Genomic DNA, 63,137 nt, shown 5'->3' on the forward strand with positions numbered 1-63,137 from the left:
TAATGTTCCAATGGATGTAATGTAGTTATTTAGTCACTAAATGACTACATTTATTTAAACAGTAAGACGCCTTAAGGGCGAGAAGCGACCGCAGGAGCAAGTGGAAGTGGTGTGGGGGGTTGTCAACATAAATACAGACAGCCACGTTTTTTTAATTCGGACTCGGAGTTCTACACAGAATATATGGGAAGTCCCTGGCAGTCAAAATGACAAAAGCGAACTTTACAATCTTAATACTTAGGCACAAACCAACTATTTTACAAGAACAATATTGATGTAACTAAGAGATTCAACGAGTTAGCTATATCTTATATACACATATTAATAAGAAATAATCAAAAGTCCTGATGCGACATTTCCTGGTTTAATGCAGGCGGTCGCTTAGCGCTCCGCTGTTACTCCGGAGCTGAAACTTCCTGGAGTCGGCAGAGCCTAGTGCGCGTTCATGTGTTTGGGCCCAATGCTGCTCGAAACAGCAGTAGCACGGTGTGTGTGTGTGGCAATGGCAAGCAGCATTAACATGAAGAGCGTGACAAAGCATCACATGAAGAGCGCGTGACGGAAGTGTTACACGTGCAGTCGCAATTATTTAGTTTACTAAATAACTACATTGAATCCATTGGATCACAGGTCACAAAATTGAAAAAGTATTATTTATATTTGTAGCATTATTATTATTTATTGACAGGAGCTTGAAATACTTTTTATCGTTTAAATATTCATTAAACTCAGGTCATTAAAGGCGAATGTGACGCATTGTGAGCTTGTAGATTGTACTTTTTTGAACTACACTGTCACACAATGAACCACAAATGTTAATGTGATGTTTCCAGTTAAAACCAAGGAAAGTTGTGAATTGTTGAAATACTGTATTTATTGATGATCAGCCGATTCTGCAAACTGCATTTGCTTTTCTCAATGTCATGGGCTATAGTAAGATTAGATAACACTAAGATCTAGTATCTAATGTCGGGATTCGAGAGTTTCACATTTCCAATCTCTGTGTAAAGTTATTGCATGGTACAGTAAAACAATGTTTTTGCTTCCTTATTTTTTGAAAATTATAAATCCGGTCCCAAGTTCATACCAATGACTCATCTGGGTATAATAATATCAAAGTGGTCATATTTCATTTAAGTGGTCAACTTAACTATCAGGATCACACAATGACCAGAGATTAACCTCATTTAACAACAGCTAAACTTCCCTCTCAACACAACCAACTACAAAAGCCTGGCTTTCATTAAAAAAAACGTATAAAATCCTATATTGTAATTTTGTTTAGCAATTCCATTTCCATGTACATATTTAGAGTCTGCCAAGGTCTATGTCCATGCCCTTATTTGTAAAAGAGTTGCAGAGAACAGTCTGTAGTCCCAACCGTCACGATCATTATGGGATGTCTGGACAGTGGACACCGACATCATCTGGAGCCTTTGCCGTTTTCATGAACATCCATGCTGCAAAGAATAGATAAAAATAAATAAATACAAATAATTTGCTCCTCTATATCTGGGATTCTATTGTTGTGTGTGTGTGTGTGTGTGTGTGTGTGTGTGTGTGTGCAAATAATCTTAACCATGAACTGATGTGAAGTAGTGGTGAAAATAGCCGATCTACAATCTTGTAGTTCTGCTATTTTCACTAGTATGGGTCCCGGGGAGACCATAGACATACAAAGGTAGACACTTCCTTCGGCTCTGAGGCGTGTGCTTCAAGCAAAGACCGTACGGTGGACTCCATGTTGCTCCCTGGAAGCAAAGAAACATGGGCAATGGGCTATATGCAGCCAATACTTTCGCGTTCAGCTTCCTTGGTCTCAACTGCGCATGTTTCTTTCCTTCCAGAGTGCACCGTACGGTCTTCGCTTCCTGTCCTCATTTAATAGTCCTTGCTACGATGGAGACACATAGCTCCAATGAACTGCAGTGGCCAATGAGGCTTTTTTCTATGGGGAGACATCAAATTTGTCTTTTGGGTCACAGGCTAAACAGTTTGGAAACCACTGAGTTAGAGTAAAGTGCCACCCACCCGTTCTCCTCTTTCAGATGCTGGTAGAGGTCAGCCTGGTTGTTGACAGAGTTGATTCTCCCAAAGAACTCCTTCCTGGAGTTGGCAGTTGTGATCCTATTGGTCCACAAGCTGAGCAGTGACACTGGCCCTGAAAGAAACACAAAAACAAACACACACACACACACACACACACACACGGGCTGTAAATATCAATTATTTTCTTAGCAACTATTTGATTGAATAACTTTTTTAATATATTCTAATCAATACAATCTTTGAACTGCTGCACCGCTACAGGTTAGCCCACCTGACCTAGCCTGGGCACCATTTCATTTAGGGTATATGATCCTGTCGGGAGCGGATGATATCGTTACGTCATGTTGTAGTATTGTTTTGTAGGCGACAGGCAGGAACAACAGGCGGCAACTTCCTTTTCCCTCAAACTGATTTTTCTCAATAAAAGCTACAGGCTACGAGAGCTTGTATTGAGAGGGAAAAGGAAGTTGCCGCCGCCTGTTGTTCCTGCCTGTCGACTACAAAACAATACTACAACATGACGTAACGATATCATCCGCTCCCGACAGGATCATACAGACTTTTGAAACAGAGACCAGGCTTTCCTCCGAGGTGGTGGGAAGCCTGGTGAGGCGAGGTTACACCTGACCTGAACAAGAGCCAAGCAGCAGTTGAGTGAGTTCTTGTACCTTTGGCTTTCTCTGTGGGCTGGACGTCCTCCGCGATGAGACGAGGCCTCTTGATCTGTGGCTCTGGAGAGTCCGGAGAGTCCTTTATGATCACCTCTGACTCCTCCTCTTTGTCTAGCGCCCCCTTCAGCCTGGACGGGGTGAAAACAACAAGGGGTGGACGTTTTACCATCAGGGGGTCAGAACGTAGTTCAAACTCATATGGTGTGTGTAAATGGGAAGATACACAAGAAAAAGGTACACAAGGGCCAACATTTTAAATAATCTGTGTAGGGTAAATCCCGCGTTAAGAAATTACAGTTTTGCAGCCGATGAAGTGAGCACAATTCTATTTAGTGTGTTGTGTGTTATTTAATTGTGTGTAAGCTTCAAATACACAGATCACGTTTCTAGACCAGTGGTTCTCAAACATGTCAAGGACCTCCACATTGATGTACATGTATGTATTTGGACCCCCATCTGAAAAGATTTTGTCCTAGGGACCTCCATAAGAGAATATTTGTGTGGGTTAAAATCGTATTACAAAGTTATCACAATTTAGCTGGGCACCCTCTGAGAATCTGGGTCTTTCTCCTGACCTGTCAGCGTCCTGCCAGCTCTTGTCGTCACCGGTGTCTTTGCTGCCGTTCTTCTCGGCTCTGTCCTCCTTGTCCTCCCTCTTCCGGCCTCTCTTCTTGCGGTCGTCCTCTTCGGGGGGTTTGCTGCGGCACGCCACGATGCACTCCAGCACCCTGTGGTGGCGCTCGCTGGCCGCCGAGTGCGTCTTTACCAGCGTCTCCAGCTCGTTCCACATGATGCGGTACTGCTCGTCTCTGTAGTCACGTAAACACGCACGTCCATGTCAACTTGCACATTAAAAATCGGCAGAAACTTCTCATCTCCATACATATGTGAATATGAATATACATATATTCTTTACACACACACGCAGTGTAGTAGTGTACCTCTTGGGTCCTTTTCCTCTAGAGCCCACGGTGGAGATGGGGAGAGGGTCATTCTTCCTCTCCATGTCCACCAGGTTGTAGACGGTCTTCTGGCAGGTCAACACGTCCTCCTCCGACAGCGTCTCCTTCACTATCAGGTTGGCAAGAGGGACGACCTGGAGGGAGGACAGACAGAGAGGGTTACACATATGGTGCAAAATGGCAAAGCGTCGGGAAGTCCACATAGCAGCTGGAAGTGCACAGCACCTCATCTCTAACATGAGGTTGGACATAATGCGATAGACCCGAAGTGTAAAGTTAAAGTTCTCACAGCCTGCATGTTGAAGATGGTGGTCTGAGAGATGATCATGGGCCAGTAGCGCGTGTATCGCTCCAGCTGGGCCTTGGCTCTCTCCGCAGGCAGCTTCCCACTGGGATCATGGGTCAACTCTGACACCGGTGTTAGGCGGTTCTCTCTCATGAACTCCCCAAAGTCCTGAGGACGGCAACATGAACATGCATGAAGTTGAATAACCACATTAACCCTGGTCGTCACGGTGTCCCTATTCTGGGCAAAATGTTTTAAATATTGTTTTTTGATATGTTTTTTTTAGTAATGCGACAGGAAAGGGGGAAATAGATGATTAAAAAGGGAACATTCCCTGACGGTGACGGAGACGCAACGCTGACGCGCCCGGTGGAGCCCCGGCGTTAGCTGAATATAGCCAAACCACAAGCTCTGAGCTTGTACATCAAATCAGTGTTTACTTTTCAGTGGTTACCACTAGATGGTGCTCTTTGCCATCATATGAGTCACCATTGTACACACTGTCATGTCTGAGCATAGGCATGGTAACTCCCTGCCTGCCTGTGATTGGCCTACCGACACTGCCTGTCTTGGACAATCCAGCTATGCTGGATAGTCTTACTCCGTGGTGGGAAATAATACAAGTAGTACGGTATGATGCAAGAGAACTATAACTTGTAACTTTTGATTGAACATGCACTCCGTAATATGATTTGGGTGTGTTCTAAAATAAAGTGTTATATTATATTAGACCTTTTTATATTTGTCTATAAAAAGGTCTATTTTCCCTTCATCTTTATCCGTTAGTGTAATATTAGTTAACTATAATTAGATTAATACACAATAATCAACACTAACACTTTATTTAGTACACACCCAAATAAAATCATAGTACAATCACAGGGCGTTACCATGCCTCAGCCATGCCTATGCTCGGACGCAAACGAGATTCACGCATCATGAGAGCAAAATCTCAGTCCCCGTTTATTCCATTTTGAAAAAAAGCTTTTATACATCAACTGTTTACCTCACAGGTCCCCAACCCAAAGTGGGGTCTGGTGACTTAAAATGTTCACCACTATAAAGAAGACGTGCAGTCTTTTTTTTAAATGTCTGTTAATACATTTTTTGCTGTCCAATGCTGCCCCCCAGCCCAAATGCCAAACTCTGCCTATGCCTACTCCCTGGTAGCCTGGCTCCAGCCCTGAATTGCTAGCCACGCCCATTAAGAAAATATGTTCTGGCGATTCAGGTCTGGTCAGTCTCTGTCTACGGCGGCGTTAGTGTCGTTCGAAAATCCGATCACAGCAGCTGATTGGCCATCAGCCCCGTCACTCAACAAACATCGCTGCCCCCACTGCGGTGACTCACGACCGTATCAATCTGGCTATTAAATCGGCGTATGATAAATAGTTTCTTTACAGAAACTACAGGTTTTAAACATCATCATCCGACATATTTTACCGCTTTTGTTTACATGCTAGTAGCGCTCGTTGGCTGTGGTTTGTTTGGTTAGCAAACGGGTTAGCCATAGCCACATGATTGACAACGTCATCTGCTTTCCTACTATTCTGATTGGTTGGTATGAACCAATCACCGAAGACTGCCGCTTTGACAATGCCCATCCCATAAACTGCTGCCGTGGGGAGGGCTTTCAGACTGAATAATGAAGTGAAAATAAAACTCCCTGGCACAAAACGTTCAAACTCACAGTGATGCGGTAGTCAGTGACACGGCCCCCGCAGCCCTCGCTGATAGAGGGTTATAACTCAGTGATGCGGTAGTCAGTGACACGGCCCCCGCAGCCCTCGCTGATAGAGGGTTATAACTCAGTGATGCGGTAGTCAGTGACACGGCCCCCGCAGCCCTCGCTGATAGAGGGTTATAACTCAGTGATGCGGTAGTCAGTGACACGGCCCCCGCAGCCCTCGCTGATAGAGCGTTATAACTCACAGTGATGCGGTAGTCAGTGACACGGCCCCCGCAGCCCTCGCTGATAGAGGGTTATAACTCACAGTGATGCGGTAGTCAGTGACGCGGCCCCCGCAGCCCTCGCTGATAGAGGGTTATAACTCACAGTGATGCGGTAGTCAGTGACGCGGCCCTCGCTGATAGAGGGTTATAACTCACAGTGATGCGGTAGTCAGTGACACGGCCCCCGCAGCCCTCGCTGATAGAGCGTTATAACTCAGTGATGCGGTAGTCAGTGACACGGCCCCCGCAGCCCTCGCTGATAGAGCGTTATAACTCAGTGATGCTGTAGTCAGTGACACGGCCCCCGCAGCCCTCGCTGATAGAGCGTTATAACTCAGTGATGCGGTAGTCAGTGACGCGGCCCCCGCAGCCCTCGCTGATAAAGCGTTATAACTCACAGTGATGCGGTAGTCAGTGACACGGCCCCCGCAGCCCTCGCTGATGGAGCGTTATAACTCAGTGATGCGGTAGTCAGTGACACGGCCCCCGCAGCCCTCGCTGATAGATCGTTATAACTCAGTGATATGGACAAAGCGTTCCGCGGGTCTAACATGAATGTAAAATGAAGCCTCTCTCTATGTGTCAGTCCTTGCCATGGAGGCAGCCATCTTTCTATATCCGGGCCCAGGCCCAGCTGGCCCATTGGCTGGCCCAGACAACGAGGCGGGACTTCCCCCCTTCTTCTTCGTTGGTTTTTATTTTGACTCGAGTGGGTGGGGGATCCCGTTCATAGACTGTAACGGTAGCCACGCCCCTCAGAACATGCGCGACTTTATGGTCATTTTTTTTATACATGGGACCATAATTTTCCAAAAAGAATATTATGACATTAGAAATGAGACTTTAAACTAGTGACTGGAAGCAAAAATTATTCATGACCATGTTTATTAAGGTAATACAGTCTAGGTGAAGTTGGGCCAAAATACATGGACTTCTATGGGGCTATGGGTTTTTCTGGGTCCAGTGATAGCGCCACAACAGGCCATTATATGAACTTTCATTTCCTTAGTGGCTTCACAAAATATCTGTCTGACTGCCCCCCTGGTTATAACTCACAGTGATGCGGTAGTCAGTGACGCAGCCCTCGCTGATAGAGCGTTATAACTCACAGTGATGCGGTAGTCAGTGACGCGGCCCCCGCAGCCCTCGCTGATAGAGCGTTATAACTCAGTGATGCGGTAGTCAGTGACGCGGCCCCCGCAGCCCTCGCTGATAGAGCGTTATAACACAGTGATGCGGTAGTCAGTGACACGGCCCCCGCAGCCCTCGCTGATAGAGCGTTATAACTCACAGTGATGCGGTAGTCAGTGACGCGGCCCTCGCTGATAGAGCGTTATAACTCAGTGATGCGGTAGTCAGTGACGCGGCCCTCGCTGATAGAGGGTTATAACTCACAGTGATGCGGTAGTCAGTGACGCGGCCCTCGCTGATAGAGCGTTATAACTCACAGTGATGCGGTAGTCAGTGACGCGCCCCCCGCAGCCCTCGCTGATAGAGGGTTATAACTCACAGTGATGCGGTAGTCAGTGACGCGCCCCCCGCAGCCCTCGCTGATAGAGCGTTATAACTCACAGTGATGCGGTAGTCAGTGACGCGCCCCCCGCAGCCCTCGCTGATAGAGGGTTATAACTCACAGTGATGCGGTAGTCAGTGACGCGCCCCCCGCAGCCCTCGCTGATAGAGGGTTATAACTCACAGTGATGCGGTAGTCAGTGACGCGGCCCTCGCTGATAGAGCGTTATAACTCACAGTGATGCGGTAGTCAGTGACGCAGCCCTCGCTGATAGAGCGTTATAACTCACAGTGATGCGGTAGTCAGTGACGCGCCCCCCGCAGCCCTCGCTGATAGAGGGTTATAACTCACAGTGATGCGGTAGTCAGTGACGCGGCCCTCGCTGATAGAGCGTTATAACTCAGTGATGCGGTAGTCAGTGCCGCGGCCCCCGCAGCCCTCGCTGATAGAGCGTTATAACTCACAGTGATGCGGTAGTCAGTGACGCGGCCCTCGCTGATAGAGCGTTATAACTCACAGTGATGCGGTAGTCAGTGACGCGCCCCCCGCAGCCCTCGCTGATAGAGCGTTATAACTCACAGTGATGCGGTAGTCAGTGACACAGCCCTCGCTGATAGAGCGTTATAACTCACAGTGATGCGGTAGTCAGTGACGCGGCCCCCGCAGCCCTCGCTGATAGAGGGCGGGTCCTCCAGGGTGGAGCGGGTCATATTGAGCACATGCAGGAAGATCTCGCCGCCGTGGCTGCTCAGCATGTGGCTGATGACCTTTGAACCCGACTTCCTGGGCTGCTCGAGGAGCACCGACCGTCCTGTCAGAATATACACATTATATTGAAAGGAAAAAGATGTAGTGGATGGGAATTTCTGCTAATATCAAAAGGTACTGGAGCTAAATGAAATGAGTACATAATGACTGTATAAGCACCAACAGCACAGTCTAATCTGATTCATGACAATGACAATGACAAACAACAAGTAGCAACAGTAAAAGAGGATAAGTCACATTTATGATAAGTTACAGTTACTAGACTAAAGCTGCACTAAGAATGATAGAACTACATGGATAAGTATGACGATAATGATGTGAGAATCCAAACTGATGAACGATAAGGATCTGTAACATTAATCTGAGTGACGTGTTGAAACGTGGCATCCTGCAAATTTGGATTCATTTAGATTCTGAATGTGATCTCAATGATATTATTAGTTATCCTTGCAATATCATATATGGGCAACTGACGGCCAGGGGGGGGCACATGCAGACCCCACCTTCACTTATTGTGGCCCTTAGGTTAATGTCAGAATACTGATATAATATTGGTTTCAGCTGTTTACAATTCCACAACATGCAAACATGACCCGCTTTAATTACTTCAGTCTAAATTAGTAGCTCCATGCTCAACACAAGTATAATTAAAGGCATTTGAAATTACATAAGAATGTTAATTTTCAGGATTCCAATTCAAAAATAGCAAAAAATAATTCAAGATTTAAATTTGAATATACCAAAAAATAGCAGATCTACAAGCTTGTAGATCTGCTATTTTTTGCTAAGACAGCAATGTGGAGTGAGTGAGTGTGGAAATATAGTGGCCCTCTCCATCGTCAAAGTTGCCTGCCCCTGATGTAAATAGATTCTTATATAATCGTTGGTGGCGTTGACAGCCCTTCCATGTATTCATGAAGAGTTCCATTGTGAGACCACTTGGGCTTACCGTTGAGAAGGAAGTTGGTCAAACAGGAGGACGGACGACTGTTCACATCCGTCGGTGAGATTCTATAGGCTCCGGTACAGTAATGGAGCTCTGAAGGACACACACACACACACACACACACACACTTAGAACTCTTAACTAGGAATGGTATTATTTGTAATGTAGAACTGCGGATGGAAATGAGCTGTTAGATAATTCTGGTATGTTTACATGAGATGATGTTCATCTCATTGAATTCATGTTCATGTATCGATTCATTAATGTGCATTGTCCTGTCTAAATAAATACAAAAAGGCATCCAGATGACTGAAGGTGGTCTTTGACAGAAATGTTGCGTAATAAAACTGTTCACATTGCAAGTGCAGACTGTGTGCTGGTCTTTGTGCACTTTATGTGCATTTGTTTATAAATACTTTGAGCCCTGCCTACGCACCCGTCTTTGAGCATAACAGCTGGGCATAATACTTTGTTGCCCGTCTAAATAAACAAAGTAAGGGTCATTTTACAAAAATGCCAAATGTGACCATATTTAATAATGTTAGGCTCTGACAATTAACAAAAAAGCTTTTGGTGAGAAAAGCCAACAGGTAGTTATTATTCAGTGCTACAAGTTGCCTACCTATACTGTTGGTTCTGGGAGTGCACCACTTCAGTGTAACCGTCTCCTTCAGTCCACTGTCTCTGCTGGTGCTACCCGCCATGTGCAGGTCACCTATGGCAGAGACGAAGAGGGAGAATCAATCAGTAAGACTTTAAGAATCAAAAGGTTAGAAGAAGCCAAAGATAATAAATGAAAATACGAAGTATTTAACACACTTGCATATAACATAATAAAAGTAGGTATGCAAGGAGGCACAAGACACATAAATGTGCATTAAGCCATATCCATTTATGTGCAGAAAAGCACATGTACATGTTAATAGGAGAAAAGAATATTATAAATGTATAATAAATGATAGAACATTGCCAAACTTGACTTGCACAACTGCCATTGAATATAAGGCAATACTTACTTTATGTGACAATGTGTTATTTTGAACACGGACATCAAATGTTATGGCCACAGTTAAAAGATTGAGAACCACCAAAATAAACCTTATACTTGACCGGGTCCCCCAGGGCTCTATATTAGGGCCCTCCTGTTTTCTATCGCCACTAAATGTCTTCCCAGAAATTCCCAGAAAGAATTGCGACCCGCTGCAGGTTTTGTAGATTGGCTACTTTCGCAGAATGTTAGGGTTTAAATAGTTATGTAATCTGATTACATGTGAGGCTGCATGGATTTTTTTTACACAGACATTTGTGTGTGCACTCTATAATTCGACCACCAGGGTTGCATTTTAAATGGTCACATCATCTCTCTGCTCAATAATGCAAGTTGAGGTGTAGTGGCGATTTTAGGATGCTCACCAATGTATATGAATAGAAATATAAAACCACAGTACAAAACCAGACATAATTCTGGTAGCGGGTGATGAGAGAGAATTGGCCTGAATGAGCAGAGTCAACCTATGAGCGGTCAGTTTAAAATGACCACGGCATTGACGTCTTTGAATGCGATTGGTGAACGAGTCGACCGAGTCAATCAGCTGATTAGTACTTCTGATGTATTCAGTACTCCAGTCAGTGCACTGACCGCATGCATCCTGGTGAGTGGCCATGAACACGGTCGACATGTCTCTTCTCTCTACCCTGCGTTTCATGTCTTTCTAAATGTTATCTAAATCAGTGATTCTTAAACAGTTACATGTCCCTCAAAATTATAGGACAACTTTTTCGAACATAGAGCAAATCTACAAGTTCATCAACACATGACGTCACATGTGGTGTTGTGTAACCCCCTGGAACGCTGGGAGCCAGTGATCTACATAAAGCTTAAAGAAATTCAAATACAAAAGATGAATCTTCAAAATCCTGGAAGACAGTGAACACACGAACACACCGCTTTTGAAGAACTCCAGGTGAGCGTCCTTGTGATGAAGGAGTTCCACGTCGTAATTGGCCGACGTGTTGGCGTGCTGTTCCTCCTGTACATCCACAAAGTAATAATACATGAATAACACACACACACAGGTTAGGATGAATTCCACATGCCATACACAATGTGTACAGAAATACATGTGCTACACCATGCGCATACAATCGATTTATGTACACACTCACACACTGCTGCTTTCATGGCCCAGAAGGGTAAAACATGATGGAGAACAGGATGATAGAAAAGTTTGCTGCTGAAAGTCACTGAAAGATTCTAGCTCCGCTTACTGTGTGTAGAATACACACAAGACATAATCCATAATGTCATCAGAAGGCTGTGTCCACCAAGATATATTTTCCAGCTGGATGGCCAGTACAGATTAAAAGGCCAAACGTGAACGTGCAGTACAGAATAGACACACTGCTTTGTTGTAGTGTGGCATTCCCATTGGAAACTATACAAATCATAGTAAAAGGGGGGGAAAAAATACTTTGGTGGACACAAGCCCTTAGGCCCGTCTTAAAAGTAATGTATGTATAATCACAATTACTTTTATCGTCATAAACGTTCATACATTTTCAAACATTAAAAACAATAGTGGAAATGGCACATCTACAAACGTATACAATTACGGTAGATAGTAAATGTGTGTCAATTCTTTGTATAATTACGTTCTTTGTCCCTGTGCAACTTTTGTTGCCAAATTTTATTTATATTCCTATGTTCAATGTCAAAGACACAATAAAAAAAAAACATAGTTAATCTTTGTCAAATATTTGTATGACAATTGATCATCAAGGAAAATGTCACGATCGTGACAGACCCATGTGTGTAAAGGCATTTCAGTCGACTAAATCAACTGTAGATTTAAGGCTCATACATAGTCTGGATTTTCGGTGGTGAGCTGCTCACCGAACTACAACATGACGTCACTGAGACGCGGTGAAGAGCAAACCACCGCCACCGTATCTCCGTTTTTACTCACCACCGAAAAACCAGACTATAAATAGGCCTTCAGCCTAACTGTATATTCAAACTGTGATATAGCTTCTCCTGTTAACTTGGATGTTCGATTATGTCTAGCGTTTAAAAAATCTCTGAAGTGGCATCTAGGGATTTCAGCTGCAGAGAGAGAGAGAGAGAGAGAGAGAGTCCACAAGGACGCTGGAAGTGGGTGGAGGGGGTTGGGGAGGGGGTCAGATTGTCAGATAGAAGACTATTCATGAAGACAGAACACAGAACACCACATCAAGAATATACAGCGGAACGGGGAGGAGGGGAGGCTGACTGGGCTACAGAGGCCAGAGAGGAAGAGTCTATCCACATCTTATGAAGACATGAGATGTCATCACGAAGCAAGGAGAGGCAACAACTGGTCCAACCAAGTTCACGTCACGGCTGCGAATGACGTGAAATTAACCCTAAGCCTGTTCACTGGTATCGCATGTTATCTGCATGTTGTCCGTGGCCTGCTGAATTTTATCTCACAAAGTAGTGATTTATTAATACTGAATATGACTAATGGTTGTTAAAGGACGACTTCACCACATCTTCAAATAATAGGTCCTCACTAATAATCATGATAAAATGGCACTATTGTTTTCTACTCAAGTCTGTGTCTCATAGGAGGGCTGTGGGCAGTTCAGAACCCCGTCCACCAGTGACATCATCGTTAGGCAGATTTCTTTTTTAAACAAATCCTTTTTTTTTTACAAAAATGTTTAGATTTTTATTATCGTGAGAACGATGGCTTCCATTTTCACATTGCAACTTATCAGGACTAGAAAGCCTGCAGTTTCTATTTGCTTGGATTCCCCATCGATGATGTCACTGGTGGACGGGTTTCTGAACTGCCCACAGTCCTCCTATGACTGAGACAAAGTGAGTAGAAAGAAATTGTGCCATTTTATCATGATTATTATTGAGGACCCATTATATGAATATAGGTTGAAAAGTGGTGAAGTGGTCCTTTAATAATCGTCAAGACAATAATATACAATAATAATAATACAGGATTACAGCTTAAAATGTACAGCTGTACAGATCCTATTATTTTATTGAATCAATCAGTATACTATAATATAAAATATATAGCTTACAGACGTCAGACACTACACAAATGCCTCCTTATTCACTTTTGAATCTCATCATTTATACAATATTTATCTATTTTATCAACAAAGTTGAAATTGCATTTCACTGCTTGCAATGTTGCAACAGTTGTACCGCAAGCAAGATTTGACATCATTATAAATGTGACATATGCAGATTGTGCTATAGGCAGGGACATGCATGCAGAGCTCAAACTAGTTTCAACTCGTTCCAGACCACAGTTGCCCATCCTGTGCCGTAACAACACCACCACGTTGCTCAAAGCCTGGCTGTCCTAATGAAAGACGGCCTGTCGTACAAAACGGCTGTGCTCCACTCACGTAGGTGTGTGTGTGAGAGAGAACTACTGACCTGGTCGCAAACATTTAATGTGGGCTAGCAAAACAGAAAATACAGCATGAAAACAGCAGCAGCAGCAGCAGCTCCAAAGAGACGTATCAACATGCAGATGAAATCAAATAAAAAAACATAAGGTCTGAATATTATGAGACATTTGGTGAGTGGTGAACACGGTGCACATGTGGCAGGGAAGAAAGAAGAGAGCAAAGGAGAAGGAGAAGAAAAATCAAATGTAGTAAAAGGTACAGGAAGGAAGCAAAAACGAGAAGGAATAATAAAGAAAGGTCATGAGAGGAGAAAGCTGAGGTGACCAGAAGGCTTGTTTTTTTTTTTAATTAATAAAATCATTGTTCATGCATTAGATAATAATATCCATCTACAATAGAGCGTCGCAGTCCCGCCCCCTACCAGGGCCCAGGAAATTATTCTCCGTTCATTTTCCTCAGACTATTCAAAATGTATTAATTTAAAGACCTTTTAAGCGTCGTACAAAGCAAACTCTTGTCGTAACAAATCATGACAACAAACACCATTTTTGGGCCAAAAAAATAATTGGAAAGAAAAACACCTTTTTTGTTGTTTTTCTTCTTTGCAATTATTTGTTAGGTCCAAAATATTGGGTTTATTCACTTTATTGCCATAGTTTGTCACGACTCGAGTTGGCTTTGTCCGTGGCGTAAACGTCTTTAAATAAATACGTTTTGAAATGTCTATGGGAAAAATGCATTGGGAATCATTTCCTGGGCCTGGCGTCGTCATGACAGGGGGCGGGACTGCGACGCTCTATACCGAAAGAATGTGTGTGTGTGTGTGTGTGTGTGTGTGACTGTGTGTGTAGATTTGCTGTGTTTTGTACTGTCATGGCTGCAGGCAGAGCCTGCCTCACCTTCATAGGGATGTTGGTGATGGTAGTAGAAGCCAGGTCAAAGTGCTGTTGAACCAGAATGTTGAGTTTTGTAGCCAGGTGCCTCCCTGCCCGCACACTGTGCACCTCGCTGGTCAGCAGCGGAGAAATCTGGCAGAGGAGGGTACAGGCTTTTGTTCCGACAGTCATTAGACCGACAACCAGTGGTGGAAAGTAACTAAGTATTTTTACTTAAGTACTATACAATTATGAGGTACTTTAACCCACTTTGGGCGGGAACCCCTTTTGGTGCTAGCATTATGATATGCTTTAGCTATTGAAAAATAGCAGATCTACAAGCACGCAAGAGTGCCGTGCTACAAGCTTGTAGGTCTGCTATTTTTGAAAAATCAAATTCAGAAAACATATCTAACATTTTTAGAATCTGATCTCAGGTCAAAATGGGTTAATGAGTATTTCCAATTTACAGTAGTTTTACTCCACTACATCTCAGAGCCAAAATGTGTACTTTTTCTCCACTACAGTTATTTGAAAACTTTAGTTACTAGTTCCTTTGGCGATTTTACATACATTAACCACTTCAACCCTATACATTTCGGGCCATTTGAAAATAGCCGATCTACAAGATCACAATGCGCATTGTGAGCTTGTAGATCGTCTATTTAATAGATTTTGTACACATTTTAAACTTGTGAAATGGGACATTCTGCAATACGAGTACTTTTAGTACTTTAAGTACATTTTGATGCCGATTCTTTTGTACTTTTACTCAAGTACATTTTCAATTCCATACTTTTACTTGTAACTAACGAAGTACTTCTAAATTGCAGTATTGGTACTTTAACTTAAGTAAAACAATTGAGTCCTTTTTCCACCACTGCTGACAAACTACCTGAAACCCTAACCCTCCCTTTTTTGGACCATCCAATGGGAGTACGCTTGTGAAACATGGTTAACAGGACAACGTGTTACTTTCCATTATAACATTACTGGAACACAAATTTATCATGATGTAGACGTGTTTGTCAATAAAGGTATATATACAAAACACGACAACTGTCTATATCATGTTAAATGATTAATAGAGAGACAAAGTCATTAATGTGCAAAAGTTACACCACACATGGTCTACAATCTGATTGATTGAAACAGCAAGGTTGTTGTTCAGTCAGGACGTGGTCACAGAGCCAAAGTGACGTCTGTGTAAACAGGCTCCCCGTTTCTCTTCTGATCACAGAAACATTTCGGTCTCACCAATCCTCCATTTTAACATTGAGCATTAATCCACACACACACACCCACCCACCCACCCACACACACACGATGTGTGGGTTTGGGTGTATCTTTTTCTCAGTACATGTAACGAGGTGTTTGAACCAGTTGAGGTCGCTCTAGTCTCCTAGTACCTCTTTCTTCGGTCGGTCAGAGACCAGCGTGTCCTCTCCCTGTGGATAGATGTGGACCAGCACCAACTCACACTGCTGCAAGGCCATCAGCCTGGAGAACACACACATACAGTCCCAAAATAAGATAAAGTATAACAAATGCTATTGTTGTAGGCTGTGTTTATTTAAAAAGAGAAAAGAAGGCAGACTAGTGTCCACACGAGTTCTTGCACATGGGAACCATACAGTCACTATTTGTTGATGCTCGAGTCGTGTAGTTGCTCTACCAGAGCTCTGACGTCTACCAACCAGTCCAGAAAACAGAGGTGAGACATGATTGACTGTGTGTACCTCATATTGCACACTGACCTGTCCGATCCCGCCGCCAGTTTGTTCTGGTCTTGAATCGTTTCTTGGATGCAGTCCTCCAACATTCGCACGTGGGTGTCGCTGTGCAACAGATGAACAACAAGATACTCCCGTTATTCTCCTGGCCTCATGTCACCGTGTCATTGAGCAAGACACTACTCCCCTAACTGTTCCCTAGCACACACAGGCGGCAGCCTACTGGTCCTAAATAGGGTTAGGATGGGTGGTCAAATGCAGGGACTGTTTGATTACCAGACTGTTTGAGTGTTTCTGCACGGCAGTATTGATACTTTTTATTTCAGTTTGGGAAACTTCACAGAATTGTAAATTCTATTTCTTACAACTGCTTTTCCCCCCCTTTTTCCACACCTCATAATTATAATAATAAAACAAGGAAATAAAGTAAAAAATTACAACAGATGCTTTTACTCAAGTAAAAACATTTGAGGACTGTTCACCTTTTAGCGTTGGTCAGGCAGATGATGCGTCCCCTGTTGGCGACCTTCTCCGCCGTGTCCATCAGCGCCGTGCGTTTCTCGTGCTGCAGCTCCGTTATCTTACACAGCTGCTCCACGGCCACCGCCAGGCCATGCAGGATGCTGCAGCACTCTGGGTCCTCGCAGGGGTTAGGTGGCCCTACGGCTGCCAGCGCCGCCATGAGCTACCATACAGGACAGGAGGAGGAATAAAGAATACATGGGCAAATGACGCCATAATCATAATGAGACTCTCTTTTATTAACCTCGGAAACCCAGACGTTTTTATTTCCAGGGACCGAGTCCACTTCAATTCGGCATAGAGTAGCGCAAACGTCGATCACTCTGCTGATTTCTGATCGTCGGGAGCTGCCTATGACATAGAAAGCATAGGTGGACCTCAGGCTACTCTGTTATTAAACAATGGTAGGTGTGCCAAACGTGGGCGATGTTTAGACAATGTTTCGGAAATAATTAAAATAAATGCGTGATTAATATGTGGTAATGTAAAATTCAAAGCCGGTTGGCAAATGATAGAACTAATGTTTAAAATGGTTCCAACAACATCATGATACGACTACAATCTTCAACCAGCGCCATTTGTTGCCATTTTTTCTTCATTAATTAGAAAATGAAACATTCTGAAGAAGTAGTCTATATGGGTTGTAAACAACAGGAAGTGTGGTTACCTCATGGGTGCTCTGGTCTTCCTGTCTCCAGCTATTCAGGATGTGGAACTCTGAGTCACTCACTATGTAATTGACCTGAAACATAAAAGATGTTCATCGGTATATACGCATTACGCAATAACAAAGGTGGCTTCATAAATTACTCGAACCGTATTGTTGTAATACTGACTGAGGGCAAACATTCACCAAAAACTGCAGCTCACAACAGAATCAAACTTTATTGTCACATCACATTACAAGTAACATGGGTGAAATTCTTGTTTGTGCAGGCTCATCATTGCAGTTAAAAGAAAGATATAAAGTGCATAGTACATGACTAATCTACATGGTGCAATATGTATGCATATAAAAATAAATAATAGTGATGTAGCCTATGTGTATATATAAAGTAGTCTCTACTAAAAGGAGACCAATTCAGTCTGTGCGGCGTCACCAGTCCTAGTTCTTGTTCAGCAGTCTAATTGTTGACAAGTAGAAACTGGAACCCTAACCCTAACCCCAAGAGTCTGGAGGTGCTGCTCTTGATGCTCATGTAGCGTTTGCCCGGCCGTGGGCGCGGAAGTGGCTTGAACAGGCTATGGCTGGGGTGATGGATGTCCCTGATAATGTTTTCAGCTTTAGCCACACAATGTCTCTCGTATATATATATCCTGGAATGGGGAAAGCTCGCATTGCTATGTGGCCGGGACATGGGACTAGTCACTAACCATGCCAATACAAATACACGTTTTACCAAGTCCCTTTGTGTACAAAGTGTCCAAAGTGTCGCCCTAGTACAAACATACTTTCGTGACCAAAGCATTTCCGGGGGTCCCCAGCCAAAAATGTTGAGAACCCCTGTGTTAACAGACAGTCAGACATGCACAGCAGCGTAGCAGCTGATTTATTCTCCATTGTATGCCGTGTCGCGTGGCAAACATAACTAATATACAAGCTCAAAACAACGGCATCAACGACACATTGTGGACTTTTAAATTGGCTCAAAAATACACACGGTCGTACGATTAAGTAAAGCTTGAGATCGGTCACCAAGTCTTGGACTAGTCAGACTCAAAAGCATTTATGATAGTTATTGGAACAACTATAGTAAGGTGAGGCTAACCAGTTTGTCGGTTGGGTAGACATCGTAGAGGATTCGGCAGTATTCCATGGAGCACTCGACAGCGCAGGTCCACAGGGACTTGGACACGGGGGCCAGGGGGATGACTCCCTGACCTCGGCTCTTGGTCAACACGTCGCACTCCACCTGCTGCCGGCTGGACTCAGCCATGTAGGGACAGTGATCCACCACGAAGGCAGTCTTGTGGGCGACGGAAAACATCTTCATTTTGGAGAAGGGGGTGTGTGTGTGTGCCGTTGAGGGCACAGCTGGAGAAAGAAAAAGGAATGGTTTAGTTTCTCTATGTACAGGTTGTCAGTGGTTCTCAAACCTTTTCATTTCAAGGACTCCCAGTTTCGTATGCCTATAATTTTCAGTATCTTTCAAATGCCGATACCAATTTTTTACCTGATCCAATTTTGTTTTAATAGAACACTTATGCCATATCATAATAGTACAATATCTAAAATCACAGACAAAATCCTGTCTAATATCTCTGAGTAACAGAACAGTAACAGAAGTCCTAGCCGCAATTTGCAACTCTAGATTTTTTTACAATTGGTTGAATCTAGAGTTGCAATAACCTCCATCGACTTCCTATGCATGTTTTTTGGTTTGTGACCTCCTGGTCTTAAATTACGTTAAACTCACCAACATTGCAGCTGTAGTCCAAGCTTGAATTATCCTCTTTCGATCTGGTGTCGCTTGTTTATCATAAAAGTCCCCATAAAAAAAGTTATGAGCTACTTTCTGTCCAAAATATTCCACAACTATTATTCCGAGCCGCCATCTTGGATTTTTTCAACGTGCCATAAAACAAGACGTGAGGGGGAGCGCTTGTTTAATAGAATCTTACCTGCGCAGGCAAGACACCCAAAGAAGAGGCCGACACCCTAGGGAGGGAGGGACGCTATTAAACAAGCGCTCCCCCTCACGTCTTGTTTTATGGCACGTTGAAAAAATCCAAGATGGCGGCTCGGAATAATAGTTGTGGAATATTTTGGACAGAAAGTAGCTCATAACTTTTTTTATGGGGACTTTTATGATAAACAAGCGACACCAGATCGAAAGAGGATAATTCAAGCTTGGACTACAGCTGCAATGTTGGTGAGTTTAACGTAATTTAAGACCAGGAGGTCACAAACCAAAAAACATGCATAGGAAGTCGATGGAGGTTATTGCAACTCTAGATTCAACCAATTGTAAAAAAATCTAGAGTTGCAAATTGCGGCTACAGAAGTCCCAGCTATCAAAATGTAGAACCCTCTCACTTTGAGAACCATTCATCAAGAGGTGCACGCACATCCACAAGTCGGCAATTTTGAGTTTTGACGGGTGCTAGATCAGAATGGACAACACTATAAAGGAGAAGGCACAGCTGCACAGTATCTTAATGCTGCGAAAAATATGTATTTATTAAGCGGTAAAAAAAACACAACGTTTCAACCTCTGCGGCCTTCGTCAATCGTCACTCAAAACCACAGAGAGAAGATAGTTAGCTTTATGCCTGTACCTCACAGAAAACTCTTATTCTGTGAACTAGTTTGAGAACTGAGAAGGGTGGGATAGGATATAGTCCAGTTAGTTTGGCGTCTGAACAGTATCTCAATATTCTATAATCCATTAACTGGATAATTGGAATACATGGTTATACATATTTGTGGAAGCTTTGACTTAGACATTCTATTCACAAGTCGTCTAGAATTCTTCTGAAAATATTAGTACATTTTTAAAATTATTACTAATCTTATGATTTTTGCATATTATTGTTTGTATTTAAATGTCTCAATGAATTTAATTATAGAACCTCAATGGAAATAAGCCCCTTTTGGGGTTATCCTTTTAGCATAATCACTGTTAATATTTAGCAAAATGTTATTATCCAATCAAAGTGTTCATTCATTGGCTGACTGTCTAATTGTGTTTGATAATCACAACAATGCTAAAGGTAGTTGATCAATTATAAGCATGCACGTTTGTCAGCAGTATACGTGTTATCCACATGACAAATGTTAGTTATATAAATATAAATGTAAGACTTTACCTGACGAAAAGATATCCAGCTTTCTCAGACGAATGGAAACCTGTTTAGTTAGCCTGTTTAGTTTTAGTTTTTTTAATTGTCTATGGGCTGATGGTTGAAGCTGATATATTTGGTTATATGTTGTCAGTGATACTCAGTATGTCTGACAACATGTCAGCTAAACCAAACAACAAATATAATGAGGTTTTAAGTACAAAAGACAGGAGGCATGTCATGCACTAGCCCGTTAGCTAACTACCGCTAGCACAAGCATTCCTTTCCGTTTTCGTACGCAGCTGTACAAATAAAGAAACATAATGGTTTGCATCTAGATCTATGCCAATAGACTTGTATATCACTCCCTAAACGTTTCGTAACTATCATCAACTGAAAAGAATTAGCACCGACATCAAAACAACAAAGCCGTAGCGAGCTAGTCACTTCCGGTGGATTCCGTTACATTTGACAGTCCTACCCGCTCCTCGGGCTACATTTCACTGGTTCCTAGCAACCAAGAACACACTTGTTGAGGCACGTAGTTAATGTCATTAATGTGCACATTCATTAACCTGCCTCAAAACTACCTTCAAAATGTACATTGTTCTGCTTATAATAACACAATACCTTTATCCCTTTTTGTATCCTACAGTGTGACAAAAGTATCAATATTAACCGAAACCGTAATTTGTGCAATTTTGTTTTATTAAATAAAAAGTTTAATGAAATGGTTAAGTCTGTCTGAGGCTATATTTCAGGGCTAGTCTGAGGCCTGACTCAGAGGGTTTAATAAAAGTATTAAAAAGACATCGTGACAAAAAATAACTACCGGAATTGGATCCATTGATTCAGTTTCCTGAAAAGTAACTGTAAATAACCTGAACTCCGTTCTGAATACCAGAATACGCCCAAAAGACACACATAATAGGCTACATTACGTCATGTACTGTAGGCCTACTTATTGTAATGTTTGCTAGTGTACTTTTAAAAGTATTTATTCTTGCCAGTTTGGCATTTGGCAAGAATATTTGTGTGATGCATGACTGTCTAGATTCTTGCCTGGCTGTGGGTGGGCGTAACGTACAATCTGTCAAAAAATCTGCCTCGCCAACAACGTCTAAAATCCCTCCTCCAGTCGCTCCGACCCCACCCGTTTTTCTTTTCTTTTCTTTCAAGTTACAACTTGCTCTTGGGGTTGGATCTATACTTAGCAATAGTTCGGCTAAAGTTGAATATGCACAGGACGTAGCTGTAGGTGCTAGAGCAAATTAATGTACCTTTTTATTGTCGTGTATTATTTGGGGGTGGGTTGTCTTCAAAATCAAATGATGTGAATTATAGACCCTCCTCGCATTATTATAATAAAGTACAGAAGATGAGCGACAACGACATCCTAGAAATGGACGAAATGGACGAAACAGAGATGCTGGATCTGGACGGAGACACAGAGTTGGGGATAATACAAGAAGACCTCGGTGAGTTAAGTCTTCAAGATCTGTGCTTTGTCAGACTCATCATGTCGCAAGATACATTTCATCATGTCTGTGTGTGTGTGTGTGTGTGTGTGTGTGTGTGTGTGTGTGTGTGTGTGTGTGTGACAATTTAACAAGTTATTTACTTTTGCAACTCAACCTCTGTGTAATATATTTTGTACAAGTGTGTCTCACGGTCATATTCATAACATCAAAGGACCTGTGTAGCATGTGCTGCAGCTTAGGCTACCAGACTTCATTCTTAATTGAGAATGGCTGGATGGTAACCGTAAGGTTGCCAGTTCGAACCCGGGCTCCCCCACTGTCAAAGTGTCCTTGAGCAAGACACTGAACCCCGGCCTAATTGCTCCCGATGTGCTAGTTGGTGCCTTGCATGGTTTCTGCTCCCATCAGTGTATGAATGTGTGTGTGAATGGGTGAATGTAATGCACAATCTCTGTAAAGCCTTGGATAAAAGGCACTATATAAATGCACCATTTACCATTTATGAGAGTTGACAGCTGCTCTTTTTGTGTCCAGAGTTAACAGATCTGTAAGGGTTCATTTGGTTCCTCACTATCAATCATTTTAGCTGGACACCCTGGAACCCTCATACCCTAACTCACCCCACTGTACAGTACATGTCACTGACACACATGATACACATCTTACGTTATTACTTACAAAACAACAATCACGTGAAAGTCTCCATCCATCCATCCAAAACACAATCCTTAGACGTGAAAGTCTAGCTATATAGTTCTATGGTTTGTATGATAGTTATTCCAAATAGTTCACCTTCTTTAACACGGGCATGGGAAAGCAGACAGCTGTGCTTTCTGTGTAGACTGCTCATGGGAGTAAAGCAGGGTTAGTTTTCCATTCATTCGCCCTGGCCTACACTGGAAGTGGAAAGACATTCCGCTGTCTCTGAGTCATTGACCATGAAGCTTTGTTCCCTGAATTCCATTTCTATCATGCAAACAATAATATCTCGTGTTCAGTTGTTGGATCATGTGGTGTAAGACTTTCACAACATATGGTGGATTGATAGTGTATTTGCAAGTTGTATAACAAACGATGTGTATTACCACAAACTCCTGAGCAGAGGACAGAGAGTGACAACAAGACAAGACACAAATTATTGTAGGCTATACACCATGCGCCTTTATTCCATGCATTACATTCCACAATGACCTCAATGGAAACAATCTCTCAAGATTATTTTACATTTTTTGTTTTTATCCTTTTGATGGATACAAATGTTTATGCGTATGCGTTTTGTCAATAAAGATGTCAGTCAGTCAATCAATCAATCAAAAGACACTCATTTATTACAGCAATTTTGGATATATGCTTATTTTTGTCTTATTTTGGACAAAAATACACAAAAATAGCAGATTTACCAAGCTCACAACACATTGCAACGTGACATGCTGTATGCTTGTAGATTGTCTATTTTCTGCCGTGTGATGAAACACATAGGGCTTAGGTGGTTAAGCAACGGTTGGAGAGCAGACAGACTTACTGTATTGTCTCATCTTTGATTTAAATAACACATGACATGACATGAAAATCACGTGTGTTCTACTTCTAATCTAAACCTGTTGTTATTGCACCTCTGCTCGGTAGCCTGACCATACTTCCCCTTCTCAAGCACTTCATCATACATGTATATCAAATTCAACTGAACTTTATTGTCACATCACATTGTTTGGTCACAGGTTTACAGGTGTGGGTGAAATGATTGTCCATACAAGCTCCCATCATTTGTAGTTTTCACTTTTCAGGAAAGGGAATAAGAACATGAGATAGATAGATAGAAAGAACAAGGAAAACAAATACATTCAAATATTCCTGATATGAGTAGATGATGTATCATCATTCTGTTATCTTCCAAGTGGATACAGGGTCTCTATACCTTGCTGCCTTACCCCTTATGCCTAAACCTTTTGGGCATTTGTTACTATTTTGAAAAACTAGTTCAAATGATGTGTCTTTGCACTTGTTTCCTCTGCCCTGTTTCCACTGCCCTGTTTCTGCTCTAAACAGTTTCCTGTTTAGTAAGCCTTGCCGAGCCATGTGGCTCGTAAGGCAGCTTATGGGCTAAGTACACCCCCTGGAAATGATGCTAGTATGTCACAGGGACTTGCCCCTTGATGCTGAGAGCCACGCAGGGAGGCATTGGTTCCCATTTTTGGTATGACACGGCCGGGGATCGAACCTCGACCTCCCAATTTCAGTGCGGATCTCTTAACTCTAAGTATCGTAGCATGTTGCGATGCAACACACTGTGAGCTTGTAGATTTGCTGCTTTTTTATCAAGATTTATTTTGGAAACATCTTTTCAGATGGGGATACATACATTAATTTGGGGGTCCTTGACATGAAAACATTTGCGAACCATTGCACTGTTTTTAAGTGAAGGTGTTGTGTCTATCGCACTATACAATTCACACACAGGGGAGGTAATGTGGCCCAAAAATAGCATGCTTTATCTACAATACAAACACCTTTGTTTTGTGCCTTGAGTGATTACTTTAATTACTTACTTACTATTCTATTCTATGATCCAATCATTTGGGTCTGTACTCTGGTGTAATGGACTTGATTGGTGCTTTATCGCATTGTTCATCAGAGTGGATGTCATACGGCTATGAGTTTCCTTGTACTGAATCATTTATGCTCATAAAGCCTGTGGTGGTTGCAGCTTATAGCGCTGCAGTAGCTGAAGATGTCTGAACACTTTTCGGTGTGTAACACAGTCCATTTGGTTACATTTGTACACACTCAGTTAAATAAACACTGAGGATAAAGGCATTTTAAAATGGCCCAGATATATCTTTAAAAAAGGGCTCAGGTTGCGTGGCTCAGCCAGTTTGTGTGCATGCCATGCCATCAGCATGGAATGTCATGGCAACATAAATATCTTATCACAAAGGGTGCGAGCACGACTCAAACTCGTTTCAATATTACTGAGCTTTCTTACGGGTGCAGTCTAGAACAGTTACTTTACAATAATAATGATAATGAATTTTCCATAAGAGAATTTCACCAGCACTCACGGAACTCTCCTTTAAGGCACTTTTATTTAAGTTGGCATGGAACACGTTGTGACCTTGTAGATCAGTTATTTTTGCTGAACGCTCACAGTATAATTTCCCCTTACTGATACGGTACAGTGCGGATTATACTGTATATAGTGTTGCATACGATAATGTAATGTTTCTTCACTTTTTGCATCTTTGTCATTATTCACCCGTTTCCGTGCCATCAATGCATTGAAAGGGACCAAATCTGATTAATCAGAGCATCGAATGCTCTCAGTAGCCGCTACTGACCTACTGTATCAAGATCTCAGTAGGCTCAGTAGTACTTTTGGATGAATAGTTTATCCACAAAATATATATACCGGTATATGACTTTTCAAAGTGATTTATTTTAGACCACATACATTCTTTTCATAAAGGAAGCAGTGGACAGAGAAGGTTTGGTTCAGTTTGCTATGAATTCCAGAGGAAAACACACACACACACACACACACACACACACACACACACACACACACACACACACACACACACACACACACACTGGCTGCGGCACATCATTTCCTATCAGAAGCAGAGGAAGACACTTGATTTTGGCTGGCACTAAACAGGAAAGCTGTCTAAATGCCTGATTTTCAAGAATGAAGTCAAGCGACTGTGCAGTGTGCATGATGCTTCTGTATACAACAGCTATAGACTGTTGTGCAGATGTGTAATTTGCAGGTGCAGGTGTTCCAACCCTACTGATATTTTCCATGGTTATTATGCCACAGTATATATATGGACCTGGTCTGTAATCTTGTGTAGTGTACAGTATACTATAAGTAGACACGTCAAACGGAACCAAAACAACGATGGCGTGTGAATATGTAGGTATCAATAGTGTCTGCAGTGTATGGATGAGTGGAGTGTATTGTGTGCATAAATTGTGAATAAATATAAACCCAAACTGGAACCCAAACAACACTGCTGCTCACTGGAGTAGAACTATGGCCCCAGCTAGGTGAGGCCTGCAGTGGCTGACCACCTGCCCGATCCTGCCTCTCTTCATTCTTCAGTAATATTCTGCTTCTGTGAACAAAACAGAAAGAGTCAAACAAAGAACTGTTGAGTGTTGAACAACTGTTTATTAACCTTCAGTGGCATACTGTAGATTAGTGTCTTTGTTGTTTTCTCTGCTGAGAAGAATGATGCTGCAATTGCCTTCTCTTCGGTGTGTTTTTGAACTTAATTTGTTTTCCTTACAGCTGTCTGTTGTTAAGGATATTCTAGAGGGAGGAAGTGACTGGGTGGGTGGGTGGGTACAGTGGGAAAAGAATGTACAGTACAGTGTTGGCTGCATACATAAGGATGTGCGAATGGATTGAAAGATCTCTCTCTCTCTCTCTCTCTCTCTCTCTCTCTCTCTCTCTGTATTCAATTAAATTCTCTTTCTCTCTCTCTCTCTCTCTCTCTCTCTCTCTCTGTATCTCTGTATTCAATTCAATTCTCTCTCTCTCTCTCTCTCTCTCTCTCTCTCTCTCTCTCTCTCTCTCTCTCTCTCTCTCTCTTCTCTCAGGGGGGAAACGCTGGGTCTCTGTAAAGTTTCCTGTTGTGATTTGGCGCTATACAATTGAAAGCTACACATACCGTAGGCTTACAGCTTGGGACAAAATGCAGTTCAGACGTATTAACTGCCTAATAGCATGGCACAAAGGAAAATGGAGGAACAATTATTCCACTCTATATTCCGTCTCTATGGGCAGTGTTTTCAAAACAACATCTGATTCCAGTTAGCTTTCCCATGATGTACTGCTTGAACGTGGAAACATGCATTGCAAACGCAGCGATGAATGATGTGTCTGCTCTTTGCTGTTTGTGTAAAGATTTGATGCAACGCTCGTAATACAATTATGTCCCAGCCACTGCACTGTTACTGTTACTGTTACTGGAAGTAACGTGTTAAGTATGTGGCGTTCTTAGTGAGGCAATGTGACCGCTGCAAGATTAATATGGAGCAGAAAAGAGGGAGTGATACTAGTTGTTTGTTATGGCCATGCAACGAAACTGCAACAGCTGGTGAATGATTTATTATTTCCCAAAGGAGATATGAAATGAGGGTGTACAACTTTGTCTCTTTTGATGTTAAATTAAAGAATTCTTATAAGGGTGGTGATAGTTGGAACTTGGCTAGCTGGCCAAGTTCTAGCTAAAATCGGCAGTTTTAATCCCCTGGTTCCAACAGGGAAAATCTTGGCAGAGAAAATGAATTAGTAACGCCCCACCAGGCCACCACCCCTCAGTAAATGTGCTTTTACTGAGTAAAACGGGTAAAACGGGTAAAACAGTAAAACGGGTGCTTTTTAGCAAAGGCACTTAAACCTGAGTCACTCGCAGACAGTGTAGCTGCCTGGTCACTAGAACAGTGCAGTTTTCCAGGGACTCTAGCTACTAGCTGTGAATCAGTGTAGCCTTAGTTTACATGTGTTGCGCATTAATCTGAATTGGGGTGGTGCAGAAAAGAAGCATGTGATTGTGTGCTCAGCTCAGCATAAACCTGTACTGAATAAATAAAGATAATACACAGAATTAATACTGCCTTCAGGGTTATGGAATAATTGTCAAGACAAATTGAAGTTGGATGTCCTTAAATTGTCTCTTTTACTATTTTTAAAAGACTCTTAACTGACCTCACACTAGAGGAAGGCATATGCACCTGCTTTTTATTTGGTTATAAGGTTTTGTTTCTGTGTGTATGTTTGTGTATTATATCTTTTGTACTTTCTGTCCATGTCATGTATGTAAAATCATTGCTGTAAATGTTCTTGTTTGTATACAGGGTGCCATTGAAAATGAGACACTGGTCTCAATTGGATTCCCCTGAAATAAAGGTTTCAATCAAAAAAAATCTGTCAAGAGTTATGCTCGAACACAGTCACCTTTTCTTGTCTGAGGAAAAGAATATCCATGGGGTTACAGTATTCATCATCTGAATTACAAGTTAATTGTACTTTCTAATAGTTCTTCAGCTCTTCAGCACAGAATTAACGCTAAGTCACATCAAACTACTTGCGGAGAGGGTGATTGGCCATCCCCTGCCCTCCCTCAAGTCCCTGCACGACTCCAGGGTGCTGAGGAGAGCAAGGAAAATTATGCCCGACCCCGCCCACCCTGCTCCCTTCCGGGAGAAGGTTGCGGCTGCCGAAGGCTATGAAAGCCAGCCACAGATAAAGCTTTTTCCCCTCAGCTGCCATATAGGCTGCTCAATGACTGTGGCTTCCCTTCCACCCCTGCCATAGTGACACCGGCACTTTGATGCACTATATGAACTATAACTCTGCACTTTATATTTATTTTCCCTGCATGGTGTTATCTTGTGTCTGTTGGTTTTTGTGTTTTTTGTGAAAAAAAGAATTGAACACACATCAAATTCAAACACAAAACAAATTCCTATGTGTGTACTATATACACAATGGCAAATAAAAGTATCTGTCTGAATCTGAATAATTTGTTGTCACTTCATCATACTTCAAGCTTAGACTATGGCAATTATTTCATTTTCCATTATGCAGGAAAATTAACACCAGCCTCTAGCCAAGTGTTGCACCCACGTGACCTGCCATAATTTGGATGTCCTATTATGTTCCATTCTACCGTATGTCTATGTGATTAAGTCTTTGGTTGTGAATGGTGCATTTGTCTGCTCTGAAGGCCACGTGGCAGGTCACCAAGCATCATCTGGCAGTTTTTCAGTGGAAACAAGACTAAAGGTCCTTGCAGACTGCTGCCATTTTTCTGAAAAACGGCAGAAAAGTGCTGAAACCCTACCGAAGAAACGCAGCAGTCTGCAGGGATCTTCAGAGTATGAAAGCCTAGAGGCTGTGCTGCTCCCTAGTAGTACACCCACCAAAGACATTAGGTTAAAATGTGAAAAACAAACAAACATTTTAAATGATACAGTAGGTGCAGAATTGATGGGCATACAGTATATTATTCACTGAACGAGGCACTACAGAAAAGGCTATATGGTGACTAGGGATGTCCCAATCACGTTTTGTTTTTTATTTGATAGATCATAACACTTATGCCATATCACAATACAATATGGTGACCACAATCAGTTAAACTCAAACTGCAATATGCCCATTATAATATACAGTATGGTGTGTTCAAAGTTGACATGAAGGTGGTCTAGCACAGGGGTTCTCAACGTTTTTGGCCGGGGACCCCCGGAGATGCTTTGGCAATGTCACAGCAATACAGCTATAGTATAATTTAGTGAAATTGAAAAAGTTCTGAATTAGGAAGGTTAATTGTCTCCAGCCCTGCCTGTAACGATGATTTCATTCTCATTCTCGTTTATGTGATGCTTTTGTTTTTTCTTCTGTTTACCTTATAGTTTACACCCAGGAGTTTTTACCAACGTATAAGTCTATAGAGGAGGGAACACCAGTAACCAAGGTTCTACAGGTGAGTCAACAGTACTGTTCATTTCATATTTACTCATTCACATACCGTGGAGATGGGGAAACCCAACCCATAGTATGACTTAAAAAGGTGCACACCAACCATTTTCATGTTCAACCTTCATTGGTCCTGACTAATGCTCATTACGTTACTGTACGATGGTACCATTTCTCTCTGCTCCATCTGTGTCTCAGACATGGGCTGTGGACAGTTATGAAACCTGCCTAAACATCATTAGCCTTTCTCTTCCTTGAAAGTTAACATGCTGAAATAGTAGCCATTGCATAAGAAATCCTCCATTTCACATTATTATGTAGGCAAGTATTCAGATTTTTTTAAATTAACATACACACACACACCCAATGTTGCAAAGAGCAACACCCACACTACATGTGTTTTGGTTTATCGTATTCCACTGTGGGCTGTATGTCAGCCAACAGTTAATATGATCCTCGGAGAGCAACAAGAAGAAGGGCGGGTGACAGACAGTGTTTGTTGACCCAGCCCTCTTCTCTCTGGTGACTTCACTCACGGATGGAACACACAAGGTCGCCATATAACAAACAGCATTACACAGCACAGAGCTCTTTTCTCCGCACTCTGAGGGATGTACGATATCATGGACGAAGAGGACTACGAGTTGGAGACCATACCAGACTTACCGGACGAGCTCACTTTCTGTTCCCAGGCCGAGTTCAACGACAAGCCCGACTCGCTGTTCTTCAACGACGGCGTGAGGAGGATCGACTTTGTCCTGGTCTATGAGGATGAGGACAAAAAGGACTTTGAGAAGCGACACACGTTCCAAAGGAAGAAGGTAAGAGCTTGAGGTAGCATTTGATCTGCCAATGCCATAGAACTTAAACCATAAATCAACATTGTTCCATGTGTTATTTAGGGTGTTCTCTAGGGAGGTAGGCAAAGACAAATACTGATTCATAAGTGTCCGGGAATCAAAGCCTCAACTTAGCAAGTTTAGCAACATTTCAATATTTGTTAAGGGAAGGGAGTTCTTCTCTGGCTCTGTGTGACTGTGTCTCAGAGTTGGGAGTAAGATAGAATACTTTGAACACATACAGATTGTCAACACACTCAGTGAATACACACGTGTGAACTGCCAACTTGGCTACTGTCTTGTACCTTTTGCTACAAAGCAACTGGGTGTCAAGTGTCTTGCTCAAGGGCACTTGAAGTGGAATGGAATGAGAAAGCGATATCGACATCCCCAGTGGGGATTTCCCAGCTGGTCCAGGGATTCAAACAAGATGCAAAGATAAAGATAAGAAACAAGTGAAGGAGAGAGAGAGAAGGGGTGAGGGAGAAGGAGAGAGAGAAAAAGAACAAAAAGCAATAGAGACAGAGATATGAGAGAGTGTTTCTGTACACTGAGTGAGAGACGGAAATGCTTCAAAAAGGCTTTTCGACTAATTCGACTCCTCCTAGGCCTAGAGCCCATGACCCACCTCTATGCAACACATTTTGATGGCATAGGATGGCTCCGGGTAGAAGACAGAGTCAAGCAGTTGAAAATGGGGCTGACTTTCAAAATAGTAAATTCAGCCCTGCCCTCATGTGCCCTCAGTCCCCATTTACTTAACCGATTACCTCACAAAGGTGAGCAACTCTCACAGCTACAACACTAGAGGGAGTATAAATAATTATCTGGTGCCACCCACATATAGAACAAATATGGGTAAATTCACTTTCCACAGCACTGCCACTCAGGTGTGGAATGCCCTGCCCCCTTCCCTCAAAACAAACAAATCACTGGCTTCCTTTAAAACCGGCTGAAAAATCACCTAGCAATGTCAGCGGGTCAAAAGGAGAGAAGATGACTGCCCAATCTCCCTATATCAGAGATTTACACTAGACTCTTCCTACGTGGGTTTTGTAATGTTTACTTCATGCTGTACCAAAGGCAGCTAACCACCAGCTCCGGTCATGTGGCAATAAAGATCCAATCCAATCTAATCTAATGTAATGTAATCTAGTGAGCGAGGCCAAGAAGCAGTGATGTGATGCAGAAGCCAGGATACAGAAAAGGAATAGAATAAGGAATAGAATAGTTTTAAGACGTGATTGGTAACATTGGTTTCTAGCAAGATTAATCACATGTGTCTCTATTCTGGGCATGTCCTAATAATACTAATTATTATAATTGCGACCACAGGTCGCATTTACTATGAAAACATACATTTCCTGTCAGTCAGTCAGTCAGTTAGTTAGTTAGTCATCCCCAAGAGGCATGACCATTATGGTCATGCCTCTTGACATCATCAGGGATGGAGATCCCTGATGTCATCAATATTAAGCCCATATATGGAGATCCCTGATACCATCAATATTGGCCAGCAACTCTACATCTGACCTCAAACCCTAGATCTCCATATATGTAGCTGACCTGTTCTGACATTCCATATGTTGCCTCCATATATCCTTCCCCATCCATCCTTCCTCTTCGATGTCTCCCTTTGACTGATACCTGTCCATTTTATACTAGTCTAGACCCCACAGTTATTAGTGCAGCCATGCCCGGCAGCCGGTGAAAACTAGAGTTCTCAATAGGCCCCAAAATGAAGGCCCACCCTACCGGGCCCTCATCAAACACTGCCCCCGCTGCCACCCTTAGATCTCCATATTTGACCTGTTCTGACATTCCATATGTTGATCTGACCTCATCAATCCTTGTACACTGAAGACACACTCCATATATGGCCAGTACAGAATTCATTCCATATGTTGATCTGACACAAAGCGCCAGCGCTCGCCCAGCAGTATGTTGTCACCCAGGCAGTTGCTAGGCCCTTATAGGGCGAGGTCGCTTCTCGCCCTCAGGTGTCTTACTGGTAATAGGCAAACATTTGACTAAAATAGCACATGTACAAGCTCACAACATGCTGCGTTGTGACACTTTGTAAACTCAGGAGGGAAAAAAGGAGTGGCTCAAGTACAGGCTCCTGGGAGACCCTGATCAATAAAGTATAGGTTTTAAGTGGTAAAAACAATAGCCATTAGTACCATGTTGTTTTGGAAGACAGTCACAACCTGAAGCATTATATGGGTCAAACAGGTGGTTGCTAGCCTGCACGCGAGAGCAGCACTACAGCAGAACCTGTGGGAATCCTTCAATCCCACATCTTAATCCCAAGGCCTCATTTAAAACAATGTGGTCTGCAGGATGCAATACGGTCTGCCAGGACAGAGGACACTCCCTGAGTTTGTTTTTCCTACACACAGACCTCGGTCAGATGTTACCTCAGCTGCAAATGATTTGTGGTGTTTGTTCTGAGTTGCTCAAATTGGGTGGAGAGCATCAGACAGTTACCAAATAGATTTTAAAATACTCAAATACGCAACAAAGTCTTATGCACATTCAGAAAAAATGCACATAAAGTGCACAAATACCCGCACACCGTCTGCACCTGCAATATGAACTTTATTGGCAACGTTTCGGTCAAAGACCTTCTTCAGGCATCGCTTGTGATGCCTGAAGAAAGTTTGTATTGCAATAAATGCCAATAAAGTTTGTATTGCTAGTGCAGACGGTGTGCGGGTCTTTATACTCAAATACAAATTCCCCTTCCAGAGTATTATGTATGTATCTCGCCTCAGTCGTCAAAAAGCGAGAATAAGCAAACCATGAAATGTATTTGTAGACATTGTTTGGTACAGATCGATGTTCTTGCCGTTTAAGTGGACTCTGTGACGTTGCCATTGTCACATACAGTGCATTTGTTAATGCACTGTATTCCAATTGTATAGGAAACATTTTAATTATTCATAATAATTTAAATGTCTTCTTGGGTGATAATGAGTCCAACAGGTAGAACCATTATCGTAATAAATACATCGATGAATTTGGTCATAATATTCAGAGACAACGGCTCATTCAGACCACTTCCTGTGTGCTCTCTCCTCTCCCCCACAGAGACGGAGAGAATACTTTGAAGCCAGTCTGATGCAGATGGGAATGGAGCTGGAGGCCACCAGATCAGTAAGTTCAAGGCAGTCTGCACAATGTGGCCATTTTTTAAGACGGGCATGAAGATTGTCGAAAAAAGATAGCTCTCCTCAAATGTCCTCCTGTTGTTTTCTGGTATACAGTAGTCTTTTTGATAAAAAAGTTTAACCACATGAACCCTAGCCATCCCTTTTCTGGCGAACATTCTGTGACATTTTCAGAACAATGCGATGTGTGATTGTGGGATATCGGCTGTTTATGCCAAAGAGATTTAATTGGTGTAGTGCGGGGGAAAAGGAGGGGACCCAGTGTAGACCCCAGGGTTTAAGTGGTTAACCCTTCATGCATTAATGTTTTTATGTGCTCTCAACTACCCTGTACAACTCACTATAGACAGTAGACACACTGCACATGTTATGTTGAGATCAATAAGTGGCCTGCACTCGACACAAAATTTATTTTGGCGGTTGGAGCCAAATTAGTTGATATTGGGGAAAAAAATACTATTCTCTGTTAAAATGTAAATAAATCATGTATGCATCTTAATGTATGCATGAATTTCTGATTTTCAGAATAGTAATTACACCACAAATCAACATTATTTAACATTAGTCCTCGTCTTTTGGACCCTGGTTCTGTCAAGTTGGATTGATGTTTTGTTTAGCTATAAATATAACTTGAATAACATCCAAGATTCCACATGCCAATGTGGACAGGGAAGCGGGGAGTTGTTCAAAAACAGTTTTATGTGCAGCATGCTTCCAGCCCCATCATTACACAGCCATTATGTAATAATCCGTTAAAGAATGCTGTTTAATGCACTGTGTTGGTTTCTTTACACATGGTTATGGTAAATGGTAAACGGACTGCATTTATTTTCGACCCTTCAAATCGCTTTACAGTGTTCTTCACACTACAAATACAAATTTATATACAGCTCAAATCTAACTCTAATAATGCATTCCAGCCATTCCTTAACTGTTTACACGATGTCAAGTCCTGGATGGATGCCAACTTCCTCACTCTCAACGAAAATAAAACCGAAACCATAATCTTTGACCACCATTCCACCACATCCTCTTGCACCCTAGGTGCGTTAAATACTAATATACATCCCTTTGTTAAAAACATCGGTGTCATTTTTTATAAAGATTTTAAATTGAACAAACAAATCCGTTGTAAAAACGAGTTTCTTCCAACTTAGAACTATTGCTGAGATCAAGTCATACCTCCCCCCAAACAGCTCGAGATTGTCATCCACGCCTTCATTCCCACACAAATTGATTACTGCAATTCTCTGTACACTGGTATCGACCAGGCGTCACTTAGGCGCTTGCAGTTAGTGCAGAATGCAGCTGCCTGTCTTCTCACTGGAACCAAAAAACGAGACCACATTACCCCAGTTCTGGCCTCTCTCCATTGGCTCCCTGTTAAGTTCAGAATAGATTTTAAGGTGCTTTTATTTGTTTTTAAATCACTTCACGGTCTCTCTCCCTCCTACCTCTCTGACCTAATTGTGCCCTACGTCCCATCTAGAGCATTAAGGTCTGTGGACAAGCTGCTGCTGGTCGAGTTCACGACTAGTAAGAGGAGCAGGGGTGATCGTGCTTTTGCCGCTGCGGGCCCCAAACTCTGGAACATGCGCTGCCCCTCCATATTAGATCTGCCGAGGCAATTGGGGCTTTTAAATCCCTCCTCAAAACTCAAACTGCACCTGATTTACCTGTATATTGATTTCCTGCTCTGTGCTATTGTATGCTCTGTTTTATATTTTATTGTCTCTTTTCATTGTTTTATATTGCTATGCTCTACTGTCCCCTATACTAGGGAAGATACAACTTTATCTTGCAGTGATTGGTCAGCTTCTGTTAGCCCTTTATGTTATAACATATAGGCTGAATATGTGATAAATATACAGTATAATAATTATATTAATAATGTGTCACACATAAGTAGCAAAAAATAGCAGTTCTACAAGCTCACAGCGTGTCGCAATGTGACAGTCTTGGACATTCTAATGTTTCCACCCCACAGCGACGATATACTGTATATAAAGTATTATTAGACAACATCACTAATGATAACCATTATCATCCGGTTCTCCAGGTGGTGGATGAGAAGCTGTTGTTTGTGAAGGCCCACATGCCCTGGGAGGTGCTGTGCACGTACGCAGAGGTGCTGCACATCAAGCTGCCCATCCAGCCCAACGACCTGTCCTCCCGGCCCTCCCCGTGGAACTACATCTCCTGGCTCACCAAGTACTTCTACCCCAGCGAGGACATCATCACCAAGGAGGCCGACTTCTTCACCGCTCCCTTCGAGAAGGACCGCCTGGAGCACTTCTACGTTAAGGACCATGATGCCTTCTTCACGCCGTCTATGAGGAGCAGGATGGTGAAGTCCCGTTAACGGCAGATCTTTTGTGGGAAATATCTCAGAATATGAAACATAGTATCTACTTTTCCAGGGAATCTTTTCTGAAGCTGGTACTATACGTCTCGCTAACAACAGTTTGCAACATTAGAAAATGGTTCATAAACATTGCACAAGTTCAGGTTCATGTTTTTATTGTCATATAACATGGTACATTATGTTGATCGGGGGGGTAGTGCAAGACTACAATACAATACAGTACAATACATTACAATGTGCAAGAAAGAAAACAGGATTTGTTAAACACTAATATTAAACATGCTAATCTGATTTATTTTCTTAATGTATTGCAGGCTTACTACATCCTCAGCCGTGCACCTTATGAAGTACGAGCTAACATAAAGAAGTTTGGCATCACAAAGTTACTGGATGGTGGAGTGTACAAGGCTGCCTATCCCCTTCATGATGTGAGTGAATCTGTGAAGCTTACGTTTCACTCAGTCAGACACGCCACTTTATTGTAATTAATTACAGCAGTACTTCTCAAAGCGGGGTCTCTGGGGTCCATTGAGGGTTAATATAGCAAGAACACTTTAACCCTATTTGCACCAGCTTTAAAAGAAAAATAGCTGAGCCCCAAATAATTGAATATTTTGTGTATATATAACATTAATATTGAAAATATAATGTAAACGCAAATAAGCATGCCTCCATCTGACCACTTAATCACGGCAGCCAAATGACTAGACAAAACCAATGCACTCTAGCTCATCTACATCTTTAACCAGTAAGACGCGCAAACGCGGGAAGCGAACGCAGCTGAGACCCTGCAGATCATGTCTGTCTGTCTGTCTGTCTGTGTGTCTGTCCCGCTGTTACTGCATATGTGGACCTGGCCCCTTTTGTGCCCATATATGGAGCTGAGTGATTGCTGATGCAACACACTCCATATTTGGATAGCGGGACAGACACACGGACACACAGACAAACAGACAGACATGATCTGCTAGGTCTCATAGTAAGTGCTCACTGCGTTTGCAAAAAGAAGCGTCATATAATTCCAATGTGTGTGAAATGTGGAATACGAATGTGTAGTGTTTGCTGTTTCCCTACTCAGTGTAGCTTCAACATCAAGTCAGAAGAAGATGGCTACCCCAATGAAAGGTTTCTACTCTACCAAGAATGGGCTCACCCCAAAAGCTTCTACAAGATGCAACCGCTAGATCTCATAAGGTAGTGGGTCTCTTTTCCCCATTCAAGTCTGCACACTGACCCCTTTTCCACCAGTTGGTTCCCAATGGGAACCAGTTCAGTTTTTGGTTTTTAGTCCATGAGCCAGAGCTCCGAAATACATATTACAAATTAATACATATTAATTTACTTGTAAATTAATACATTAAACAATTTAATATAGGTCTAGTTTTTCCCACCAATTTTAACTAAGAACTAAAAAGAACGGTGGAAAGCGGGTCACTGTGGCTTAAAGGCTCCCAGTCAAAGCTGTATTTGTTAACGTTTGGATTAAAACGGCTTTCTTCAGAATGTTCACTTTTATCCCATTCACAGAAACTCCATTCACAGTTCACAATAGACACTACCAATGGCATTATGCCAAGCTATTTAATTGGTCAAAGCTGTGGTTGCTATGGCAGCTCTTTCTTGTAGCCAGAAAGCTAGTTTGCTGCACAGACATACTATATATAAGCCTCATGAATGTGCCCTCAGTAAAGCTTTACGGTGAACCTATTTATTTAGTACACATACTGTGTTAACGTTGGTAACTGTTACATAAAGTCTTCACTGTTTGCACCAACAATAAACAATGTATAACGGAGGTATAACGGACTGTAATGACCGGGCAGATAGGATATACTCTGTACACTTTAGAACTGAATAGAAATAGAATAAAACAGAACAGGGGAAAATAGAATAGAATAGAACCTAACCCTAGAAACACTGAAACAGCTTTGGATTGTTTGCCATGGCAGAATCAAAAGCAGAAAGACAGTCACAGCACAATACACTAAAGCTAAAGCACAAACTGATAAAGCTACAACACACAAATACAACTTGACATATAGCTTTGAGTTACAGTATATTTTCACCTAAATCCATATAAGGCTGACATCTCTGTAAGAAAAATAACTGAATTACCTTCATCTTTCAGCCAGTTCCAGCTGCATTAACCCCTCAGCATAATGCAGTTAATTAGATTTTATGTGCAGGAATTGGTCCAATTTCTTATTAATGGATTTTTATTTTCAGCGTTATTACATTGCATGGAGCAAGATCCTTAAAACACGAACATTACTTGACTTCACAAAAACAGCGAAATTGCTTGTTTCAACTGATTCATTTCCTGGTGTTCACAGGAAGTATTACGGGGAGAAGATTGCCATATATTTTGCCTGGTTGGGATTCTACACAGCCATGCTGGCCTTCGCTGCCATTGTGGGACTGGGCTGTTTCATTTATGGCTACAAGACCCAGGAAACAAGCACTTGGAGGTACATTTTTGAATCTGTTGTATATTGCAGTATCTCACATCACCATTTCAGAATCCATAACTCTAAAAGCGAGCTCGGTCCTCAGAGAGCAGGTCTTTGCCAGGCTTTGGGGGGGGGGGGGGGGGGGGAGGCTACCCTGGACTGTGTTTTTAAGCAAATTACAGGCAAACAGTATGGAATCATCATATGATCATTGTCACGTTCGTAGCCTCGTACGGGGCAGCACACCTAAACCTAACCTTAACCCTCTCCCAACCATTAACGCACCCCTCACCAACCTTAATCCGGTCGTTTCAACGCACCCTTCACCAACCTTAATCCAGTCCGACCAATGCTATGTCTAACCAATGCTACCGTATGTCTAACCAAAGTATGCCTCCCCTACTGTAAACATATGCCTCCCCTACTGTAAACATTGGTAGCAATGACACATGTTCCCCATATTGCATTATTTTGTGACTGTCTGTAATTGCAGTGATCGAGTAGTTTCACTTTGACAATAACTACTTCTGGTCTCACTACCACTGACTTTGCTTTAATTGTATTAATTTTGTTAACCTCTCTCTTGTTACCGGACAGTGTGTGACCGGTCTGCTCTCTTACTGGACAGTGTGTAACCGTTCTCCTCTCTTATTGGACAGTAAAGAGGTGTGTGATCCAGAGATAGGCGGGGCCATAGTGATGTGTCCACAGTGTGACAGAGAGTGTGACTACTGGAGGTTAAACAGCACGTGTGAAGCCTCTAAAGTGAGTGGAGCAGTCCTCTTACTACTCAATTTCTGTTTTTGAGGGGCGCTAGTCCCTCGTATACAAGATTACGTCATATGGCAGCCAAGTCTATGGGATTTTTAATGTTTGTTTAGAGCACTTATGATGTAAATCGTTTGCCAGCCACGTCTATGGACTTTAAAGGGCCCCCTCACCCCATTTGCAACCAGATCTTATTTGAATGATGTTTGGGAGACAAGAAACACTTCCTGGGGGGTTTTATGTGGGTAATTTGTGTTTTCAGTAATTTTAGTATTTCAAAGTGTCTGTGATGTCATGGACACTGGTCTCACTGCTGGATTACTTGCTGCACTCACCCCTACCCACCTTGTGGAGAGGGAGAGGGGCTGTCTTACTGAGACAACATGTCGTCCAGGAAAGAAGTGAAACCAGTGTCCATGACCTCACTGGCACTTACTTACAAATGCTAAAATCCTGAGAGGTTTGACCTTGATTAGTCGAATAATGGATCGAACGAGTCTACCAAGTCGATGTATTATTATTATTTTATTTTTTTGCATGATTCGACTTAAAGATTGGCCTAATTAGTTTATTATTTTAAATTGGTTATATATATCATGATTTATCGGGAGAAACCAAGCAAGTATATGTTAAATCAGACATTAAGCACCCCCACAGCCCAAATGGAATGATTCTCTGTTGCAGGGTTCCCCAGTTAGTTTTCTCCAAGAGCCAAATTACAGGGTGACATGCTGAGTGCCACGAAAATGTTATTTTATTAGTTAGAATACATGTAGAAGACTTATTTGACAATTGCCTTCCTTGACACATTAACGAGCTGGACACACTCCTCTGCAGTAAAGTGGATGGAGTTTCATTTCTCTCCAATAAAGGCCCTTGAATATGATGAAATAATATGATTACGGATCCCTGTGATTACTAAAACGTTGAGAACCCCTGGACTACACCACTGCTTTTATTAATGTTTATGGTTTCCAGTACTGTTGCTTTGAAGTCCATTGCATTTAGGGACAGCTGAATTATTTTAAAAAATTGTGTAAATACTGTTGTTTCTTGTTTGTTTTTTCTTCCAGAAACTTTGTATATTTGATAACTACGGGACACTGGTGTTTGCTGTTTTCATGTCAATCTGGGGTGAGACACTCAATTAACTAAACATTTCCAAGCTTTCATACTGTAATTTCAAAAGGTTTCCGTGTCTATAATACGACAATATGAGAACCAACGGCGTCAATTCCGGGAGTGTTTGAGGGCTGCTAAAGCACCCACTGACACAATAGTAAGCCAAATAGCACCCACTGACAGGCTGAAGCTCCCCTCCCCCTGGTCATTTTGTTATGTAGGCACACACCTTTACGGTGTTCACAGAACAGGTATTCAAATGCTAATACGGTGGCTTTGTTCCAGTGACTGCACGGTTCATTCACACTCCTGCAGCAACACTACACTGACACGGTCAGCTGAGAGGCTGCTGTCTGTGTGCCGTCGGTCTGTCTGTAAAGAGCCATGAGACGGGAGGGAGGGGAGGGGCAGCAACACCGCCGGGTAATCTCCACACTGACTTGAGACTTGACAAACGTTTGAACAGATATATGATATATGATATATGATATATGACAAACAGAGACAAACAGAGCCATCTCAGCCAAAATATCCCACCCACTGCCGTTATAAGAACTTTCCGCCACTGATGAGAACCCATTGTCTTTTCCTTTGAATTCAGTCTGTCTTGAGAGACTAATAATACGATGACCTGCTGATCCAGTATTAAATGAAGAAATGCTCTTATGTCTTATGACAGCATAACAGCTATGACTCGCTGTTTTGGCAGCATGGTTAACGATTTTCCTTCCTTTTTTTATATTTTCTTTGCTGACTGTGAATATATTGTTATGGCTAATATATCTGACACAGAATTATAGACCTTCATCATATATCTGTTCAAAACGTCTTTGGCCAATTGACCTCACAAAACACGGTAACATTACAGCTCACCACTCTTGATTCAAACCCACATACCATGATACCAATAATCACAGAAGCATACAGATTTGATTCATGGCTTCATAGCGCGCCACTGAGTGGCGCGCTACGAGCTTGTAGGTCTGCTATTTTTGAAAAACGACTGACATGGAAACATAGCTTTTTCAGAAAACTGTCAGGATGTAGAAGACATTTTTAGAATCTGATCTTGGGTCAGAATGGGTTAACCTCGTCTGTCTATTTCCTTGCCACAGTGACGTTGTTCCTGGAGTTCTGGAAGCGCTACCAGGCGGAGTTAGATTACGAGTGGGACACCGTGGAGTTCCTGGCCCAGGAGGAGCAGCCTCGTCCAGAGTACGAGGCAAAGTGTCTCCATGAGAGGGTCAACCCCATCACACGGGTAGGTCATAAAATAAATGACACGTGATAACGGTGTCAAGGTGTTTGCCGCAGTGTGGTTGCAGCAAGGCGCACAAATCCATAAAACACATGCAACATAGAAAAGTTACACAGAACGAACACACTGAAATAATCAATGTCAGCTGAAAAGGACCAAGGAGTGACATGGGGAGTCTGTCTATTTCTACGGAGTTAGCTTGCGGCCCATGGGAACAATTGGTAACATGTCTGTGTATCAGGTTTAGCCTAATCTCTGAAGAACAGATTCAGAAGGTAGAGAAAGGTTAATGGGAATGAAAACATAGCTAACCCGACGCCCCCATCGATGGTTCCCAGATTGTGTTTAGCCTGAGTGACCATGCAACCTGAACGGAGTGGGTTAAACTCTCCTCCCTTGCATTCTGTGATTCATTTACTTGATGTCTTGCCATTATTCTGTATCTCTGTTTGTTCCTGTTTCCTCATTGTAATTAATGGCTGCCGCTAACATCATATTACATTATGCAAAGGATGTTTAAGATTAGACTATAGAAGAAACAAGACATAATACTGTAGATTAATCTTCATGTTAAGGGTCAACTAAAGATTTCTGCTTCTGTTGGACCCTTACACTGCCAGTGTGTTGATACAAAAATATGAATTTAAGGCAATGTTATCAAAGCAGAGAACTTTAATGTAATTTTATTGTGATGTTTCAGGTGAGAGAGAAAGTGCCTTATACAGCCTGTGGGAAATGCATTCGGGTTTCCTTAGGAATATCCACCGTCCTGTTCTGGGTAAGTTGCTGATATGCGACTCATATTTATTTTCACCACTTCTTATTCTCCCACTTTTTGTGTGTCTGACCAATTCTACATACTTTGACCTAGAGCCTCCCTTCAAACTTTTTTGCTATTGTACACTTTTTATCTGTCTGTATTGTTTCGAAAATATTGAACTAATTGAAAGTAGTACAACTGCTTTGGACAGAACCTCTTAACTCTATTGGACCCTCAAACTGTCTGCTAAAGCAACTAACTCCACCACCTCTCCCCCTCTCATGCAAGTAATTGACAATATATAAAGACACAACACCAACTTTGATGAGGCGGTATTGCTTTGTTTTCAAAATATACGGTTTTCCTAATTTCCTGAAAAAATTATATATTTTTCATTTCCTGAAAAATGAACATTTTGGAGTTTCTTTTTGGGTTTCCTCCCGACAGCAGAGATATAATATATCTATATCTTTGGTCTTGAAACCCAAAGCATAACCCCTCCCCTGTCCAAGTGAGGATGGCCTCTTGGCCTTTCTGGTTTCCCATGCGGGTAACTTGAGTTTGAGTCTGTGGTGTTACAACAGCACCACATCACTTCCTCTTCTCTCTTGCTCCTCCCCCCCCCAGGTGCTGTTGATCGTGGCGTCCGTGGTGGCCATCATCGTGTACCGTCTGGCCGTGTTCTTCGCCTTCTCTGCAAGACTTAGGCGCCAGGACCTGAAGGAGTTGGAGCCGCTGAAGGAATATGTGACGCCTCAGATGGCCACCTCCGTCACTGCCTCCATCATCAGCTTCGTGGTCATCATGACCCTCAACATCCTGTACGAGAAGGTGGCTATCTGGATCACTGACTTTGGTGAGGCAGCACTTTTATTAAAGATGGAGTCCCATGATTTTTTTCCATCCTAAAACATCATCATCAGGCTATATTATTATATAAGGAGGAAGAATCTTTTCACAAATGTTTTTTTATGTGGACACACCCACCGGTTCATTAAGTATGCCTGGTTTGCCTGATGGGTGGTGATCCACCTGAACTGAAGCCGCACCCACTGCTGTTGTTGTATGATATAGGGCGAGGAGTTAGGGGAGGGGATGATAGTGTGATGTCACTATATCACAGTTTTTTTCATTGGCACGTTTGTCTGTCAAGGTTTCAGCCTCCAGGAAGAAACCCTAAATACAAAGGGAAGACATCATTGCACATAACCACGCCAAGGGGTCTAATGAAGTACTGTCACCTAATAAACACATGAAAAACTGAAAAAAACAAAAATCACAGCACTCCTTTAACTCTCCTCGTGAAAAATACGTAAATAAGTAGAACTGGACCCTGATTCATTTTGCACATATCCACGAAACTAAGTTACTGAATCATACATCATACTATTCAACATGGAATGCAGCGAATCAGGCTAGAAACCAGGTTATGTTAAATTAAGTTAAATTTGTAGAACAGCCTTTTCTGCTATAAAAATAAATCAAAACTTTTGAATATTTTTGAATTTCTTTAAACAAAATATCTTCTCTTCTGAAGTTCTCTGTCAGGCCTGCAGGCTTGCACAAAACCTTTTCAGATGGTGGGGTCCACAGCCAAATACATAGTCTCACACCCTATTCCACTGATCTGACCCCTGATAACAGAGCTCCCCCGGACCAAGACAGAGTACGAGAACAGTCTGACCCTGAAGATGTTCCTGTTTCAGTTTGTTAACTACTACTCCTCCTGTTTCTACATCGCCTTCTTCAAGGGAAAGGCGGTTGGCTACCCAGGAGACCCTGTTTATCTCCTGGGAAAGTACAGAAATGAGGAGGTACAGTTTTGTATTCTGTCAATGTCATAACATTCCCCCAAATCACGAGTCTTAATGTCCAGGACATTCAGCTCAGTCTTAAGTCAGTCTTAAGTCAGTCTTTGGCCTCTTTGGCACAGTTTAGAGTGCCGGTGTTCACACAGTGCACACATGAATATAACAGCGCTAGTACAGCACTATCTCAAAATCATGTACTTGCCCCACAAACATCCTGGATTGTAAATTACCATGTTAGTGATTTGCATGTGATTTATGTGGTTGTGATCCATCAGCATCTATCTACACTGGAATTTAAAATAACAACAACCTTTGATTGACCGGTGATACAAGCAATCAGACTACCTTCAATCAGTGTGTATGATAGAGAGAGGGTGGAAGTTGAAGACACTTGTCTACAGCTGATAATCACACTACAGTTTCATATCTCTCTAGGTCATAATTACACTGCACACATCACTATTTTAATAAATTATTAGTATTAGAGCATGCCTCTTATTGGAGATTTGCACTGTACTTCTGTACTAGGCTAAGCCTGTCTATGAATTAAACCCTGTAACCTTATGGATTCACGCCTTCTGGTGGACAGACTCAGTAGTGCACCCTGGGATAGAGCTTTCTTACTTTCCTTCAGGTCCTTACAATTAATTCATTTAAACCACTGTTTGTGCCATGAGAACTTATCCCACAAACACATGCTTATTATTATTTCTAAACGGTTGATTTTCCCCCCACTCAAAATGAAAGCGTAAACCGATATGAATGAGGCATCTCCAAATTAGTAGTTTGATGAGGAATATCTGTGTCGTATTTATTCACCATGCTCCAGCTGTGTAAGGGCCTTAAGAAACAACGATATCTAAGCATGTAAAGTAATATTGACTGTAACGGTTGCTGTGTATCTTGCTGTTGCAGTGTGACCCTGGGGGCTGTCTGACTGAGTTGACCACCCAGCTGACCGTCATCATGGGTGGGAAGGCCATCTGGAACAACATCCAGGAGGTTCTGCTGCCGTATGTATTGTAGCTACCATCACAATCACAAGCTGCTTTTGCCAAGAAATTAATTACCGATACAGTAGCATTGTGGGGTTGGACTAATACAGTAGCATTGTGGGGTTGGATTACCCCCAATCCAAGGGTTGGATTGGGGGTAAATCCCTGTGACATACTAGCGTCATGTCCAGGGGGTGTACTTGTACATCAAGCTGCCTCACGCTACAGAAACAGGAGCTAGGTTCCTGCCCTATATGGGCCTCATGGCTCGGCAAGGCTTACTACTACTACAGTAGCATTGTGCTAATTGTCAAGACTCATTAGCCAAACACTAGCCTGGAGGGAAACACTTTAATCAATACCTTTCCTTTACACAAATTGTTAGAGTAACTGTTGCATAGTGCCTACTATCTCTAGAACTTACATACTATTCTCTGTCCATTTTCCTTTCACCTCCTGTCACCTTCTGTAGGTGGGTGAAGAACTTGATATTTAGGTATTGTACCCGTGTGGGTTCACAGAAGGTCATTCCACGCTGGGAACAAGACTACCGGCTACAACCAATGGGAAAACTGGGACTGTTCTATGAATACCTGGAGATGGGTACGGGGATGGTTGTGTGTTTGTGCGTATGCAGGTGTGAGAGTGTATGTGTGTAGTGTAACTCTACTCGCATTTTTGGGGCTTTCCATTCAGTCAAAAGTAGTACCTGATACCTCCCGAATATTTGTTAACAAACTTTTAAAGTAGGTGTGAAATGGAATCAATATTGAGCATGGCCTATGTCTTGCCTTTTTTTTTACTGTATGTGAAAAGTACCAAGAGCGAGTAGAGTCGTGTTGCGTTATGCTGGTACCTTGCAGGGGAAAAGTGCCATTAGATGGAGGCATCGGACTCATCACATCACGTCTTGTCATCTCCTAGTGATCCAGTTTGGCTTTGTGACTCTGTTCGTGGCCTCCTTCCCCTTGGCTCCGGTCCTGGCTCTGGTCAACAACCTGTTTGAGATCCGGGTGGACGCCTGGAAGATCACCACCCAGTACCGTCGCATGGTGCCAGAGAAGGCCCAAGACATTGGAGCCTGGCAGCCCATCTTGCAGGGTGTCGCCATATTGGCTGTGGCAACAAATGTGAGTCTTGACGACACTAAAGATTCAAATTCAGATTTCAGTCTTTCTCTTTCACACTTTTAGTTCCCAAAATGTGGTTCTATTGAAAAGCTGTACTTCGTACAATACATTTGTTGCATTTTTCATTGACCCATTTAGACCTGACATCGAAATTAAAAAAATATCAGTTTTCTGAAATACCCATGTTTCTATATCAGTGGTGCTCAATATTTCATGTTAAGGACTCCAAAAATTGGCATCCGACCCCCATCTGAAAATATGTAGTTCCAGGCATTTACAGTAGTTCTCCTGTTTTCTGAATCCCTCTCACTCAGGCAATGATCATCGCCTTCACATCAGACATGATCCCTCGTCTGGTGTACTACTGGTCATTCTCCGTCTACCCGTACGGAGACCACAGCGAACACACCATGGCGGGATACATCAACAACACCCTGTCTGTGTTCAACATAGAAGACTTCAAAAATCGGAGCAAACCCATCAACCCATCGCCGTCCTGGTTCAACAACAGCACCACCTGCAGGTATGGGGCAGAATTCTGTCCGATTCAAACTGTTGAGACACTATTCACACAGAGATCGACACAACGCCTGTGTTCTTGCTTGGATCCGCGGGGTCTCACTGCACTTCTCAAGCTGAGATAGGCTCTGCAAGTAAACGTTAGGTGAACCATGCGCGTCACATAGGAAAACATTAACCACAATTCAGCTCTGGGCAACAGGCAAGCGTGTGCATGAGACGACCACAAGCACCATAGGCGCCGATTCTGTGGGTGCTCTCAGGCCTACTGTCATTCAAATGTCTCTGTAATGTGATTGTTGTCTCTCTCTCTCTTCAAAGCTGTATTCGAGAGAGAGAGAGAGAGAGAGATAATTAATTAGTATTGCCTGTCACAAAAGGCATGCATCTTGTCTCTCAGTAAAAACTGTAGCCAACTATTTAATTAAAGGGTTAAAACTTGGTTGACGTGTTGTTTGCGAGGGATCTACCCACTGATTATAGGTCTTTGTATCAGAAGAACGCATTGTGCACCGACTGGTTCCTGAGACAAGTTGGCAGTTTTGATCACCCACCGGCAGAAACGTGAATCGGCGCCCATGACAAGAAAGACAATTTCATGGGGTCTCATCTCACCCACTTGTCCATATATAATAATGTTTCCCTTCCTACCTGTACTAGACGAGTCAGTCAATGACTGTGTGAAAAGCCCTTTTAATTCACACTTGGCCTCTTTTCCACCAAAAGAACTTTCTAGAACTGCTTCCTTTCCAGATTTTTGGAACCTTGGTGCTTTCACGGAACCAAACGGCCTTTTATGGGTTCTGAACAAATTCATTTTCAGTGGAAACACTCTGAACTGGTTCAATATTAGGCAGGAAAAAATAACTGAACCGGTTCAACCCTGGTGGGAAAGGGGCTTACTGCTGTTGCTGCTATGACACCAGTATTTGAAACATAATTATCTTATCTTTTCCTATCTCTAGAAGACACTGTTTTCTTCAGCTGGTTTTCCTCTCTCTGATTTTTTCCCCGTCAGGTACCGAGATTTCCGCAATCCACCAGGACACTACAGAGAATATGAGTACAATACCTACTACTGGCATGTCGTCGCCGCCAAAATGGCTTTCATAATTGTTTTAGAGGTGAGTAGCGAACACCACTGAGGCAATGTCTCGGAGAAAAAAAAGGAAAAGAATGTAGTAGGTTCATGCTGTGTTGAATTAATTACTACACAAGTCAAATGCTACAATACATTTTAAGGGAGAATTACTTTTATTGCATCTGTCTGTCTGTCTGTCTGTCTGTCTAAATGAACTGTTTATTCCACTCTCTGTCCCTTTGCAGCACATCGTCTACCTGACAAAGTTTGTCCTGTCCTACGTGATCCCAGACGTGCCCGAGGCCGTCAAGGAGCAGATGAAACGAGAGCGCTACCTGACGCAGGTCATCATCCACGAGGCCAACCTCAAGCTGGTCACCAAGCGGCTGAAACCGGACGCCGACAAGGTTCGCAGACAGGCAGAGGAAAAGCTGGAGAAGGAAGAGAACAACTTGGATCTGGACTCTTAGAGACAGAAAGAATGACAGAGATTGGGGCTGTCAGAACATCAAGGAATGGAAAACCGGATATTGTTCAGTTGACTTACAGTTACAGCAATAATTTTTTTCTTTCAGCTCTAAACCATTTTTTATGGTATAAACAGTGTTGCTCTGTCTAAAACATTTAAATACTACTACAGTAGTGTTATGGAATGTTTGTCTGGAAAAAGAGGTGAAACAATGTGCACTGTATAGACATCCTGGAGAGAGGAAGACCCAAGCACATTCAAGGATTCCTGCTGGGCTGCCAGACACAACATTGACATTACAATAGAAGGAATTCCCACAGTCTATCTGTCCGTTGCCCCTGGTTTATTCACAGAAACAGATGCTGATCCCTCCTCCTAACTTCCTCCTAACTTCATCACAACATTGGAGCTTACATTTTTAACTAACGCTTTTGTCCACGGTGACTGACATACAGAGAGTGAGCAGGCGGGCATTGGGCATGTTGTATAAGGACACACAAATCAAACCTGTGACACTTTAGTTGCAGGCTGGTTTCTCTAGCCACTTGGCCTCTGGACAAGGATCTTTACTAGGACCTGCCTCAGTAGAACCAGGTTAGTTACAAAGTGAATGGTTTAGTTCTTTAGTGCTATGAAGTGAACAGTTGTCTTGTAGTAGCATAAGCATTTTAGCATGTTTAACTGTGCCAAGTCACCATTAACCATGGCATTACTATTGCCATTCTCTATCCATTGACCGACACAGAGAATTGAACCCCTGATTTATACTTCACTCACAAAGCGTTGCAGTGTTGTGCGCTGCAATGCTTATACTGTAGATCGCCTACTTTGATGTTAGACGCAATGCACAACCAAGAATAAATCAGGCCTAACCAATGGCATTGTTGGTGAAATTCTCAACCCAAACCAAGCGAATGGAACCTTGCTTTACCCTCAAAGCCACACAGGATCAAATCTATAATGATGCACAGTAAACCAAGCTTATCACGAGTGCCTATTTTTGTCACATCAACCCCTCAAACCAAGCGTATCAACCCCTCAAACCAAGCGTATCAACCCCTCAAACCGCAGTATTATAGAGGATTATTCAAGATGTGTACAGCTTCTGAAGGCAATGTGCTGTGTTTGGTACAACAACTTCATTGTGCGATCGTTACTACAGGTTAAGTGACTAAGCTGACAATCTTACAATAGTGATTTAAACTCTACACAAGGAGCAGCTGTCACACCTGCCTAGAGCTACACTGTATAAATGTGCCTAAAACTAAACATGCTTGAGCACACAGGGATTCAGAGGATTTATCTGCGCTCAATATATAAAAAAGGGGCAGTGAGAAGATGAGACAGAAAGAGGAAGAGAGGAGAGATATACACGTTCACGTCAATTGTGTTCCCTTGACTGTTAAACCACTTAGCACTCAGCATTCCTATTCTGGACATTTCATAATAAGCAAACAAGCTATTTTAGGTGAGACGATTTGGTGTAAAAGGAAAAATATGAGGGGTCCAAGTATAGACCCTTAGGGGTCAACAAAGTGGGTGTTTAAGTATATATTTTGTTGTATGATTAATAGTGTTTTCACATCAAAAACGTTTTTATATTCAATGTGGTAAACTGTTGGGGATTTTTTTAAACTCCACTTAAAGTTTACATTTTGTATGTAAGTTGTCCATAACCCCATGAAACGCACAACAAACAAGTATGGAAAATGGGTTTTAGTTTTACCACTTAAGTTAACCACTATCCTTTAGACTAAAATATAATTTTAAGCTAATCCTGTGCCTTTTGAAATCTGTTTATTTTTTATATAAAGCACCATTTTGTAACTAAACTCATGCATGCAAGTGTGCATGCCTATATTATGTATGCATGCATACAAATTCATGCTGAAAGAAAAAAGTGAACATGCATAACAACTACCCATGCCTTAATGATTGATCTCATGGTCAAATGGAAACATTGCACATTTTGACAGCACTGAACGACGTGTGTCTGGTATACGTCATTTACCTGTGTTCACCTAAATTATGGGAAACTGTGGTCAATGTATAGGCCTATGCTGTATGCCTCACCTTACAATCTTAACCAAAGGCGAAGGTACTTTTAAAGGACACAAATACCGGTACATCATTTACAGTGATATATAGCCAGTTTTTTGTTGTCTTAAAAGTGTTTTATACATTTGCCATTAAAACATTTTCTAAAGACATTGACTCAAGTTTATTTAGAAACCTTTAAATTGACTTTTTAACCCTAGAACACAGCCGGGTAATTTAATGTCTGAGGGGGGTGGGTCCTGGGGTTCCTTCAGGATACTCATTACTCAGTGACATCATAGATTAAGGTGTGTTTCCCAGCCCACATCCCTGTTTATTCTACAGGCAGGTGTTCAAGTCAAGGATTCCAAGTACCTGGCTCATGGGTCAACTCAACGGAACAAGATCTTAAAGTGAGGAAGGTATGACTTTCATGGAGGGCTAACCCTTAACATCAGCAAGACTACACATATCACCAACAAGAACCTGTATAATGGAATGCCAAAGGTGAGCCATAAAATAGCAGCCAGGACAATGAGACTAGCAGGACACTGCCAAAGACACCAAGACCTGCCAGCCAGCAAGCTAGTGCTGTGGGAACCAAGTCCAACACGGGTACCGGTCACGAGGACGTCCCACATTAACATAACAACATGGATGTACTCAAGAAAGACGCAGGAGCACAAAACACCAACGAGCTGGCCAGATGTATGGAGACCGGGATGACTGGATTAAGCAACGATGGAGGGCTCGTCTGAGGATGCCCTACAGAGAGGTGTTTGGGTGTATTTCAGCCAGTGTTAGTAATACAAACTCCATACTCCCATAATGGGCAGTTGATGCAACTAGACTGCCTTCACTGGACCATTCACATGGGTGGACCAAAGAAGAAGTTCCAACTATTCCTGTCTGAAAACGGAGGAATACAAAGCAAAAAAGAGAACACAAAATACTGACAAAATATCTGCAGAGCATCAGCATCAGTTTGGTGTGTTGTCAGTCCAGTTCAGTTTTTTGTTACAATTTACAATTTAGGAATTTAGCAGACGCTCTTAATCCAGAGCGATTTACAGTACACAGAACAAGGTAATACATCAAATACATAAAACATTGTTCAGGTGGTCCCTCCCTCCCCTACACAGTGGTACTCATGGTAATGCTGTCACACACTATCTGAAATTATTAATTTCCTTAATACTTATTTTGAAACCATAGACCATTCGGGTTTGTATCAACATTTGTAAGGTTTTAACCGCTCCTCTATAGCCTATCAACCTTTCTCCCTCAAGTTTCTTATTTATTTGGTCTGTATATTTTCAGCCATATAAATGTATATGTAGGCCGCCTGAGCCTTCTACACTCTAGTCTACTCTACAGTATACTTTTGACCATCATAATGTGGCCACTAGATGGCAATGTCAGTCTGTACATGCTCTATAATGGTACACTTATTTTTTATTTATTTGTGATCATGTTTATAGCCTACATATAGCTACCTTAGACTGTATGCATTTTTCTTTATATAGAAGAATAGTAGCCGTGGATATCCATGGCTTCCCAAGCCAGAGATTTGTCCTGTACTTTTAAACAGAGAGAGAGAGAGGGGGGAGGTAAAGTGTCTAGTTATAGCATAGTGAGAGTTGAGGGGGCCCAAGGGGGGTCATCAGCCTCTTTTGTTTGAGTGTGCTGGGTCGTTACTACAACAAAAACAACAACAACAGATCGACCTGTTGGTGAAGCTGTAACTGGCCAATGTGAAAAGGGTGGGATATATTCCTCAGCCTAGTGTGAAGGTGATGTTTAAAGGTTTAGGAGAAAGAAAGAAAGAAAGAAAGAAAAGGGAAAAAAAAGAAAACCAGTTACTCATGTCTCAAATAAATATTGGCTTCATTGTGATCAGGCAACATCGTTGGCCAAAGTGTACAGCTACGTCATACACATGCGACACACACTGTGCTCGCGCAGGACCAAAAGCAACAACTCGCACGTGAACGTGCCTGTCCTATCTGAAATAAACTCACGACAGTTCAGTTTATTTTACATTATTGTATTTTTATTATTTAGTTCTGCGATCATGAGTTCCCAGATAACCTGCGTGGGCTGGGTGAGACGTGGAGTTTCAAAGGAAATACCAGACAAAGTAAGTATGCAGGCTGGCTAAACTCATCAAAACAACTGCTTTCTTGTTTTGGCCCTCTCGGAACCCTCCAACCCATGGAACTGGGTCTACAAAATGTCAGAAACTTCAGTACCATTGGGTTCTGCTTGTAGGGCTAGTCCACATGCAGATGTTTGTTTATTTTTGTTTGCCTTTTAGTCAAATAATTAAACTTTTTGTCAGTATACGTTGTTTATACATAAAATAAAGGGTAGCAGTGAGGGTAGATAATTTAGTACATTTATTTATTTATTTTAGGCTATTGTAGACGATTGTAATGTATTTTTTTGGGGGGGTTAAATCTGTGATAAATTGTTTTTGTATTTCAAAATGTTGTATTCTGTTATTTAAACGTCAGTATTATATCTGTCGATTTGTGTAAGCCTTATACAGATCGACAGATATACTCACACACTGTAAGGGGAAGTTGATGACCGTGTGACCTCGATTGTCTTTTAAACTCATGTATGATTTCTGAAAGCAATTAAAAACGAACGTTATGAACCTCTTTAACTGATATATTAAATGTAGTTTACTTGATTCCCCCCCCCTTTCTGATCTATCTGCTCTTTTGACCCTGACCCAGGTTGAGTTGAGTCCAGAGGAGCTACAGCGCATCATTGCTGAGGCCAAAGACGAGCTGGGGTAGGTTCACTCACTCAACTATAAATACTTACATTTCATGCTCCGTCCCGTCAACATTTATTGGAATGCCACCAATAAAGTGAAGTCTGAGGAAGAGTTCGGCAATTATTTTGAGTGGTATTACAATAAATGTAGATGTTGTAGGCATGATCGAGAATACAAAATGACTGTCAAACATTGGCTCTAATGCAAAATCAGAGGTTAAATGTCATGTGTTTATCTAGTGGTTCTCAACCTGTGGGCCATGAGGATATTACAGCAAAATGTTTAAGTGATACTGCTCTATTAATATGCTATCATTATTCTATTAATATTCTAATATTAATATACTATTATTAATGTGGGTGGGCTGCGAACACTTTTGAGGGTTTTCAAGCGGGCGCTGGTCCAGAACAGGTTGAGAACCCCTGTGTTTGTCCTCTGATGTCAGGGAGGTAGCAGATGAGGAAGACGAGGGCCTGGCTGATGACGAGGAGCAGAATGGTGACTCCCAGACGGAGTCCCAGCAGCATCAGAACGGAGGACAGAGAGAGGAGGTCGACGAGCTGGCAGAGTACAACTTGGAAGGATACGACGATGAGGATGAAGATGAAGGTCTGTTTACTTACAGTATTGTCCTGTATGTTTCAGTGTTGTTTTCGTCGACAAACTATGACGAAATAATTTTCACTGACGAAAACTAAATGGAAACTTGCATAGGAAAGACACCTATGCAAGTTTTAATAAATAAAAGGCTGACTTTATTATTATTATTCAGTTCAGATTTAAAGCTGGGAATATTGATGTTTGTGTACAGTGACGGCTAACCTTGGTGACAGTCTGGCTGGTCTCACTGTGTTCAGCTCCAACACTGAGGACCCGTACATCACCATCAAAGATACAGTGAGTGTTCTGCATGATGGTTATCGCTTCAACCACCCTCTACACTTTGTAAAACGGTCCTGAGTTGTAACTGTACTTGGTAAACCCTTTTTCTATTATTATTATTTTTCAATCTACACCAAATCTCTTCACCATAAATAGCTGATCTACAAGCTCATGTTGCGTGGATGAGAAAGTGTTGTTTTTGGAAAATGTTCCCACCCCAGAATAAGGATGCTGTGGTTCAAGTGGTCGTGATTCATAGGTTATTGAAATGGTCTATGGTTTTCTGACCACAGAAAACTCTAGTTTTCCAACTACGCTTTATAACAGCACATTGTGACCTTAGTAAACCCAACAAAGCAATTACTTTTATAATACAGTACATTTTTTAATTATTAATTTATAAAACAGTTATCTTGCATTGTGCTTTTGTTTTGATCTTTAGGACCAGTATGAGAGAGAAGACTTCCAAATCAAACCTACAGATAACCTTATCCTAGCTGGCCGGGCTGAGAAAGACTGCTGCAATCTGGAGGTTTATGGTAATTTAACTCATAATGATGATGATAATAAACGTAATATAGCACAGATATAATTGAAAATACATTGACAAGTCTGTATTTGATTCCCAATGGAACATTATTGCACAATGTGGAGCCCTTGGGCAAATGCTCCTACAAGCTTCATTGGTATAAGTGGTGACAGCATCAAGGGACACAGATTAGAACTCTCATCTCTGGTTTAAAAACAAGCAATACAATTTGGGAATAAATAATCTCTTGAGAATGGTCTCTTCTGAGTATGACACCTCAGATTTCAATGAGATTATCTGTTTAAATAAAGAAACAAACCCTGATACATTGAACTGGAAGAATGCTTACAAGAACTTGTAACTAGCTGCAGGATTTTATACAAATTGACATGGCTGGTTGAATTCTTGGGCAGTCTGGCAAATTATGAGTTATAGTAATATTGATGTGTGGTGATGAAAACATGGATCAGAGTTTGTGCATGATCACTGAATATTAGCAGTACTTTCTGGCCTCTTAGTTGCACTGCAGTCCCTGGAAGTATGACTTATGCCTGATTTACCCTTGCGGAGTTGTGTGTCAGTGATTTGCAACAAAAATATCCTCTATAAGCTCACAGTGTGTCACATTGAGTGAAGGCTAACTGAAAAACCGAAGGAAATATTGAAGCTCCAGATAAATTGACCCAGTTCAAGCAACCAATATAGCGCAGAGTCCCATTCACCCCTACCTAAATTATATACTGTATGTCTGCCTGGTAGATCAGTTAATATACTGTGAGCAGTTCTAACTTGTATCCTGATATCTCAGCACTGTACGACATCAAAACCAGAGTGCTTTGAGAATTGGAGCAGATTCTCAGAGCCAAATGCATACAATGTCATGACATGGGTTCAGTCTCTTAATCTGACCAAGTTACATTCTTATCATCCACTTTGTCAATTTCTTGAAGGTTCACGTGTGCCTGTGTCTTATATATAATATATATATAAATAAATAAAATCACATTTCATGATTACAAAACCTTACCAAACTTCTGAACACAAGAGATCTGCTACGCCATTAATCAGTTCTTGCCTTTTATATGTGAATATCATCCCTCTACAGTCTTCAACTCTGAGGAGAGATCTCAGTATGTTCACCATCACATCCTGCTGCCAGCATATCCCCTGTGTGTAGAGTGGTTGAACTTTGACCCCAACCCAGGAGAAGGGCAAGGTAAAATCCTTTTCATTTGTCCATTTTTCTTTTTTTTTTCTTACATTGTCATGTCCATCATCTTTAAAACATTTCACTTGCCCAACCCTTCACCCCCAAGCACAACATTATCCTCTCTCCTTGTCGTTTGTTCCAAGTACATACCACCATCATACCCGTCCCTCAGTTAATCTCTGTAATAAAATAACTTTAATTCAACACATTCACATATTTTGCTTGTTCTAATTAGAATGTAACTTAAATTTCTTTCAGTTTTTATGACTATCCAAACTGAATGAATTATACTCTATAAGACAAAGAAAGTAGGCCAGGAGTCAAGTCTACAACCCAATTGGTTCTTAAACTTGGGGACCCCAGGCGTCCTTGAGGGGTTAATTTGGGCAATAGCACAAGCTCATAATATGTTTATGAGCTTGTGCTATTTCAGAGATTTCTCTTCTCAAATCTCTTATTTTGGGGGTTGACATGATAATGTTTGAGAACCACTAGCCTAGCCCATTTGCCTGCACACTATTTTGAGTCCATTCACTATATAAACACATGAGCTTAACGTGCATGCTGTGTGTTTCAGTGAACTATGCTGCTGTGGGGAACATGACTCCTAGGATAGATATTTGGGACCTGGACATGGTGGACAGCTTGGAGCCAGTCTTCTCCCTTGGCAACAAAAAGGCCAGCAAGAAGAAAAAGAAGAGTAAAAAGGTTTGATTTTGAACATTATGTGGTGTCTATTCATTTTCAATTGAGTTTATGGCTGAAGAAAAGGTGTGGATTTCAGCTCACACTTCAAAAAAGTGTGAGAAAGGTGTGAGAAAGAAAACGAAACACAGGTCATCCGTGAACAAAACTTTGGTGAGATGCAGCATGAGGCTTTTTTATGAAAAAAAGTAGCATCCTTCAGGCATGTAAAGCAACAACTGAATGCATGCAAGGATTCAAACTAAGAGGATTGTCACGATGACATAATTATTTTCTGATCTTCTGATGGCATTCTTCTTGTCTGCTCCCAGGCCGCGGCAGAAGCTGTAGTGGGACACACGGATGCAGTGCTGGACCTGTCTTGGAACAAACTCGTCACGTCAGTGAGCCACACACTAACCTTACACTACATGACTGAATTCCACTGAGGTGTTTGTGTTCTCTGGTGCCTCAACAACATTTTAAGGACATCTTGTGACTCTTGCAGGAATGTGTTGGCCAGTGGATCAGCAGATGAAACCATCATACTGTGGGATCTGTCTCAAGGCCAGCCAGCCACAACACTACGTAGACACACTGATAAGGTATACATTTAGAACCGGGATTAATTATCTACTGTTCATTTCATACATTTCTCATTATAGCCTTCCGTCAATCTCTCTCTCTCCTCACACATTAATTTGTAAAAAACAAAATGCTTGTACTGTAGCTTTACTAACATGTCCAATTCTACAACACCCTGACTGATGCTTTAGAAACACCCTGCTGTGGGTCTGTTGTGTCATAACTCATTTTAACATTCTTTTTCAGGTTCAAACGATAGCATTCCACCCCTTTGAGGCTCAGACCCTCATCTCAGGGTCTTATGATAAGTAAGTTGCCTCGATTAAGGCCATTCGATTTTAACGCTTCGTCTATATTCGCTCTCTAACTTCTGTATATGTTTATTCCATACCAAATTGAGATAGTTTTTAGAGCCAGACTGATTGGCTGATTGGTGACTCGTAGCCCATTGAGAATTGCTCATTGAACAATGTTTTGACTCATTTCATAAAGAATTGCTGAATCAGTTCTACTAAATTTGAAATTAGTATAGAATTTGATCGGTTCTTCAAAAACACCAAAAGACAATCTACAAGCTCACAAAGTGTGAGGCTTTAAGAGCTTATAGGTTGTGTGATAATTTTGAAACTTTCTGACAACCTTTAAAAAAGTGTTGCCTGTAAGGACATACTCAGAATAGAGGGTATGAGCATGCATAAAGTGAGTGCCAAATCGAGTGGCAAAGTGAGTTTAAAGTCGTTTAATGTTGTTTAATGCAATCAGATAGGACTTTTCTGTTTAGATGTATGGGCTGTCAAGGCCAGAAAAGTAGTTTTTTGCCACTCAGGCGTTCTTGCATAACTTCCGGGTATGAGGATGATGTCACCCACATACCCTCTAGGGATGCCAGGTTGAAGGTGGTTAAAATCGGGACAGAGGCTGCATAATTGCCGGTACCAACACAAAAGGTCAAATAATGGCTGATGTATATTATTTATTGTGGCCATTGTTTTGGCAGATGAGGAAACATATCACTTTCTGTGTCTCATCTCGTCCTCAGGTCAGCGATGCTGCATGACTGTCGCAGTCCTGACAGCAATCGTACCTGGAGGTTCAGCGGTCAGGTGGAGAGGGTGATATGGAACCACTTCTCGCCCAACAACTTCCTGGTAGGTCCACAACTTCGCAGGCTTCTGCTGTTAGCAGGTGTTGATGCTAGACAGAGCATGCATGACCTGTGACAAAAATCTTAGAATCAATTGAAGAACATTTAAATTATAAAGCATAAACAAAACTAACCTATATAAAAATGAACACAAATACATTTTCGATAGATAATCACAAACTTAATCTTGTTTAACCACGTATTCCCTCTTCCAAACATTTCAAGAATTGCCGATTTACAAGCTTATAACGTGTTGCGAAAGTATTTTTTGAGAATTTGCAACACATAAGCTACATAATTGCCATGTCAGTTAAATAATATATTGACCAAACCAATATATTAGTCAGGCTCTAGTCTAGATAATGCTGACAGGCCATCATCTCTTTTTATATACCCTAAGCTTTATTGAAGAAGTCAACATAATTTAGATAGATGCTAGGTTTGTTGTTTACCTACTCTCCTAATACTCCTATAGTTTCAATGTACAGATTGCTATTTTGAGAGCATCTGATAAATGACTAAATTGTTGTGTTGCAGACTAGCACAGAGGATGGTTTTATCTACTGTCTGGATGCTCGCTCAGACAAACCTGTCTTCACACTAAGAGCACACGATGGAGAGGTGACGGGTAGGAGAACTTTAAGGCATGACAGTCGAATGTTTTCCAAAGATTTACCCAGAGTCAGCAAAGATTTTGGTGTAGAGAGTAATAGTAGCGGACCTAGTATAGAACCATGGGGGACCCCTGTCAACTGCGTTTAAGTGGTTAAACACCCAGTGTCACTATAATAGATTTTTAATATTGTTTATTTCTGCAGGTTTGGAGCTTAGTAGCCAGATTAAAGGTTGTCTGATCACTTCATCAGAGGACAAACATGTTAAGATCTGGGACATCCTGAGCAACAAACCCAACCTCATACATTCACGAGACATGAAGATGGTAAGTGTCTAAGTTCTTCACATTACCAAGAAACACACTTTAAAAACATGTTCTCACAAGACCTTTGTTAGATAGTATGCTCCATTGGGGTACACGTGTTCAAACATTGTGGTGAGATGCACTTGACCTAAACTTAACGACCATACAGCCTTATGTAACGGTTACATTTTTATTTACAAAGCATGTTATAGACAGATTCATTTGTTGACCTGGCATCCTATAGTTTCTATAATTGCAATGTACAGATTATTATATTTTAATATGATACTGTTTAGACTGATGCTAAATTCTTGTTTTACCTATGATTCTAGATTACTGAGGCGCTACACTGTCTAGTGTCTATGCATTTGATGTGTTTACCTTGCTCTGGATAAAGAACATCTGCTAAATGCCTAAACTGTAGATGGAATTCTAACGTGTTATTGTACCTCTCTACACACACAGGGGGTGTTGTTCTGTACCGCCTGCTGCCCTGACATGCCCTTTGTCTATGCCTTTGGCGGACAGAAGGATGGCCTAAGGGTCTGGGACATAAGTGATGTCGCTGCAGGTACAGTTTTAGTTTGACAAAAGAAATAGTCTGCACCTTGTAACGTTTGCAATAGCTCCCAGTCAAGGCGTTATTATAGATTAATGTTTAGAATGCATCAAAAACTATCACTTGCTCTGGAATAGTGAAAAGTCTGGAATGTTTGTGTGTTCATTTACTAAGAATTGTTGTATACATATTAAGTTGTGACCACAATCATTTTGTGTGCAGTGGCCGAGGTATTTGGCGGCAGAGAGCGCCTGGTGGTCAACACGGCATCGCAGGGGGCCAACAGCTCCCTAACAGCTCATATGGAGGTTTCATAACCAAGAACAGCCAATCAACATACCGAAACTATGTTCCCATGGAAATGTATCGACGCATGTCGTATGGTGTCATATCGCTCATACAGAAATGTTTTAATTCAGGCTAAAAGTTGTGGGCTATATATTTATGTAGTCCTGTAAGGATTTTGAATTAAAAGCTCCCAAGACTTTGCAAAGGAGATTGAGAGGACCCAAAGAGATGAAAGACCACTTGAAATATGACATGTATTCATATTTCTCTTTTAAAGATGAAAATACAAGGTGAAACTCAAAATGTGTTCTTTCCCTGAGACATTTGTATGTCAACTCAACATGTTTGTAATTACTGACATTGAGTTGGACAAAGTTACGAGTTGATTTTATTTCTTTGATATTAACTTAAGTTGGTCATTCATTTGGGATACAAAGCTCCCCAAATAGTTATCGCAGACATTATGTTATTTTCATTTTCCTTAAGTTTGATCTATTCATCTGTAAGATGTGTAATGCTATTGTCACACACTAATATAAAATGCCTAAAACATCAATCTCTGTGTGATATTTGATATTATTTAGTAACATGGTATTTTACAATAAAGACCATTTAGACTTAAAAAGAATGATAGGATTCATGTGGTTAACAATTCTTATTGAGTCAGTCTTGACCCAGTTTGTTTGTTAGATTCAAAGCCAGACTGGGTCAAGATTCAAGACCAAGTAGAGAAGAATTTGTAACAAGCTGAACCCTAGCTTTCTTATTCTGGGATAGAAATCCATCAGAAATAGCTAGTGTATATAGAGCCATGCAGGGTGTCTCCGGTCAACTAAGTATATTATTTAATTGGTTAATCCTAATTAAGACCATGACCCAAGTAATTATTCTTAAAAACGATATATATAGATATTTACAGTATATGTACTGGTATATATTAAATTGCATTATATTTGAATGACAATAGAAATAATGTTTTTCCTTTGGATAGTAGGCCGACTACTGATGTTTGAATCACTATTTGATGCAAACTAAAGTCTTTCAGCTCTGCTGAAGTGTGCTTAACAGGAAAAATTAACATGAGATATGTGCACTGTGGTATTTTACAAATGGAAAATAATCAAAAACCTGTTGAATAAACGACGTGGACTGTAATAAATTACACTGTCTAAGGACACAGTTTCCTCAGAGGTGGAAAGCCTGGTGAGGCGAGGTTAAGGACACAGTGAACACATTGCATATAACAATGCAGTAGTTATATTCATTCATATATAGTTCACAGTCGCCAATGAGATTACAGCCTGAGAGCTATGTATGAGGTGCGATTATGTGTCAGGCTGTCGGCTATGCCAATACCACCATCTAGTGTTGTCTTGGAGAATTACAGTACATTTCAAGCACAACTCAATACAAAACTGTACGACACCATAAAGCATTATACTTGTTTACAATGGGTCCACCATTTTCAATTCATAACATTTAGAGACTACAAATATACACATATATTATAGCCAAAACCAGGAAATCATCATAGTGGAGGTAAAAAGGGGGGGGGGGGGGAGGGACATACAGTGAGGGGGAAAAGGGGTGCTGGGTGGGGGATTCAGATTGTTCTGAACTCAATACAAATACTTAGCTGTGCCTGTGAGTGTACAGGGGCCAGTTTTTTTAATTGCAGCCTTCCGTACTCCACTCCGTAGGCTATTGGTGCCATTTGAGAGCGATGTTGAAGGAGTCAAGTTATTTACATGTCTTAATGGCTGTTGGTAGGACGTTCCATATTTTGGTGGCATAGGAGCGAAATGGATAGATGGATAAAGCGGTAAAGTGGATGGATCAATAGAGATGTGACGCTCATGCTATTGACTGCCTGTCGTGGTTTACCGGTAGGCTGTGTTTATATTGTTATATTTGTTTTACCACCATTTTGATCGCAATTCTTTTGTACTTTTACTCAACCTTTTTTTCCTAACTTTTAAACCAAACTTTGAATACAAACAGAGTAGGCTGTATATCTATAGCTATCAAAGGCCCTTAAAACAAGGCTCCTACTTGGCCTCACCCCCCGAACCCACCTCACCCCTGCCCACTTTGACAGGCTGGAATGGCTTAGGGTCGACGGCAGAGTGCAGCATCTTGCAATGGGTCTGGTCCACAAGATTCAATACACCACCAAGACCTGTCTAAATACTTCCTTAATGTTAACGAAGTCCACACCCACAACACCAGAGGGAGTGCAACAAACCATGTACAACCCAGATTCGGCACAAACAAGGGACTAAATCATTTTCGCTTCTATGCCACCAAAATGTGGAACGCCCTACCAACAGTCATCAAGACATGTGAATCCCTTGACTCCTTCAAAACCGCTCTCAAAGGGCACCTATACAGACGGCTGCAATTCGAAACTGGCCCCCGTAAAATCTGAATCCCACCACACCTCCTTTTTCCCCTCACTGTATGTTTCTTTTCCCTTTTTACCTCCTTTATGATGAATTCCTGTTCTGTTCTTTGACTATATAGAAGTGTCTACATCTCTAAATGTTTTGATGAATTGAACATTCAATTGGACCCTCTTGTAAACAAGTGTAATGCTTAATTGGGTCGTCCACTCACAGTTAACAGTCTTTGTAGTTTGTATTGAGTGCATGCTTGAAATGTACTGTAATTCTGCAAACAGTTAATACATATTTCACTCAATCAATCAATACACTGTGGCATTGTTACTTTTATTAATACAAATAAATCGGAGTATGCCTATACTTTCTCCCACCACTGTCTGGTTGTGTAAGCATAAAGCACGTGTGTTTTAATGTGCCCACTCCATAGATAGACTGTACCCACTCCCATACATTATGCTCTGTCCTCTGTATGACCTCCTTAAACGTCCACCCACCGATGACGTCACACACACACACACACACACACACACACACACGAACACACACACACACACACACACACACACACACACACACACACACACACTCTCTCTCTCTCTCTCTCTCTCTCTCTCTCTCTCTCTCTCCTCTTATTGCTTGCTGTCTGTGCATAGACGCGTCGAGCTTGAACGCACTGTTGCACACACATTTGTTGTGTTCACTATTCCCACGCACACGCGCCCCTGCCTCATTCAGTACTCGCCAGGGAGGAGGGTATACTTTTACAGCTGCTGGGACAGAAAGTTCGGAGTTGAAAAAACTGTAGAGTACAGTTTTAAAGGTTTAACTAACTAGCTCATCATACCACTGAAGCTGTACACTGCACTGCTTCAACAATGTAAGTTATGATGACGACACACGCGCATGCACACACACGCACACGG

At 41.8% G+C, this 63,137-nt stretch overlaps 4 protein-coding genes across 4 annotated transcripts in view; 3 read left to right on the forward strand and 1 right to left on the reverse strand.

The window, feature by feature from the left end:
• Positions 1-667: 667 nt before the first annotated feature.
• ints13 (integrator complex subunit 13) lies at positions 668-20,932 on the reverse strand. Its single transcript, XM_080757304.1, has 17 exons — positions 20,508-20,932; positions 18,467-18,732; positions 17,365-17,439; positions 16,658-16,860; positions 16,200-16,280; positions 15,852-15,942; positions 14,467-14,595; positions 11,094-11,178; positions 9,771-9,863; positions 9,152-9,241; positions 8,067-8,245; positions 3,972-4,136; positions 3,662-3,816; positions 3,296-3,529; positions 2,718-2,848; positions 2,032-2,161; positions 668-1,460 (listed from the first exon to the last, which is right to left on the reverse strand). Exons 2-17 carry the CDS (start codon positions 18,689-18,691, stop codon positions 1,424-1,426), a joined length of 2,103 nt encoding a protein of 700 aa, XP_080613430.1. The 5' UTR covers positions 18,692-18,732; positions 20,508-20,932; the 3' UTR covers positions 668-1,423.
• Positions 20,933-21,684: 752 nt separating this feature from the next.
• Positions 21,685-50,395, forward strand: ano6 (anoctamin 6). The gene is made up of 20 exons (XM_080757444.1): positions 21,685-21,958; positions 29,384-29,454; positions 30,140-30,268; positions 33,380-33,445; positions 35,519-35,806; positions 36,139-36,252; positions 36,903-37,018; positions 38,158-38,292; positions 38,934-39,039; positions 40,116-40,176; positions 41,280-41,425; positions 42,123-42,200; positions 42,810-43,038; positions 43,827-43,996; positions 44,909-45,006; positions 45,461-45,591; positions 45,913-46,118; positions 46,433-46,641; positions 47,656-47,761; positions 47,964-50,395. Exons 1-20 carry the CDS (start codon positions 21,859-21,861, stop codon positions 48,186-48,188), a joined length of 2,784 nt encoding a protein of 927 aa, XP_080613570.1. The 5' UTR covers positions 21,685-21,858; the 3' UTR covers positions 48,189-50,395.
• A 1,804-nt stretch (positions 50,396-52,199) lies between these two features.
• On the forward strand, positions 52,200-60,437 carry pwp1 (PWP1 homolog, endonuclein). The gene is made up of 15 exons (XM_080757259.1): positions 52,200-52,364; positions 52,969-53,027; positions 53,458-53,621; positions 53,824-53,909; positions 54,337-54,433; positions 55,529-55,639; positions 56,211-56,341; positions 56,650-56,717; positions 56,826-56,922; positions 57,149-57,210; positions 57,942-58,050; positions 58,584-58,674; positions 58,865-58,986; positions 59,431-59,536; positions 59,747-60,437. The coding sequence occupies exons 1-15, from the start codon at positions 52,299-52,301 to the stop codon at positions 59,839-59,841; spliced, it is 1,464 nt and encodes a 487-aa protein (XP_080613385.1). The 5' UTR covers positions 52,200-52,298; the 3' UTR covers positions 59,842-60,437.
• A 2,525-nt stretch (positions 60,438-62,962) lies between these two features.
• Positions 62,963-63,137, forward strand: part of LOC308310742 (adipocyte plasma membrane-associated protein) — an 8,031-nt gene continuing 7,856 nt past the window's right edge. Inside the window, exon 1 of the mRNA XM_080757145.1 lies at positions 62,963-63,091. Coding sequence (XP_080613271.1) covers positions 63,090-63,091 — 2 coding nt within the window. The 5' untranslated portion in view covers positions 62,963-63,089. The remainder of the gene's footprint in view (positions 63,092-63,137) is intronic.

The sequence above is a fragment of the Protomyctophum bolini genome (genome assembly GCF_963924005.1).
Source record: "Protomyctophum bolini genome assembly, chromosome: 23".
NCBI lineage: Eukaryota > Metazoa > Chordata > Actinopteri > Myctophiformes > Myctophidae > Protomyctophum > Protomyctophum bolini.

Coding starts and splice junctions, on each gene's coding strand:
- ints13 (XM_080757304.1), bottom strand. CDS start 18,691: ATGAAGATGTTTTCCGTCGCCCACAAGACTGCCTTCGTGGTGGATCAC. Junction 9,864..11,093: donor CCTGGAGTTCTTCAAAAGCG/GTGTGTTCGTGT, acceptor TCTCTGCCATAG/GTGACCTGCACATGGCGGGT. Junction 2,849..3,295: donor AGCTGGCAGGACGCTGACAG/GTCAGGAGAAAG, acceptor CACCCCGTCCAG/GCTGAAGGGGGCGCTAGACA.
- ano6 (XM_080757444.1), top strand. CDS start 21,859: ATGAGCGACAACGACATCCTAGAAATGGACGAAATGGACGAAACAGAG. Junction 29,455..30,139: donor CAGTAACCAAGGTTCTACAG/GTGAGTCAACAG, acceptor TTCTGTTCCCAG/GCCGAGTTCAACGACAAGCC. Junction 38,293..38,933: donor CAGGAAACAAGCACTTGGAG/GTACATTTTTGA, acceptor CTTATTGGACAG/TAAAGAGGTGTGTGATCCAG.
- pwp1 (XM_080757259.1), top strand. CDS start 52,299: ATGAGTTCCCAGATAACCTGCGTGGGCTGGGTGAGACGTGGAGTTTCA. Junction 57,211..57,941: donor ATCTCAGGGTCTTATGATAA/GTAAGTTGCCTC, acceptor TCTCGTCCTCAG/GTCAGCGATGCTGCATGACT. Junction 58,675..58,864: donor ACACGATGGAGAGGTGACGG/GTAGGAGAACTT, acceptor TTATTTCTGCAG/GTTTGGAGCTTAGTAGCCAG.